At 51.2% G+C, this 52,920-nt stretch overlaps 2 protein-coding genes across 15 annotated transcripts; both read left to right on the top strand.

Annotated features, from left to right (window-relative positions):
* Positions 1-12,767: 12,767 nt before the first annotated feature.
* On the top strand, positions 12,768-44,700 carry PER2 (period circadian regulator 2). 13 transcript variants are annotated; one of them, XM_036422189.2, is made up of 23 exons: positions 12,770-12,927; positions 19,069-19,306; positions 19,785-19,847; positions 21,241-21,392; positions 23,410-23,531; positions 24,623-24,824; positions 25,297-25,348; positions 26,247-26,389; positions 27,745-27,823; positions 29,945-30,051; positions 30,880-31,033; positions 31,244-31,352; positions 32,095-32,220; positions 32,876-32,960; positions 34,286-34,445; positions 34,536-34,660; positions 35,356-35,520; positions 36,435-36,716; positions 38,695-39,533; positions 40,774-40,960; positions 41,787-41,979; positions 42,924-43,074; positions 44,435-44,700. In XM_036422189.2, exons 2-23 carry the CDS (start codon positions 19,086-19,088, stop codon positions 44,582-44,584), a joined length of 3,867 nt encoding a protein of 1,288 aa, XP_036278082.1. In that variant the 5' UTR covers positions 12,770-12,927; positions 19,069-19,085; the 3' UTR covers positions 44,585-44,700. The 13 variants fall into 13 exon arrangements, with proteins under 13 accessions (XP_036278088.1, XP_036278082.1, XP_036278083.1 ...); XM_036422190.2 differs by having other exon boundaries at positions 21,238-21,392; positions 36,462-36,716; XM_036422185.2 differs by having other exon boundaries at positions 21,238-21,392.
* A 6,114-nt stretch (positions 44,701-50,814) lies between these two features.
* HES6 (hes family bHLH transcription factor 6) lies at positions 50,815-52,611 on the top strand. Of its 2 annotated transcripts, none has more exons than XM_036422208.2 (4): positions 50,815-51,009; positions 51,084-51,170; positions 51,280-51,321; positions 51,578-51,706. In XM_036422208.2, the coding sequence occupies exons 1-4, from the start codon at positions 50,929-50,931 to the stop codon at positions 51,704-51,706; spliced, it is 339 nt and encodes a 112-aa protein (XP_036278101.1). In that variant the 5' UTR covers positions 50,815-50,928. The 2 variants fall into 2 exon arrangements, with proteins under 2 accessions (XP_036278101.1, XP_036278100.1); XM_036422207.2 differs by having other exon boundaries at positions 50,825-51,009; positions 51,280-51,361; positions 51,578-52,611.
* Positions 52,612-52,920: the final 309 nt, after the last annotated feature.

The raw sequence follows: 52,920 nt of genomic DNA, 5'->3' as shown, positions 1-52,920 counted from the left end.
AATGCTCCTAGATACTCCCATTGTCCACTGTGAACTTTGTGTCTACAGAGAGGTTTAAATTATGACGGAGTAAAAGGAAACCAGGGTCTTGGAAACTGTCCTGAAAGAAAGGAGATGAGAGTCATGGCCGTGCTTCCTTCCCACCTGCCAAGCACCCACCACTGCTCTCAGACACAGCCGGACTCAACTGCAGACATATTTCAGGCCTCCATACAAACCCAACAAAGGCCTCAACCACTGCGAGAAGGTGGTTACTGAAAATGGGTCAGTCTTTTGATACCACACTGTGCGCGCCTGCGCGTGTGTGTGCACACACACACACACACACACACACACACACACACTCGGCTGTGCAGCTGGAGGCCCAGAGCACCAGAGACAGATGTGACTCTTTTCTATCATGGCCAGGTCTTTGGAGGGATGATTCTGAGTTTTAGAAACTCTACTTGGTGACCTGAATATTGAGGAGGAGAAAAGAGAAATGGAGATAAAATATGGGGAAAGCCTGGCTGGTGTGGCTCAATGGTTAAGCATGGACCTATGAACCAGGAGGTCATGGCTAGATTCCCAGTCAAGGCACATGCCTGCGTTGCGAGCTCGATCCCCAGTTTGGGATGTGCAGGATGCAGCCGATCAATGATTTTCTCTCATCACTTGATGTTTCTATCTCTCTCTCTCCCTTCCTCTCTGAAATCAATAAAAAAAATTATTTTTTAAAAGATGGGGGAAAAAACACAAATATCCTTCAATAGAATGAGGTGAAGCTCATTCTTGAAAAAAGGGGGGAAATAATTCTTATTTTGAGTAATTTCCAAAAGGATTTGGAGAGCACTCCTCAACCTAGAGCCCAAGATGACAAGAACATAGTCCCTAAGAATAAAAATGCCTCCCTTCGTTGTCCCGGGCTTGGATGCTACCCAAAGATGACTACATGGGCAGTTGGGTGATGTGTTCTGAGACTGGGAAGAATTCTGGAGTCCTGAGGTGAGGACAGAGAGGCGGGCAAGAATGGGAGCTGGGGACCAGAGTGGGAGGGTTGGGTACACAGTGCCTTGTCTCAAGCTCAGGCCGAAACGGAGAGCTAGGGACAGGTGGAGACTTTTTGAATCAGGCGATTGCCAGGACACTCACTAATGAGCCCCACCCAGTGCTGATTGACGTGTTATTTCTGGGCTCCAAGTCCTCACCCCGATGACACGGGTGGTGAAGAGCGTGAGCACTGGGTTTGGATGAGCCCCACGTCCAAACCCAGTGCCCACAGGTGTCAGAGGAGGAAGGGGTTGCAAAGTGATCCAGAGGCTTGCTGAAGCCTCACTGGGCTGGGAGGTGAGGGTCCAGAGTGTGAGCAGGAGGTGGAGTAGACGCAGGGATGAGCCCACCTGCCGGCCCAGGGCTCACTGGGCACACCCACCTACTCTGCTCTGGCTGGTGAGGAAGGGCCTCACCCTAGTTCTCTGCGTCCGATGCCTAAAACCCTCTTGGGAGAACTGATGGCTGCAAGCAAACCTCCTAAAAGGTTTTCATTTCATTTTATTCGATTTTTTAAAATATATTTTATTGATTTTTTTTTTTTTCAGAGAGGAAGGCACAGGGACAGAAAGCTAGAAACATTGATCAGCTGCCTCCTGCACACCCCCCACTGGGGATGTGCCCACAACCAAGGTACATGCCCTTGACCAGAATCGAACCCGGGACCTTTCAGTCCGTAGGCCAATGCTCTACCCACTGAGCCAAACCGGTTTGGGCTAGAAGGTTTTCATTTTTGAAAAAAAATTTTTTTTATTGATTTCAGAGAGGAGGAGAGGAGAGAGAGAGAAGTTCATGCACAGAGTGGGGAGGACAAGTGAGGAACATAGTCACTCCATCTGCTGACAGGAGTGTGTCCTTCTGTGACCCCGGGAGGGGTTGTCCATCAGCACAGATGTGCTGGGGCTGTGCACAGAAGCTACACCCCCCAAGGAACAGACTCTGCTTGCCTCAAAAGAGGCCAGGTCTACCTCTTTTGACTTCACACGTATATCCACCCCCATCATTATGTTTGACTTCCTGTGGCATTTGTGTCCTGGCATGACTCTTACCCTCAAATACCCACTGTGCTCACCCACCTGATGTCTCAGCTCCTACTCCAGCCACTTGTGTACTGCCCTCCTGGTCACATCTGGCCATGTCTGTCGCATCCTTTTTTGTAGTTTTGTTGTTGTTGTTGTTGTTTTTATCTGATTTTTGTTCTGTCGACTATTTGTTTAAAATTTCTGTAAATGTTTAGACCATAAATATAAGCCCAGTAAATTTGCAATGGCATGAAACTCCTATTTATCTAATTATCAAGACAAACACTGGAGCATGAATAGGGATCAAATAAAAATACAGTAATTTTGCAATATGAAGAATTCAGTGCTTTTGATTTTTACTGCTCTGGTCCTGATTCCCCACCCCTGTTCATGTAACCTAGGTCACAAAGCAAGTGATTTTAAACTGATACCAAACATCATATTCAAAATTAATTTTTTATTTTATGTTGATTAGAATATAACATTTAAAACTATGTTTTTATACTTATGTTTATTGTAATATATGAGTTCAGATTATATAAAATTTATAATTTATAAATACAAAATATGTAACATAATAAATACTGTAGAACATATAAAGAATATTAATGTTACCCATATTCTACAACCCAGAGAAAAATCTCTTACAAGTTTTGACATTCTTTTTAGTTTTTCTTTGTAGTCACACAACACACTTCCCTAAAAACATAGACTGTTAATTTATGCCTCTCGTCTGTTAGTTAAGTCCATTTTCTTTTTATAAATTGCAAGTCTGGGTCTCTCTGGCCAATATTTGACATCAAAGGCAGGAGAGTTCAGGTCCATGCTCACCCTCCCTACCTCTGTGAACAACCTGTCAGGGACATTTGCTGACCTCCTCCTGGCCTTTGACCCTGAGGGCTGGAATTGGTTCAGGGCTGGAACGCGAAGGTCAGCTCAGACTTCAGTTTCGCAGGCTCTGATGGTGAGAGACGGGGCCAGGAAGCACTAATCATTCCCAGAAGAAGAAACAGGGATGGCCCTGCCAGTGTTGCTCAGTGGTTAAGTATGGGCCCATGCATCAAGAGGTCACAGATCCATTCCCAGTCTGGGCACATGCCCGGGTTGGGAGCTCGATCCTCAGAAGGGAAGCATGTAGGAGGCAGTGAAAGAAATTGTTTCTATCTCATCAATCAATCTCTCTCTCTCTCTCTCTCTCTCTCTCTCTCTCTCTCTCTCTCTCTCCCCCCCCCCCCCCCGGCTCTCTCTCTCTCTCTAAAAAAAAAAAAAAAAAAAAAAAACATATTAAGAAAAAAGAAAGAGAAAGAGCAGGGACCGGTTTGGCTCAGTGGATAGAGCTTCGGCCTGCGGACTGAAAGTTCCCGGGTCCAATTCCTGTCAAGGGCATGTACCTTGGTTGTGGGCACACCCCCAGTAGGGGGTGTGCAAGAGGCAGCTGATCGATGATTCTCTCATCGATGTTTCTAACTCTCTATCCCTCTCTCTTCCTCTCTGTGAAAAATCAATAAAATATATTTTTTTAAAAAGAAAAAAGAAAGAAGCAGCGACACCTGGAGCTACCTCTCCACTGAAATCCTAATCCTAATGACCTACGCCAATACTTGGGTGAGCGATGCTGTCTTAACCAGGGCCTCCCTCAGGGGATAGAAACTTGAGCAGCTTCCTTTGTGCTGACAGTAGACCTATGGCCACCAAGAGGAGTGCCCTGAACAATGAATTGTTCACGGTGGGAGTGTTTACACCACAGAAATGGTAAAGGCAACACCTTACACGGGCTGCATGTTTCCCCCTTCAGAGAGGTCGCTTGGTAACCTTTTACTCACACACCACTAGGAGTCATCTTGAGAAATGATGAGAACCAATCCCTGGTGTCCTTGCCAAGACATTGAGTCCTAAATCACAGCTGAGGGTCCCTTGTCCATGAATTCTCCCATAGCTCCCAATCTAGCCTTACAGTTGCTCCTGCAACACTTCGAAGATCCCCATCATGTGTGTGCCTCAGGCCCTGCTGGCACACATTGGGCCAGGCCTGCAGTTCCTTAGGTGTGCAGGCTGGCCCTTACCTGAGCAGGGCTTACACTCTCTGCTCCACTTGTGCTGAGGCCTGACCTAGTCACAGGCCTGGAATTAAAGAGAGGTGCTGAGGGGGGTCTTGAGGAGGACAAGCATCATCTGGCTGCTCCACGCGAGGCATTCAGCAAGGACAATCTGTTCTCTGGCAAGGGGGAGGCGATTGCTTCTGCCTCCTAGGAGCCTCCTGAGAAATTGGGGCTTTGAAATGTTCAGCTCCTCTACTTGGTTGCCCACATTCATGGCCTCCTGACCTTGACATAAAGGACCTGTCAAGGCTGTGACTTTGGTCTCTCCTCTGTAGCCCTGAAATCAGTGTAGGCCTGATTTCAGAGAATCTGCCCGGGGTCCGTAGGAGAATGAGTCTGCTGAGCTGCCACGAGGCCCCCGGCCTGCAGAGGATGCCTGAAGTTGACAGTCAACTGTGCTGAGCCTCTCCTTTTCCTTTCTCAAGGTCTCTACCACTTTTCCATTAATAATATCATGACCATTGTTCCCCACTGGTGGGACCCCACACCTACTTGCCCTCTGCCTGTGCCCCATTATAACTGAGCACCGGTGATGACTTCAATAATAACTACCGTATGCCACGTGGGTCACCAGGGGTCAGCAAGCTCTTTCTGTAAAGGGCCAGGTAGTAAAATAACTTAGGTTTTGTGGCCTTGTGTGATCTCTGTGGCATAGTCTTTGGATTTTTTTTTTTTAACTACTCTTTCTCTTTAAAATTGTATAAACCATTCTTAGCTCAAGGGCTATACAAAAATAAACCATGGCTGGACCCCGGTTACTACAACCCCACTTACCACTAGCAATGGGACCCCTATGACCTTGAGACAAGTGGGAAGTTCAATTCCAAAATGAATCCCTGATGGCCCGCTTTCTAGAGCCAATTTCAGCAGCTGAGTCCTAGTCTGGGTGCCCGAGAAACCAGCCTGAGGACAGGCATGAGGATTAATGCTTTCTCAGGAGAGGCAATCCCAGGCAAAAATCCCAGGGGGAAAGGGAGAGAAAAAACAATGAGGCTATCTGTGCTGGCCTCTGAGTCCCAATGAGCCCCATGAGATGAACCATGTAATGAACCAGACACCCAGCCCCCTGGAACCTCTCTGGACTGGCTGCATGGAAAACCAGACCTTGGGCTTTTGCCCACTTTGGCTCTTTCCTGCCTTTCACTGGTTAAGTATAAGGCCTGCTCCATGCCCACGGAGGGGTATGGGAAGAACCCAACAGCATTTATGACTGTGACAGCCTCTTGGGCTCTGAAGTCCAGCAAGCCCGGGACTGTCTGGGATCCCTCATTTTCAGCATGCATGGACTGGAGCACAGTCCTGGTGATCCCCAGGAGGGAACAGTGGGGACAGGGCCTCATTCTGCTGATGAAGGATTCAAACAGGGTGAAGAGGACTAGTCCTGCAGGGGGGACCCTGGAGCCACAAGAGTTCCCTTCAGGAATCCACCCAGTATTGCCAGGATCTGGTGAGCTAGCTCTCCAGCTTCACCTCTCGAGTCCTCCAGAGGGACAAGAATCTGGGCAGGGTGGACCACAGCGGTAAGAGGAACAGGCTCTGATCTCCAGAAAGCCCCTGGTCCCAGGCTTCAGCTTGTCCCCCGGTTTCACAATCTACTTTCACCATCTCCCCATCTGGCATCGCTTCCCCACAGTAGTTCCATCACCAGGGCTGCCACGGGGCCTTTGTCCTGCTTCTTGGTCTACCAGCCTTCCTGACCTAGGACTTGGCAAACAGTCATTTTCCTCTCAATGCCCTTTGCTCCCAAGCCACAGCCACACAGTTTGGGAGGGAGGCAGGGCTTCCCTGTCTTTGCTCCCCTCTCCTGGCTCAGGCAGAGGTTTGGGAGGACTGTTCCGTGCCCAGGAGTGCCTCCCATCTGGAGGAGCCATGCCAAGGACATCACCATCGTGCAGGGCCCCACTAACATGGAATTTCTCAGTGTTTGCTGAGTTCAGAGCATCTCATCAGGGGTCTCTCTGGATTCCCACAAGCTATCTCAGGTGCCCGTAGCTTGTGTCCTCATTTATGCTCAGGGTCTCAGGGAACTCCTCTGGCATAGGTATACTGTATTCCCTTGAGCACCCATCCCAATACTCAGGCAGGAATGCCAGCCAGCCCAGACTGTTGACTTTGCAATCGGAGTCCTGGGTTGGCCCCCTCCACCTGCCACTTGCTCTGCTCAGCAGCATGGATGTTGCCCCACACTGGAAGCCTTTCTGAGAGTCCAGGATGCTGGTGGTGGCAATGCCAGAAGGAGCCGCCCTCTCCTCCAAGCGCCCCTATACTCCCACCTACACGTGGTCCTCCCCCTGCAGCATGGGGCAGCAGTAGCCTCCTAGGACCAGGGCTAGCATCTCCTTTTCCCTCTTAGGATTCAATCTTTTGAGCAGGGGGGGTGACACACAGCAGCTTTCCCTCCTAAGTCTCCCCAAGTCTCCTTCACAATGGGACTAGTGTCCCAAGGCCACTGCAGCCCATAGTTACTTGGGCTCCTGCCTTTGCAACTCAACCAGGCTACCTGTCACCACCCCGAGAGGAGATGCCGTGCACCCACAGAAGTCCAGTCAAACCCCTTTGTTGCTTCAAAAAAAACTTTAGACTGGAGACAAGTGTTTTCCCCATATTGGCCTCCAAGAGAAGCTGGTGAGCAAGGACCAGCACTGCAGGGAACAGGCGGTGAGGCAGAGATTCAGACAGAATGCAGGGGCTCTGCCAGTCCAGCAGAGCCGCTGTGAGCCCCAGAGGCTGCACGCACGAATGGTGGGTGGTGGCCCACCAGGACTGCACCTCTGGCGGCCCCACCCATGGGCCTCTGTGAATTTGAAAGGGAGTTGAGAGGGTGCAGGGAGCACTGGCCAGCCACGCACACGTAGCAGATGGGCGGGGAGAAAGAGAATGTTCTGGGGACAAGAAGGACTTTGGACTTTAGTCACCTCATTCCCAGGCTCTGCAGGGGTGGGGCGGTGAGGGTAGCTGAGGTCATTCTGCAGACAAAGGTTGTCTTTTCTCGATGACATAGGCACAGTCCCACAGAGTTCCTTACTACACAGTGACATCGAGGGTGTCTTTACAAAGGGGAGAGGGATCTGGACACAGGCCACACAGATGTATGAGGGTTAAATAAGAAAGCTCCCGAAAAGTGATGAGCGTGATGCTTTCCAGGGTAAGGGCACCCTGAGGTCCATGTCCACCAATGAACCCCAGTTCCTAGAGGATCAGATACCCTGATGGGGACGGGCCTTATTGGCTCCCAGATCCTGACACGGCCCCGGACATCCAGGATTGGGGGTGTCAGCTGGGCTATCGCCTAAGCACCAGCACCAGCAATGCTGACAGAACAAAGCGGAGGTGACAGCCTTGGGGGTACACAGCAGGCAGAATGTGACAGGGCAACAGACTGCAGGGGCCTGCCCAGTCCAGGTCCATGACCTCAGAGACCAGCTGGATAATACACCAGCTGATGAAACAGCCTCTGATCTCCGAAGGAAGAGTCACCTCGGACATGGGGGTCACCTTGGACATGGGGGTCACCTTGGACATGGGGGTCACCTTGGACATGGGGGTCACCTCAGACATGGAGAGCCTTGCTGGCAAGCTGCCTTTCCTTGGCCCCCCAGGACAGGGAGGGGGATGGTGGCCCGGAAACTGGGAAGGGGCTCAAGCTGCCAGAGACCAGAGAAGCTGACCCAAACATTGACCCTCAAGTCCTGATGCAAAGATCTGACCAACTCAACCTACCCACTGCCACCCATCTCCCTCGCCAAGGGGCACGGCTCTCATCTCAGTTCAGTCCTTGGCTTTTCGTTTAATGGCCTCAGGACCAGGAAGTTTGAAGTTTATCCCTATCTTAAGTGACACAACAGCAAACAGGTTTTTGGCTCCAGTTAAAATAATGCCTTTTATCTGGAAAACTGATAATAAGAGAAGTTGGTTGTTAATCCTCAGCTGAGGATATTTTCAAAAAATGCATTTTTTATTGATTTCAGAGAAAAATGGAGAGGACGATAGAAATATCAATGATGAGAGAGAATCATTGATCAGCTGCCTCCTGCACACTCCCTACTGGGGATGGAACCCACAAACCAGGCATGTTCCCTGACTGGGAATCGAACCATGACCTCCTGGTTCATGTGTCAACACACATGCACTGAGCCATGCCAGCCAGACTCCATTGATTTTTAGAGAGAGTGGAAGCGGGGGAGACAAAGAGAGGGAAACAACCATTTGAGAGAGACTCATTGATTGATTGCCAGCCACATGAGCCCTGGCCAGGCCTGGCAGCGATTTTTAAATTCATTTTTTTAAGATTCAGTAATGAAGTACCAGTAAGCAAGTCTCTACAGAATGCAGCATAGTAGAGACAAAGTTGTGCGATTTAAGTTCTTTGCAGACCAGCAAATATAGATTAGATTTATTGGGGGAAATATCTTAAAAGAGTAATTGCCATGGATTAAAAGCCCTTTGTACCAATGATTTTATAAAAAGGCTCTTGGCAAACTCTCAAAGAAAAATATTGTCTCTAGCCAAGACCGGTTTGGCTCAGTGGATGCGTCGGCCTGTGGACTGAAAGGTCCCGGGTTCGATTCTGGTCAAGGGCATGTACATTGGTTGTGGGCACATCCCCGATGGGGGTTGTGCAGGAGGCAACTGGTTGATGATTCTCTCATCAATGTTTCTAACTCTCTGTCCCTCTCTCTTCCTCTCTGTAAAAAAGTCAATAAAATATATATTTTTTAAAAAAACTGTCTCTATATGACAAAGGGCAGCTATTTAAAACACACATACACACACACACACAAAAAAAAAACAACAACAAAAACACACACACACACACACACACAAAACTGAGCACCCGAAACTAATATCATTCTCCATAATGAAATTTTGAGCATGTTCCCCTCCCACCAGGAAGAGAACAAGGATGCCTACGCGCACCACCTCTACTGGACACAGTACTAGCGGTCCCAGTCTGTGCCATCACACTGTGCTGTCCAGATGTCTTACAAAGGGTCAATGGAGAGATGGCTAAGTGGCACTCCGCAGAGACCTGTTCAGAGTGTCTTCTCCAGGGGTAGGGAATTGGGGGGGCGGGGGGAGAATGATGGAGGCTGTTCACTGCTGATGCTTCAACCTTGACCTCCTGGGGAAGACCTATAACCACATATAACACCCACTTATCTCCTCAAAACAAAGAACAGCCTTCCCTGCATCTACATTTAGTTAAAAACAAAAAAACAAATAAAAAGACTTTCCAATAAATTTGCCTTCTCTATACTGCTCCATAGACCACTTCATGACAGATACATCAGCTCTCTGTGTACTGTCTGATCTAGGGCCTTCCTATGAGGGATAGATGGGCCTGATCTCACGGGTGTCTGCAACCACTGGAAACAGCTGCTCATCTCTGTGGGCCCTGCCAGGAGCTGCCACTGTCTCCAGCCTACAGCAGTTGGGTTGAGCAGCTACGTACCAGAACCAGGCATGAAGAAAACTGAGGTCCGAGTCAGGCATTCTCATCACCAAAGTCCCTGGACCCAGGAAGGGGGGCTCTGGGTCCAGAGGACCAGAAAGATTGCCAGTGTCCTTCCACCTCCTTAGATATACTGACCCTTCCCTGTTTACAGATATAATTCTCTTCCCAGCCCCCTGTCTTTGCCACCCCAGCCCATGTCCTTGCTTGCTGGCCCACAAATGATGTGATTGGGAGAAGAGGAAGCAATGACCAGCACAATGCCTGTCCTATAATAGCTGCCCAGAAAACAGCTGGCTGACTGCATAAGCGAATCAGAGAGCCAGTGAGTGGCCTGGCAAGGGCATGGAGATGCAGTGTAGAGGAGCCCTGCAGGCAGGGCCCAGGCCTGGGTGGGCAGGGCCAACTTAGGCCAGACCCACTGGAAGAAATAGGGTGGTGGGAACGGCCCTAGGACTGGAGCAGGGCAGCGTTTGGCTAGGAGAAAGGGGGAAGGCTGAGACTGGAGCCCAGCCCCTTCCAGAACAGCATTCCTCAGGCAGCTGGAGACCTGGCTCCCCACCCCAGCCCCAGGCTTCCTTCTTGTCAGCCTGCCTCCCCTGAGGCCAAGAGCAATTTGCCTGGCCTACAGTTCTGGGCTAGAGGTGACCGCTAATCCCAGTATGTTTCCAGATCAGTGCATGATGATCAAGAAAGTATTTGTCCTCCCTTCCTCCCCGCAACCTGGATGCCCCAACACACACTCACCACCTCGTTCAGTGGAAATGGCACCCCTGGACTTGGCCTGGTCCTGGAGTCTGCACCTCTCAGCCTTCTTCTGTTGGAGCTGGTATGGAGGCTTCTGCTCCTGGCTGTCCTGTTTTCCCGGGACTGCCTCTGAACTGCCTCATCACTCCTACATTGCAAACTCCTGACAAGCAAAGGATCCAATGAGTTGTATATTTGCACCTTCCTCACCCCACCCCCCGCCCGCCCACGCATCCCCCCCCTCCCCCGCCACCACCACCCCCAACACACACACCCAGGTATCAACAAATATCCGTGCAGTAAATGAAAGTTTCTATAACAAGATGAAGAAACTAGTTCTGGGAACACTGAACATAGATTGTTTTCTGAGGAGTTATAGAAGCTCACGACATTTAATTTCTAAAAAATTTATTTCAGTATTTTAAATATCAAAATAGAAAAGGCTAAGTTTAGGGTGGAAATGCAACATTAGGCTGCAGTCTGACTATGAAACAAGACCTAGGAAAGTTGAGCAGCAGGAGAATCTCTGTGTGGATGAGCTGTCTGTTTATACTTGTTTCCAGAACAATGGAGCTCACCATTGACGTCAATGATTGGGAAGAGACAAAAGGGCTTGTGGGTGTGTTACTGCAGCTGGGCCTGGATTTGCTTGCGTGCGTGTGTGCGTGTGCGTGTGCGTGTGCGTGTGCGTGTGTGTGTGTGTGTGAGAGAGAGAGAGAGAGAGAGGATGGGGGTGGAGCAGGAAGTCTGTTCAGGTTTCAATGTTAGAGAAATAGGAGGAGGGGACAGTCTCACAGTGAAGTGTGGGCTTCACAGCAGACCTCCCAGGGCCTACATAGGAGGAAGGCTTGTCCCAATGAACTTTGTATTTGCCCTAGTTTGCATCTATGTCTGATCAAGTTGCATACACACCTTATCACGGAGAGGGAAAGAAGTGGTAAGAATTCCTGAATGTGGGTTTGGCTGCAGGAACTGGCAGCTTGGTTTGCCTGCAGGCTATCAGATCATAATTCTCCCTTCCCTTCCATCCCTGGTCCTCAGGAGAGGCCAAGGAGAACAGGCACGTGGAGGGAGATGCTGCAGGTCCCAGCTTGTCCCAGCTTCTTGGACAATTAAGTTCCCCTTCAGCTCTTCAGAGCCCTGACAGCCTTGCCTCTCTGATCAGACGCTGTATTTCAGAGCCTGTTGCCTTGGAGCCTGCATTCTGTGTCAAGTCGTACAGGTAAGCTTCTGCTCTCTACTGGGTCACTATCCTGACACTTTAGACAGAAGCTGGGGGCTTAACATGCTCCAAACAGTGTTTCACTCTTTTTTTTTTTAAATACATTTTATTGATTTTTTTTTTTACTGAGAGGAAGAAAGAGGGATAGCGAGTTAATGAGAGAGAAACATCCATCAGCTGCCTCCTGTACACACACACACACACACACACACACACATCCCTCTGGGGATATGCCCGCAACCAAGGTACCTGCCCCGGACCGGAACCGAACCCGGGATCCTTCAGTCTGCAGGCCGGCGCTCTATCCACTGAGCCAAACCGGCCAGGGCCTCACTCACTCTTCCAAGTGCTGCCTCCATCATGGAGCCTCTGGGATAATTCCCGCCCTGGTTAGTTTATGATCACTATACCCAATTCAGTATTTGACTAAATTCCCTTTACAATGGACGGTGCCTAATGACGTGGGGATGCAGGGACAACATCATTTCATTCGTACCTTCCATAGTAAAAATGATCCTATTTCCGGAACCAAAAATTGAGACACAAGGTCTAAAAACTAAGAAAGGCCTCTTGGAAGTGGGCAAGAAGTTCTGGAAGATCTGGGACCTAAGTGGCCTGGGTGGGCGTGCTCCGGGAGCTCTAGCAGGACCGCCAGATCTCGGTCTTTACCGAAGCTCCAGCGCCTAGCGGCGAATGAATGAGAAAGTCAATGAATGCGAATGTGTGAATGAAAGATGTCCTCAGGGAGTTTCCCGCGGCCGCTGGGGACGCGCCTCTGGCCTGTCGCTGAAGGTGGTAGCCTCCCGGGGCCTGCACTTCAGCGAGGGATCGCCGGCCGGCCGGCTGGAACAAGGTGCGGAGGAGCCTGTTTCCTCCCCCCATCCCGCGGTGGTACGCGCCACTCCGCGCTCCGGGAGCTGGGGACGCGAGCTGTCTTGAATGGAAGACACCGAGGCCGGAAGTGGAAGGGACCACTCGGGAGGACGAGAAGGGGGGCAAGAGAGCGCCGCGTCTTCATTGAGGAACCTACGCGGTGAACATGGAGTTCCATGTGCGTCTTATGTAAAAAGAGCGACGGGCACCGCGGCCAATGGGTGTGCGGCGCACGCAGGCCAGCCCCCCTGGTATGCAAATGAAGAGTCATCGCGACCAATGGGGGGCGCCGGGGGAGGGCGCAGCGCTCGAGGTCACGTTTTCCACTATGTGACAGCGGTAAGCCGGCGGCGGCGAAGGCGGGCTGTGCGGCGGTTGCACGCTGCTCACTACGCGCTGCTCTCCGCGGCTGCGACAGTGGGCGCCAGTTCGGCGGACGGACGCGCAGACCGACCGGCGTACAAGCGAGGACGCGGCTCCGCGGTAAGTGCGCGGCGGGGAGGATCAATGCCAGGTTAGGGCGACCACAGTCGTCCGGACGCCGGCTCCCTGGTTACGTAACCGCCGCCGCCGAGCCGGCGCGGCCTCGGGCGGGCGGGTCTGGGGTACCGGCGGGCCGCCTCCGAGGGACGGCGGCGATTCCGCCAGCCCAGAGAAGCTCGATCCCAGAGCTTCCTGGGCCATTTGATTGCTTCTTGGCTTGAAACTGGCTTGGGGTGCGTGATGGGTACTGTTATCCCCATTTTGCAGATCAAGAAACAGGTTCAGAGAGGTTATGCAACTTGTCTAAGGTCACGCACGGAGCTGCTGTGATCACCACACCGGCCTGTCCTTCTCTAGATGATTTTTCTTTTATGAAACCTCCCACGCCCAAAGTGGAGAGGGCCAGAAAGGTGAAGGCAACCAACGGTCAGTGCAGCTGCCTCTGGGAACACGAAGGGCCCCTTCGGAAGCTGGCTTCCTGCTCTGAGACCAGAGAGCCAAGTCTCCAGCTAGGGAAAGGCCACTAGTGGGCCTGGGAACCCTGTGAGCAGAAAGGCCTCACCTCATGTTTACTCCCTATGCCCACCCTGAACTTCCCTGCCTTTATTCTCTCTCCCCAGTTTGGGTAGAAGAGAGGGTCCCACTGTGATACATCAGTCACTCCATCCTTCTTGCTGTCCCTTTGGCTGCCAAATCCCAGACATAGGCCGAGGGGGCAGGTGGCAGCCTGCTAAACTCTCCAGGAAGGCCAGGATAAGGGATGACAACCTGGTTGCCACGGTTTCCGTAACCCACGCAAAGAAACCAGTTTGGGAAGCTGATTCATACTCAAAGAACAATGAAGCCAGCAGGTACCCTGGAAATGATCTAGGGTAACCCCTTGGCTTGACAGATGAGGCCACGGGAGCCCAGATTCCTGGGGGGCACAGGCACTAGGGTAGCGAGTTCCCTGGGCCAGGCCTGAGCTCAGGGTATCTGCAGGGTCATGCGCTGGGTCAGGTTGAGCTTCTGAGGTTCCATGAAGGCCTAAAGTTGGATACTGACTCCCTGAGAGAGCTGGAATTTGGAAGGAGGGGCCTCAGATCCCCAAGTGTTAAGAACCCTAGCAGCATGGCAGAGGCCCCCATGAGTACCTCTCACCTCCCCCATCTGACACAGCAGGGCACTGGCTTCCCTGGCTGCAAATGGGAGATGCCCCTACCCTTACCCAGGGTTTCACTAGGAAGGGAACAGGACTCTACCTGAGGCTTTAATTGGCCATTGAGTGTTTAAATACAAGGCTAATTACATTTTTATAAGATGCGTGGGTAAAATGGGAAAAGGACTCCTTTTTAAGTGGCAGCTATGTGATAAGCCAACACAGGGGTGCTATCGTGGGTGTCTGCAGTTATCTGTCACCATCCTCCTCCTGTGACTCACGGCACAGCACTAAGGCAGCCCTGGCTTTCTGTGGGGACTGGATGCTGGGAGCCCTGCTGCCAGCTGCTGCTGGGTGACTCAGCTCCCTTCTGGGACTCAGTTTCCTTCTCTCTAAGAGGGGCTCAGGCCTGTTTCAATGTCTAGGCTTTTGGATCCTTCACACTCTAAGGATGACTTTCCCAGGCACCTACACAGATTTTGACAGTCTTGCTTTCAGGCCACATAAGGTTACTCTGTAAAAGCACATCCCCTGTGAGGCATGTTTGCCTGCTTAGAAGGAAATAGGAAAGTTTCCTTTCATTTGTACTATTTCTGATGCACACACTTAACTTTTAGAAAAATCCTGGCAAGCACACCTCTGTGTTTGAATGATGATGTAACTTCTCTGGGCCTCAGCAAACCACAGGCTCTGTCAGGTCATTGAGTGCCTGGCAGGGCCTCTCAGCATTTAGTCAAAAGAAAGAGTGACGCCGAAAACTACGTCTTACGCAAAACTCACTGGAAACACACAACCCCAAAGCTATGCAGATGCTCTGTGCCCCTCCCTTGCAGACGCTGGCCCACCTGCGGACCCGGTCGGGGACCTGCAGGTCCTGACAGGGGCCTCTGTCAGCTCTTTATGCTTCTTTGTGCACATCTGTAACAAGTTTGTTATTGTGTTTCCAAGTACTAGTGCAAATCAGAAGCAGTAAGTGACCAGGTGAGCAGCCACCGGCTGTGGGCAGGAGTCCAGGCCACTGGCAGTTCTGAAGGCAGAGGGGCTCCTAGTGCTCTTCTGCCTGGGGTGACAGAGGAGAGTAAGAACAGCTGGTGTTCACAGGCACTAGGATAGCTGGTTCCCTGAGTGCCACAGCTGGAAAGCTGGCACTTTTGCGTTGTTGTTTTAAATCTGTGCTGCTCCGTGTTTGGGGTGTCACCAGGCAGAGCTCAACGTGTGGAGGTGTCCAGTGAGGCCAGGACGTGTGTCTCCCCAGCCTTCTTCCCCTCCATATTTGGACACTGCAGTCACATTTTCCTCAGTTACCCAGCTGTTGCCATGGAGAGCACCGTGTTTGTTTAGCAGGACAAACATTTTCTTCAGATTACAGCAGGCTGGCCTCGGGGACTTGGCTCCTACCAGGAAGACGCAAACGTATTATAAATCTTGGGTTGTAAAATACCGCCAGCTTGTGGACACGGAACACAGGCTGTGAGATCCTGTTACATAAAGCGCAAAGGCAGGCAGGACTGATCAGGCTGGGAGAAGTCAGACTGGTGGTGGGTGATCAGGGTTGGGTGGTGGCTCGAGGATTACCAGGGGTATCTGGGGGGCTGGGGACACGGGTGCTCAGTTAGTGGACATATATCAAGCTGTGGCCTTACGATTTGGGACTTTTATGCATGTATTTATACTTTCATTTCAAAAAGTCAATTGCCTTAAGAGATTGAGCTGATTTCTGACTTCCACAAGGAAATGAACTTCCCCTTAGGCTCAAGGCTATTGAATGAGAGCAGCCTTTATCTGTCCTGGGGTGGCCATGGTGGGTGGAACTGGGGCCCAGGCTATGCTTTTGTTCCCTTTTTAATTTTTTACTATTTATTATGGAATCTCTTAATATATGACAGTAGAGAGGATAGTGTAATGAATCCCCATGAACCCATCAGTCAGCTTCAAAGAGTTATGCCCTGGCCCCCTCCTTCCATCCCCACCTCTTCCCCCTCCTGTATTATTGTGAAACCCATCGCAGACTATGGCCTCATTGCAGACTGCAGTTTCTAACGGTTCTCTGTTCGGCAGAGGCAGCCCTTGCCACTAGAGGTTTGATCAAATGACTCAAGTCAAGGCCTGAGCTTAGCCCCTTTCCTTGGGCCTGACTGTTCTCCAGGGACAGAGCCGGTGTGTAGATATCTGTGAAGGGGGCAGCAAAGGAACCTCGAGGCGCAGGTGTGCAGGCCCTACCTTCCCTGTCAGCCCCTTTCCTTCCTGGGCCCCTGGCACCCTGGCCCATGAGCACCAACCCCAGGGCTGGAAACCCAGCTTTCCCGGGGCTCCCCAGGGCTTGGGCAGTGCTGGCATGAGCAGGTGCTCCATAAATGTTTGTGGAAGGCAGGAGGCAAAGTCTGATTTGATGGGCACATTGGTTTTGCCAATTTGGCAATTTGAGGTTGGTCCGTTAGAGCTGTCAATGCTGAGCGATGCATTTTCTGGAATGATGAAGTTTGGGATGATTTCGTTTGGTTTGTTGTTTCACATTTTTGCATGCTTGCTTGACCCTCTGCAAAAAAGATTGTCTTCCACCTAAGGTAATCATGTGACTCCTACTCAGTGAGCCCTACTCAGTCTCCCAGGGCCAGGACCATGAAAGCCAGGAGCTCCTGTAAGGAGCTAAGCGAAGCCCTCAGGGCGAGGTGGAAGCAAAGTGTGTGATGCTCTTTCCTGGGGATGTCTGTATGCCTGGGGTGGGGCCAGGTGAACTCTTAGTCCTTTGCATACAAGCCAGAGATAGCTCTCCTGGCAATGAAATATCTCCTTTTACTTCATTTTTTTTTCTTAAATATATTTCTATTTATTTCAGAGAGGAAAGGGGAGAAAGAGAGACAGAAACATCAATGATGGGAGAGAATCATTGACTGGCTACCTCCTGCACACCCCCTACTGGGGATTGAGCACACAACCCAGGCATGTGCCCTTGACCAGAATTGAACGGGGGACCCTTCAGTCCACAGGTTAACGCTTTATCCACTGAGCCAAACCAGCTAAGGCTGAAATAGCTCCTTTTAAACAAATTATTTCTGTTACAAACGTGTCTGTGTTCCCATCGTAATGGACAGTGATGATGAAAGCTAGCCTCTGTTGGACACTGACTGCATCCCAGACACCTTGCACGGGCTGCATCCTTTCACCCTCCCAGCAGCCAGTAGGAGGCAGATGAGGAAACAGGGATAGGGAAGGAAAGTCAGAAAGTGGGGGATCCACTGAAGCCCCCACCACCCAGGAGCTGCTCATGCAGCCACTCAGCTTTCATAATTCACTCAGCAAGAAAGGACTGGCTGCTTGTCTGAGGAGGACTGCAGGATGACATAGGAGGTGTCCAGGAAGTTTGGTGGGCAGCCCCTTGGCAACTCTACTGACCCATAGCAAGAGCCCTCTGAGAGATCTTGCTTCCACCTTGCCCATGCCCTGCAACCCTGTTAAAGTATGAGTCACATCTTGCATAGAACTCTCCAGCAGTTCCCCATTTCACTCAGAATAAAGCCGGAGTCCAGGTTCTGCCACTTTGATGTGCAGATCTGGCTTTGATCTAATATCACCCTCCTCTTGCCTTGCCTTCTGCTCCAGACTCAGCTATCTTCTTCAAACTCCCTGCCTCAGGACCTTTACACTTGCTGTCCCTGCCTAAAATATTCTTCCTTCTGAGGAGCTATAAACATGTGCAGTCACTATGGAAAACTGTGTGGAGGTCCTTCACAAAATTAAAAATAAAACTACCATAAGACCTTATGATCTCACTTCTGAGCATCTAATTGAAGAAATTGAAAACACTAATTTGAAAAGATATATGCACTCCTATTTTCATTACATTATTATTTACAGTTTATAAGATGTGGAAGAAACGTCATTGGTAAATAAGTGACTGAAGAAGATGTGATGTAATACCTTAACCAATAAAGAATTTTAAAAAAGAAAAAAAAAATCTTCCTCCAGCATCCAGCTAACCTGCTCTGTCACTCTGTTTAGTCTGTCTTCGTTCAGGTTCTTTTAAAAGCAAAGTCCAGGTAGAGGGTAGATGCAATCCCAGGGCAGCCATGGTGAGGGAAAGGGAAATGAAGAGGAAAAGGCAGGACTCACACACGTGATGATGTCCTAATGATGAGGCCCTGCTTCACGGACACCCAGCATACCACTCAGCCCCTGGAGATCTCATCGGCAAGACTATAAAAAAAAAAGACACAAAGGAAAAGAGAGGAAAGGAAAGGACAGACAGCTTCAGAATGCTCCAATCAATGGAGAATGGAGAGAGCACTTAGCTGCTGACCTCTTCCACTGACCAGTCCCAGGTGGCCAAAGTTCACCCCAGGGAGTGTGATTGCCCTTGGGTCCAAATGCAAATTAAGTCACATCTGTCTGTCCTTACAAGTGCTTCTGTGGTTCCTAGTCGTTTCCCAGATAAATTATTTGTAATTTATATGTAAGCTCCTCTCTGGCCTCCCTCCCTTCTGCACCTTCTTCACCTACCTGTTTCCGCACTCCACTTGCATCCCCTTGATCAAACAATGGAAATGCCTGCAGTGCCTGGAACACATGTGCTCCCCCCCTGCTCTGCCCTCATCAGAGGGTAACACCCGCTCCTCACAGCCTCACCCCTCTATCACCTGGGGAGATCCCAGACAACCTGTAGGGCCCAAGGCCCTGCCAGCCACTCAGTGGGAACCTGTGTATTTCCCAAAGTTCCCACATGCTGACCGTGATCATCAATGCTCTTGTTGCCTTCTGACGAGGCCATCCGCAGCTTGCCATGTCAGGGGGCTGCCTAATTCAGCTGCCTTCCTAATTCATGGCAGGTGGGAGGCACCACAGAGAACTGGAGACCGGTGAATAAGAACAAATAAAAATACCCATGAGATACCTGTGGATGACCCTGACTACTACCCCCTCACCTGGAAAAATATGGAGAAAGACCCTGATGAGACAGCCACGGAAAGGCTGCATTCTCTCTGGCTGACATTTCTCTCATTTTCCAGCTTCTTCAGGAGCCAACATGAATGAATTTGCCCCCAACCCCAGTAGCCCCACCAAGGAACCCACGGAGCCCACATCCAGTGGGGCCTTGCTCCAGGAGGATGTCGACATGAGCAGTGGCTCAAGTGGAAATGAGACCAACGAGAACTGCTCCACAGGGCGGGACTCGCAGGGCAGTGACTGTGACCACAGTGGCAAGGAGCTGGGGATGCTGGTGGAGCCCCCTGATTCTCAAGAGAGGTAGGGGAGCCAGGGCCCGTGGAGGCAAGGCCCTTGTTTGTTTTTCCAGGGTCTCATTCTGTTGTAATCTGATTGCTTTACCATTTTTAAATCATGATCAACTTTTTTCAGATTTTTGAAAATATTGTTAACTTATAATAACTAAAATATACTAGGGTTTGTCCTTCCTAATGATACCACTTGGCAATTGAAGATCCGGTTGCCAACAGGTCGGTAGTGCATAATGAGATCTTAGGAGGTGGCGTGTCAGGTAACCTCACCTGCAGCTGAGTGCTTTGTAGAAAATGAACTTGCTCCTTTAGCACTGGCTCTTCATCTCCTAATACCTAGTTTTCCTGGTCTCTGAGGTTTCATGTTTCAGTTTTACTTTAACCTCATGTTTCTTACTGTGGTGTGATCTAGCCTGTTATCGCTGATTAGATGGGGAGCTGTGGATGGAACAGTCTCTGAGTTCTCTCTTTGTTTCTTGTCCTTATAGTCCAAGTGCCTACAGCCTGATACTGGCGAAGTCTGAACACAACCCATCTACAAGCGGCTGCAGGTAAGGCCAATTAGAACCCCTTTGACTTAGAATCTTTGAAGAAACCAAAAGATTTGTCCTTGGAGTTTGGGTTTGGGGGATATGTGACTTGTTTTAGGCTTCTTCTGGAATCTATTGGTCTGCATTGTGAACCCAGCTGTGCCCTTCCAGACAGGACTGTTCCTGCGGGCTGCCTGGAGCTCCCCACCCCCATGTTGCTCTGGGTCTATTGCTCCTCCAGCTCTATCCAAGCAGACTTTGTCTGCATCTGAGATCTGTTCACCCTGTTAGGTATTTGTAACAAGTGTATCCTTAGTTTCCTATCCAGACACTTTCATATCTCACTGGAGCAACAGCCAGCTCTTAGTCCTGGGCTTGAGGTCACTTTGCCGTTGTAGACACCTGATGTCATCATTTTCTCTACACACATCCATCTCCTTCAGCAGGTGCCCACCTGCCCTGCCTTCCCCTGTCTCTGCTCCTTAAATTTGAAGGTCCTTCTATAAATCTCCTCTCCTCTTGGCGGGGGTCTTCCTACAATTATCATTCATGTTTATACCAGGAAGCTACTGCTGTCCTCTGTATTCTCCACCAGTTCATCATCATCTAGCTGAGGCAGACAAGGAAGGCCCAGCTCAACCATCAGTCTGCTCAGCCAGACTCTGAGGGTCGACCAGCAGGCCTTGCTGGGCACAGCCTGGCTCTCACTCGTGGGGGGAAAGCCAGCTGGAGGATGTCTGACCCATTCACTTGCATTTAAGCCGTGGTTCTCAACCACGGGCGAATCGTCTGCCCCAAGAGACATGTTTGGTTGTCACAGCTGGCGGGGTGCTGCTGGTCTCCAGTAATTGTTAACCTAAAAGTAAACGCCACAGTGAGAGGCAACAAGCATTTATTTGAGGTAAAAAAGAACAGCTATTTAGGATGTACTGATTCAGGCAGAAATCCAAATAGTGTTCCAATTAGGAGGCAAAAGCAAGGGGTGTTTATGAGAAAGGGGAGGGGAGCAATTACATCCATAGAAGGAAGGCATTTCTGTAGTGCAAATAAGGTAACATAGTGACACTTATTTTAAACACTGCTTTTAATTTTCAGTTTGGCAGCTAAAATATCTGCTTTCCTGTTACTTTTGTGACCAGTTCCTGGGGACACAATGTTGCCCTGTTTTAACACTCCAAAGTTTTGAGGAGTAGGACTACAAGGCAGCTTGCTTGGAAATGGCAGTTCCAACTCCATTTTAAAGTGCCCCCATTTATGTTATTTTTCACATGGGTGAGGCTTACCATCCTGCAGGCACCTCAGAGAACTATGGGCCAAGATGTCCTAGTGCCCGGTTGAGAAATGGACCAGATGGACATCTCTTCAGAAAAGGGCCCCAGAAAGCTAACGTCTGATCTTTTTCACTCTGTAGTAGTGAGCAGTCTGCCAAAGCCAACACGCACAAGGAGCTGATCAGAACGCTCAAGGAGCTGAAGGTCCACCTCCCCACAGACAAGAAGGCCAAGGGGAAAGCCAGCACGTTGGCGACCTTGAAGTATGCCCTGAGGAGCGTGAAGCAGGTGAAAGGTATGCCTGCCTCATTTGTTTGTTCCAACCTGTAGAAGTAAGTTTCCAATCCCAAGTTACAGCTTGGACTGTGTTGGCTTTCAAAATGCAATCCTGACATAGAAGAAAGAAACTTAGGAGTCTTGTGGAGCTGCCACAATTGAAAACCTCAGTTCACTGGAAGCTGTCTATTGCATTTGACTGTTAGAGGAAAAAATAAAGTGGGTAGAAAGCCAGTTGATAACAGAAACCTATTTACAACATAAACCTTCAGTGCTGTGGGCTGGGTCAGGTCATGGTGAGGACAGTGCAGCATCTTCCAGGCTCTGGCTGGAGTGGGTGACCACTGAGGGCCCGGTGATGTGGGCAGCTCAGAGTGGAATTAAAGTGAAACATCCCACAGTGGTTAGCTGAGGACTTGCCCCTCCTTTAAAAGAAAGCACGAAGGGAACCCAGAGGTGGGTGGGTTTAACAAAGCTCATCCTTGAAAGACAATATCTTAGAGCTGCTTCATACAAAACCCCTGGCTCTTTACTTCTTTTTGTTTTAAATATGTTTTTGTTTATTTTTAGAGAGAGAGGAAGAGAGAAGGATAGAGAGATAGAAACATAGATAAGAGAGAAACATGATCAATTGGCTGCCTTCTATACTCCCTATATTGGGAATTGGGCCCACAACCCAGGCATGTGCCCTGACCGGGAATCGAACCAGTGACCTCTTGGTTCATAGGTTGAAACTCAACTATTAAGCCACACCTTAATTTCTAAAAACACGTGAGTTTCAGTAGTGGTGGTCTTTGGGCCAGGAAGGCAGGCAGGGCAGAGTGCCGCCTTCCATCACAGGTGCATGGTAACAGGACCTCCGAAATCCAGCCTTCATCCATGTGGGCATGTTTGGATTTTTATCATTAGACTAGAGGCATGAAATTTGTGCATGGGGTGGGGGTTGGGGGTCCCTCAGCCTGGCCTACACCCTCTGCAATCTGGGACCCCTCTCACAATCTGGGACTGATGGCTCCTAACCACTCGCCTGCCTGATCACCCCTAAATGCCTCTGCTTGCTGGCCTGATCACCCCCTAACTGCTCCCCTGTGGGCCTGGTCACCCCCTAACTACCCCCTTGCCAGCCTGGTTGCCCCCTAACTGTCCAGAAGGAACTCGGACATCTGGAAGATGTCCAGTCGACCGGGTCTAATTAGCATATTACTCTTTTATTAGTATAGAAGTATAGATGGCAGCATATGACCACTTTTAGCGCTGGTTGGTGGATTAGAGAAAGGCTTTTATCTGAGGACACATTGCAGGAACCTTCATAGATGCAGGAATCTATGAGCAAACACTGCAAACCCTAAATGTTAGCTCACTGGGCTCAGACACTTTCCATTTCAATCAACTTCAAGCCCAAGTATCTGCGTTCACTTGCTCCTGCCACCAGACTTTCACTGGGCAGACACCTCATGTCCTGGGTCTCAGGTCAGCTTGGTGCCTCTGCCTCCAGGCCAGGATCCTGTGCTCAGGGTCATCTCAGAATGGCTTAGCTATACAGTTAGTCATGAGGTCCTCATAGCCTGGCCTCTCAGTCTGCTGCTGGGAAACGGGATGAGAACTTGGAGAATTCTTAAATGTCCTCAGTGCCTCAGAGAAACAGAAGTCTTGGGGCAGGTATGCATGTGTGCAGTCTTGATCTTGCAACCGGGGCCACTCCATGGACCCTTGTCCTTACAGTGAAACCTCACGGGAGGCAGAGCAGGGGTGCCCAGCCATCCTGCATAGAAATGATGACATTGCATCATAATTAACAACCTCGCTGGGAAAGTGAGCTTTAGGTGGAACTCTGTGGCCTTGCTATTTAAGATAACGTGTATTTATTGTTTACAAAGTTCTGTAACCATAGGCCTTCTGATTTTCACAGAAATGCCCAGATTTCTGTTTTTTTCTTTGTCTTTCTGTGGTTTGTTCTCTCAGTGCCCAGGAGAGTCTCCTAGCCCACTTTTCATGAGAAAAGTGAGTTAGGAGTTGCCTCTTAATCTCTCCCGCAGCCAATGAGGAGTATTACCAGCTGCTCATGTCCAGCAAGAAGCACAGCTGCGGCCCCAACGTGCCCTCCTACACCATAGAGGAGATCCAGAGCGCCACCTCCGAGGTCATTATGAAGAGCACGGTGAGTGTCTCCTGTTGGGAGTCCTCCTTCGGTGAGCTGGTGACCGCCGGGCCGGGGGCTTAATGGCAGCAGAGTTTGGAATTTTAGGAAGTGAGTTCAGACCTTAGAAAAAGAATGTAGTCAGTGTTTCAGAAGTCCTGGTGCAGATGTCTCCCAGACCCTGTGCTCTCCTGGCCACTCCACCCCGCACCTCACGTGTGGGAGAGTGACCCCTCCTTGACCAAGCACAGTGTACTTCAGGGTGAGGACACACCAGGGGCAATTGGTTCACTCTTCATGGGGGGTGCCCTGGGATTAAACTCAGCTTCATGAGACTCCAAACCTCATGCATTTTTTTTTTTTTTAAATCTTCCCTTGAGGATATTTTCCATTGATTTTTAGAGAGAGTGAAAGGGAGGGGAAGAGACAGAAAACTCGATGTGAGAGAGACATAGCAATTGGTTGCCTCCTGCACCAGAGCCAGGGAACGAGCCTGCACTGCGGTACGTCCTTGACCAGGATCCAACCTGGGACCCTTTAGTCCACAGCCTGGCACTCTATCTACTGCGCCAGACTGCCTAGGGCCAAACCTGATGCATTTTAAAGAAGCTGGTAAAGGTGGGGCCCTTGGAGGTGTGGGGACAGGAAGCAAGTTGGCCGTGCCCTGAGCCCCCATTTCTCAGATAACAGAGAGCACCACATTTCTCAAAGCTGTCTGAGAACTTGGCTCCCATTCCTCACCTTCCTCCAGTACTTCCCCCACCACCACCAGTCCTTAGCTCAAGAGCTCCAGAGCCCTGCAGCCCCCAGACGTTCCCTGGCACCCCAGGAGAGGGACACCCCAGCTTGGTTTCCCTCTCAATTCAGAAGCCAAGTGCTCTGTAGCCAAGATTACTCAGTGGATGGCACCCGTGGGAATCTGCACCCTGGGTTCCTTTTGGCAGTGGAGCCCCGATTTGATTGTGTGTGGACCCCAGTATATATGAGGGGAAATAGAGCTATTCTGGTCAGGAGGAGGGTCCCAGAGGCCTTTCCTGACCTTCCTGCCCCTTTCCTGTCACCCAGGTATGTCCCCTCTGCCCATTCTGACCGAGGATGTTCTTCCTCTCCAGGACATGTTTGCTGTAGCTGTGTCCCTGGTCACAGGGAAGATCCGGTACATCTCCAACCAAGTGGCCTCCATCTTCCACTGTAAGAGAGACACCTTTCACGATGCGAAGTTTGTGGAGTTCTTGGCGCCCCATGATGTTAGCCTGTTCCACAGCTCCACCACGCCTTACAAGCTTCCTCCGTGGAGTGTCTGCAGTGGGACAGGTGAGGGAAGGGAGCGCCGCCCACCTCACCTTTGCCTGAGACCAGCACAGCCGTGGTGGCCTCTGTCCAAGGGGAGAGATCAGAAGTTGTTCAGAATAAATTTAGAGAGGAAAAATTGTATTTTCATGAATTTCAGAGAGGGAGAAAACATCTCAGAGGCTTGTAGGACATTTTAGGCATTTTAGAAATGAAGTTCTGAGAAACTGGAGTCTGAGGTGAGTCTGTGGTGGGGGGAGGGCCCCGGCGCATCTGGGGGCATCAGACCCCTGGCTGTAAGCTCTGGAATGTGCCACGCTCATGATATATTTCATTTTAGTCAGAACTGGGATAAAAGCTCTCTAAGGCTTTGCTTTGAGCTCTGGCAGGTTTGTGTCACATCGTGGCTCTGATTCTGGTGCTGTCTTTAGGAGGACACAGTGCTCTCTATACCTCGTTGTGTCATTGGATGGGTGACTGTGGGCTTTTCTTTTAGATTCTTTCACTCAAGAATGCATGGAGGAGAAATCTTTCTTCTGCCGTGTCAGGTAAGCTCAGTTACTGGTCTTCCTAAACTTGAAATGGCTCAACCATTTCACACTGAGCACCTGGTGAGAAGTGCAGGAGGCCCAGGTGTCTCCCACAAGTCCCTGCTCCACGACAGGCAGTTAGGGCCACGAGCCTGTCTGTGTCCCATCTTTGGAGTGAGGGCCTTAAAGCACTCATATTTCTAAAAAAGTGAGTGAAAAGAAAGCACGTGGTCAGAGCTGCATTTTAAATGTTCACAAGGGGTTAAGAAGCCTGGTCAACAGTGGGGTGATTTCAACCAGTCCTCACTGAGGATGTCGGCCCGAGGAGCCGGGACTTGCTCCATCACCTTGAAATGGGTCAGGGGCCTTCCCGGTGGAAGTGTGTATCCTGGGGTCCTTGAGGACCCCAAAAGTATATGCAGCCTTTGGTTCGAGTGTATATTTTTTTAAGTTCATTTTTCAGGGGAGAGCCCCGTAGCTTTCCCAATGGGCTTTTAGCCTAAAACGGGGTGACCAGATAAGCCTCCAGCTGCAGTGTCAGGGGTGACCACTGGTCAGAGAGTGGTGCCCTCACTGTTGGAGCAGCATCTCTTTCCCTAATTAAAACTCAAACTGCCCTAGAGATGGCTCAAAGATCTCTCAATGCTCAGGGCTGATGACTGTGACTTACCCTGTGACGTCATCGGAAATCTGAGGAGCCAGGTGGTGGGCCCAGCTTTTCAAGGGGGAGAAGGTACAGACAACAGGCCAAGGACAGCCCATCCAACTACCAGTATGCTGGGGTAGGATGGGAGGGCATCTTTACAACAAACAAAGGGATTGCTGAGATGACAGCCAGCTGTGGGGGAGGGGACCAGCAATAAGGGATGGTTCCTTCTGTCATAACTCCACCCTCTAATGGCACCCTCCTCTTCAGCTTTGGGAAGAACCATGAAGATGAGATCCACTACCACCCGTTCCGTATGACGCCTTACCTGGTCAAGGTGCCGGAGCAGCAGGGCGCTGAGAGCCAGCTGTGCTGTGTGCTGCTGGCAGAGAGGGTGCACTCCGGCTATGAAGGTGACAGCCAGGCCCAGGCCAGCCAAGGGCTCCTCTGGTCCCTCACTTACTCCTCTGGCTCAGATGTAATGTCTGTAAAGTAGACTCCGGCCCAGCCTCCCCCAGCATGTCCCTCGAGACTCAGCACACCCGCCTTTGCCTCCTGACCCTCCTGGGACACTGCCACACCACCTCCCATGCAGTTAAAGGGTCTGTGCCAACATCTCACTGTGACCGTGGGTGCCTTTCTCCTTCCCCACCCACTGCCTTCCATCCATGCAGTGAGAACAGCCCTGACAGTCTGGGCCCAAGTCCCTCCCATCCTTGTGTACACCCAGGCCTCGGCTGAAGTGCAGGGGCACCAGCTCTTCCTCAGAACCCCAAGCCATCCCCTCTTACCTTCCACTGAGTCTGCCGTCCTCCTGACACCAGGCTCCTGTGGACAGTTGGCCCCTTAACCCCATGTTGCTCCTAGTGCCCCCCTCCTCATCGCTACCTACAGAAATTCAGTCTCTATATCAGGCTTATCTCGCCAAGTGTCCTTTCCTGGTCCTGCCAGCTCCTCAGGCCACCCCCCAAATTACCAAATCTGGGTTCTTTAAGCATCCTGATCATGTCCTCCCAACAAGCTGTGGCATAGTCTCGTCCTGGCCACAGCACTGTGGCAACTCAGCAAATCCCCAGGTCAGCACCTCTGAAAGCAAAGAATCTATGACCTGCTCTCAGTGGTTAGTGATGTCTTTTTTTAAAAGGCATTTCATTAAATGGTATAAATGTTTTAGGTAAGTGGCTTGCTTTTAAATATTTGAAAAAAAAAAAATGGGTTCTTGCATATAGGATATTGTCTTCCAAATAGTTCATGAAGATTTATAGCGTTACTTACATTCCAGCAAGTTATTCGCCCATAAGGTCAGTTGCCATCAAGAATGAATCATTTGGAATTTGGAATGTTTTGTCCATGAATTTGGAAGTTGAGGAAAGTTCTCCATATGACTTCCTTTATGCAAATTATCTTTGCCCATCTTAGAAACTGAAGTCCCAATACATTGACGTTTGCACAAGTTTCAGTCCGAATTCTTAACTCATTTTTAAAAAATTTGTTCCACTCATCTTGTTGGATCTTAAAATCTTGACCATGGCCCTACAGCAGCAGGAGTTTCTGAGAAGCCTGTGCGTAGCGTGTGGTTTTGTAAACGGAAAGTCCTGGCTTTCCTGAGCAGGACTGGCCCACAGAGCCGGGGCCGGCTAGGGCTCTCAGGCTGCTGTCAGAGCCCCATCACTGAACAAAGTGCATGGTTTTCTAGTAGTTGTCATATAACTACAAAATGTGTGCATTTCTCAGAATCAGACATCTGAGCAAAATTCTATTCTTTCAGCCCCTAGAATTCCTCCGGAAAAGAGAATTTTTACGACCACACATACACCCAATTGTTTGTTCCAGGACATAGACGAAAGGTAAGCCCCGTGTGCTGTCCTCCTGCCATGCCTTGTGCTCACTCTTGTCTCAGAACCAGTGCTGCATCCCCAGGCCCGCAGGTTCCCTCACTAGACATTTAGTGTTCTGTCGTTGTCGTGGTAATTACTTCATCACTAAGGAAAGCTTAATGAATGTTCATGGTTTTGACAGTGAAGCTGTTAAGCTAAAGCTAAGCCTGCATGTTATGTGTGGTAATCAACAAAAGCATTTGAGTATGTTTAAGCAATAAGATAATTGTGGAATTACACTAAAAACCTCCTGAGATACAAAGACTGTAAATGAGGCTATCAGGGGAGCTGGTAGTTGTTCTAAGACTGTTTAAACTGGTTTCACGGTTAGACAAGTGGGGTGGTGTGCCTGGAACAGGTGCACATCAAAGGGCGGGTCCCAGCACAAGTACACCTGCCAGCCTGTGTGTCACCTGCATGATCTGTCCAGAGCCCCTTTGTGAGTATGCCAGCCAGGATGCTGCAGCCCCTGGGAGCACTGACATCTGTGGGTTCGCTGCATTAGGCCAGAGCCCTGGTGTGCCTTCCTCCAGCTCCTTCTGCACAGAAAATGCTCCAGGGGAGGAATTGCTCTGAAGACACATGAGAAGTAGACTGAGAAGAGCCAGCATGCTGAGCTTTCTGAATTGGGCCAAGGTTACCTCCACAGACACCATCGAGAGTTAGGTCCTCTCCACTGCCCACCCCTGGGCACAAACCTTGGGGCCTCCTGGGAAAATTCTGCTCTCAGGTGGCCTGGGATCAGCAGCCTCCAGCTCCGGGCTGCTCAGGTGCATGCTGCCCACCACCTGTGGCAGAATGGCTGCAAGGAGTGTTCCAGGCACAGGTTCCTGGGCCCCACCAGCCCTGCTCAACCAGGATCTCAGAGGGTGGGACTGGGAGCTGAATTTGTGAGACAACCTCAACATAATTTTTATTCCTCCAAAAATCTAAGAACTTCTATCTGCAACCCACCCCAGGAGTCTACTTAACTCCCATGCAGAAGGGTTGGCAAGCAGGCGCACACAGTCTGCACAGCCTTCCTCAGCAAAGCCGCCTCCTCCCCCTCCCCCTCATCTCTCTTCCTCCTCCCCCTCTTCCTTCTCTTCCACTTCCTCCCCCTCTTCCTCCTTTCCTCCTCTTCCTCTTCCCTCCTCCTCCCCTTTCTCCTTCTCTTCCCCCCTCACTCCTGGCCAGGCCTAGAACTGGTAGGACGCCAAGAACATTCTGTACATCCGGCCAAAGGAAAACACAAGGCCCAAGGGAGTTCCCCACCACAGGGAACGGGGAGGCCTCTCTCTAAGACTCAAAGGAGAATGTCCTTCCACATGAGCAGAAGAGTTTGGAAAACATCTGTGGGATGCAAAACACTGCCCGAGGAGAGGAAGGCTGAGGTTGCAGCTCAGAAGAGGGGAGAGCAGCCAAGCTGCAGAGGCCACTGGACAGCAGAGGGGGCGGGACTCTGAGAAGACTGACACAAACCGTTTCTCGGAAAACAAACTAACAGCTTCTACAAGATCAGTGGGCACTGAGGGCAGGTGACACCCAGGGAAGCCACAATAAATAAGGAGTAGGTATCGTGACCAAAGTAACAGGAGCAGGAAAACCTCTTCGGCTGGAGAAGATGCAGGCAAGGTTTCTAGGTGCAGGCTTGTTTAAAAACTCGTTAAAAATATCCATGCCAAAAAAATTTAAAATAAAAAACGTCCATGCCAGACCATATCTGGCCAAATTTATGAAACACAAAAAAAGTAAAAGATCTTAACAGAAGAAAAGGAACATTTTCATGGTTGATTCTCTCAGGAAATGGACACAAAGCTAAAGCCACTCAGCTTATGATGGTTAGGACCTTGTAGGGTCTTGTTTCATATTACAGACCCATGGGAATGCTATAATCTTTTACTAATTTATTGAAAGATTGCTTCTCTGTTAGCCTAATTCCCAAATTTTGATCCTGTAAGTGGGGCTGTCAGGGGAGCTGGTAGTTGTTTTCTTTCGTTGTGAATGGACAGATGGTTTTAGAGATGGTCTGCTCCTCTGTTGGGGGCTGCATTATGGAATGTGTCCCTAAGCACAACTGCAGGGTGACACTCCTGTGCACTTGTCTTGCAGAGCAGTTCCGCTCCTGGGCTACCTACCTCAAGACCTAATCGAGACCCCTGTGCTTCTGAAGCTTCACCCCAGTGACCGGCCCTTGATGCTTGCCATCCACAAAAAGAGTAGGTCCCTTCTCATGGTGAATCCTAAAGGCTTTGACAAAAGCTGGTTTGTGCCAGGGTGTCTCCTGAGGTCAGCACCTAGCCAAGGTGGGTCAGACTGGCTTGCAACGTATGGGTGGTGGATGCCCCACCTCCTGCCAGAGTCCTGGCACTGCCTGTGGGTTCCTTTGTGGCCCAGGCCTGAGTGGCATCTTGTTCTTACTGTTGGTATCCCCAGCAGGTGGGAGGAGGGGGCACAGGTTCAGCTGCAGTGGGTGAGGTAGTGGACAGACTGGGGTAGTGCTCAACACATATGTCCCCAAGCCCAGGCCCTACAGATACAAATGACACTTGGAGACATCCAGTGGGAGCTAGTAGAGATGTACATCCTGAAACATGATGATGTGGCCAAAAACAAACATTTGTCTTGATTGAAAGTGGAATGGGGGGCAAGGGTATATGTACAAAAAAAAAAAAAAAAAAAAGGTGGAATGGTTGTATGTATGCATAACCCATGGACACAGACAATAGGGTGGTGAAGGACTGAGGATGGGGTCAGCTAGAGGAGGAAACATATGAAATACTTTTTACAATAAAGACATAAAAAATATTTAGTATCAATAAAATAATAATTCAAAAAATAAAATAATAAAAAGAAGATACATACACATACACACACACACACACAGGCACACAGAAAGTTGACTGAGACTGAGAGCTGCAGCTTAGAACAGGTGTTGGCAGCTCTTAAATTTTCAAATAGCTGTGAACTTGAGGCATCTGGGCTTGTCTTTTCTCTTCCTGCAAGCCTGGTTGCTTCTCACCCCCGGACGCTCTTTTCCCTCCTAGTCCTGCAGTCTGGTGGGCAGCCCTTCGACTATTCTCCCCTTCGGTTCCGCACCCGGAATGGGGAGTACATCACACTGGACACCAGCTGGTCCAGCTTCATCAACCCCTGGAGCAGGAAGATCTCCTTCATCATCGGGCGGCACAGAGTCAGAGTGTAAGTGCCCCAGGCCCTGGGCCACTAGGCAGGCCTGTGGGGACCTGTCCCTGCCCCTGCCCCCAAGTGGGAGGACCTAGTTCAAGCAGAGCTATGAGGGGGAATGGGGGGAATGAGCAGGGAGGTGGCAGCTTGGTGGGTATAGAGAGGAAGCAGGGCCTTGCAGGGGTGTGCAGCACAGCCTGACTATCAGACATGAATATCATGCAGGGGCCCTTTGAATGAGGATGTGTTTGCTCAGCCATGCGCAGAGGAGCAGCAGGCCCTGCACCCCAGCATCCAGGAGCTCACCGAGCAGATCCACCGGCTGCTGCTGCAGGTGAGTGCCCACCCGCAGGACAATCCCTACCTTGTAGGCAGCCTGAGGACTGCTCTGAGTCCTGAGGTCCTATCCTTTTGGCATCTCACTCTGTCCTGCACCCTGGTGCCTGTTCTCTCTTCCACTGTGTGGGCAGTGTGGCAAAGTCTGTGCCAGGCCCAGACAGTTGGGCACACCTGCTGCTTGCCCAGGTTGGGGCAGCCCCAGCCTTGTACTTTGGGGTCTGTCTCTGACCTGCAGCCTTTTGTTAATGGCTGAAGGATGCACCCAGACCCCTGCTCCCGACTCAGCTCCCAGGTCCTGGGTACTGACCCCACATGTCGCCTCCCACAGGGGGTGGGGTCACTCCAATTCAGGATGCTGTGCTGGCACGAAGACGGACTTGTGAACACCTGCCACTATCCTTGGGGACATAGTACTCAAGGAAAACTAGTGCGAGCACGGTAACCCCATGGCTGAGCAGCTCTTGGCTTCCTGGCTAGCCAACTAGGGCAAAACTAATATATCAAGTTCAGTTTCGAAAACCTCGATAGAACCAAGATCAGCCCACCCATGTGAGCAGAGGGGCAGACTGAATGAAGTCCCTCTTAGTGGGATCTCTCCAAAGCCTGTGATCCAGGGACCCTGGTGCTGTGGGAGGAGGCTGAGAGCTGTGAATCGGGCTTCGGGAAGACAAAGCCACAGGCCAGCGGTGCCCCTCCCCCAACCCTGTACCTAGGCTTCCTGTCTGCTCTCTCCCCAGCCTGTCCCCCACAGCGGTTCCAGCGGCTATGGGAGCCTGGGCAGCAACGGGTCCCACGAACACCTCATGAGCCAGACCTCCTCCAGTGACAGCAATGGCCAGGAGGACGCCCGCAGGAGAAGAACAGTAGGTCCCTCTGCCCCACCCCTGGGAACCTGTCTGTGGTGCATGCGGGGGTCACAGAGCACATTCAAACAGCCCTGGCTGCTCTCTCAGTTCTTTTCATGGGGACTGACTCTATCGTCTCTAAGAGTTGAAGCAGCAAGTCCTGGCCGGGTGGCTCAGTTAGAGCCTCGTCTCATACACCAAAAGGTCATGGGTTAAATCCTTAGGGCACATACCCAGGTTGTGGGTTCAATCCCCAGTTAGAGTGCATATGGGAGGCAACCAATCGATGTGAAATCTCTTTCTCCCTTCTCTCTAAAATCAATAAAAACATATCCTTGGATGAGGATTAAAAAGAAAATGAAGGGGGAAATAGTTGAATCAGCTAAAAATGTAGTTTAAGCTTTGGATGAAAAGCTATTTAAAGAAGGCAAATCAAGCAAAAGGGAAGGTTTAACTTTAGGGTAGAAGGAAGAAAATGGAAAGTACATCCCCCTTTCCTTTTATTATTGTTCCAAATCACCGATCTGTTTTATCTAACTTGGCCTCACAGATTCCCACTCAGCATCTCCTCCTCCTCGCTGAGATTACTCTGGCTTCCCCCTCCTCAAGGTGGGGCTGAAGCACTATGCAGTCTCCGATGGAGAATAATATGCTTATTTTGTCTTTATTCAAGGAAAATTCTAAAAACGGTAACAAGGTCAAAACCAAAAGTCATTATTCTGATGAATCTGAAGAACAGAAGAGAAAATCTGCTACAGGTAAATTACTCACCTTTCCTTATTAAAACTGTAGTTTGGCCAGGTTTTTCTGGCTTTCACCTGAACTGTGGGTGGCGGGAAATTTATCCTTTAACTGTGCACATCCCCCGCCCTGTCCCTTAGGCAGCAGGGCCTTCACTCCTTCAACACACAGCCCTGCTCAGCCAGTGTGGCTCAGTTGGTTGAGCATTGTCCCATGCACCAAGAGGTTACTGGCTAGCTTCCCAGACAGGGCACTTGCCAAGATTACAGGCTTGATCCCCCATAGGGGGTGTGCAAGATGCAGCTGATCAATGATACTCTCTCATCAATGTTTCTCACTCTCTCTCCCTTCCTCTCTGTGAAATCAATAAAAACATATTTAAAAAACACAGCCCCAAGCTTCAGTGTGGGCATCTGGCACCATGTAGGCCCTCGCTCCACTGAGTGGCCGTGGGCCATGTGTTTGCACTCAAGTGAGCATGTGCATACACTTGCACCAAGGACGCTGCCCAGCTGTCCTGCAGATACTCAGATCCCACCCTGTCTGAGTGGAAAGTGCTGGCTTTGCTCCTGGGCCGCCTTCTCAAGTGGGGCCCCACCAGCATGGGGGCTGTCAGCCCACCCCCAATGCAGGCTGACCCTGCCTTACCATGTTACAACTTTATACCCTCACGCTTGGGCTCCCGCTCAGGTGTGCACATGCATGCTCCCCAGGCATCTGGCATGGGGGGCTCTCACTCATCCTTTGTGCTTGGGCCACATCTTTCCAGGGAGCCTCCTAGGGAATCTTGGTGCCAGAGCTCACCTCTGGCCAGGACTGTTGGCCTTTGGGATAGACACACACTTCTGCCTTGTGCTGGGTGCTGGGGACACGTTAATGAGCAGGACACAGCTCTGCCCTGGAGGCTCCCAGGGGAACAGCGTACGGTGCATGCGATGACAAGAACAGAAGTGTCCGCGGCAGGCTGTCCCAGAGGCTGTGAGTCACCTTTGAAAAGAAGGGACTTCCAGGAGGCAGGGAATACTAATTGGTCATAAAGCACTTGGGATTTATTGGCCCCAAAGTTTCAGGAGTTCAAGTAAGAACTGGCCTCTCTCACTGCTGAGTCCCTGAACCAAATGCTACTGAGTTATATCCCAGTAACAGGTTCCTCCAGCACCGTCCTCAGACCGCACAGTGGCCGCTGCCCCAGCAAGGCTGCCCAAGTGTCAGGCTGACTCTGGGTTTCTGTGTCTGTGAGCCATGTTCTGAATCCCCAGCTTTGTCCCTAGCTAGAAATATACAGAGTGTACTCTTTGGGGAAAACAAGTATTAACTGAAAGCAATTTTGCTGTTCTTTCAGAAACACACAATAGTTCTCCTGCTCAGATGACAGCCGTACCGGCCGCAGAGGACAGGTCCGGCACCAGCCCGCCCACTGCAGCCTTTCCAGAGGAGCTGGCCTGCAGGAACCAGCCCGCCGGCTCATACCAGCAGATCAGCTGCCTGGACAGTGTCATCCGGTGCGGGCACCTCCCATCTCCCTACTCCATGGTGTCCTGCTGTCCAGGCTCTGGCCCCATATGTGAAGCCGTTTGTGATCCTCCTCACAGGTACTTGGAGAGCTGCAGTGAGGCCACCACGCTGAAGAGAAAGTGTGAATTCCCAGTGAATACTTCCACGCAGAAGGCCAGCGACAAGCGAAAGGCCACAGGCAGCCCCAGGCCACCTCCTGCAGGTATCATGTTTAGGCTGTTAAACCCTCCTGGTGAGATCAGGCATCATTAGAAGGGCTGGGAGTTCTGAGTGGCTATGGGGACACAGGATATGGTGTAGGCTCTTTTGTAAATGACGATAGCACATAAACGTTAGCCACCTTCCTACAAGATAGATGTAAAGGTGACTCTGGACTCTGAGAACAGGACCCCTCAGGGCCGCTGGAAGACCAGGGGCCTCTCAGGTTATCATTCTCAGGCAAGCCCTTTTCCATGATGTCTGAATATTAACTTAGGTTAAATGCCAGACCACTTGAACGTGGTGCTCATCCCAGAGGTCATTACCAGGCTGGTAAGTCAGGTAACCCCTTGTGATGTAAGCATGTGCAATTGGACAGTCATGCTGTGATGGACAGTCTGTGCTCTGCCCACAGACCTTCGAGGGGTTGGGCTCCCAGCAGAGGCCCCTGACCTGAGCCCCCTGAGCTGCCCAGCCGCCTGCCCCTCCCAGACGACCCAGGATGTAAGAGTGATTGTCCACATTTCAGAATTTCTCTCCTCCACCTTTCCCCCATGAATAAACACTTGAGGATAGCCCGTCACCTGCCAGGATGTGTGCAATCACTTGGGTATAGGATCTGACTAGACAATGGCATTTCTTACACAAATGGTTCGTTTTCATTGCATTTTTGTGTCTCCTTCATTTTCTCTTATAAAGAGGCAGTGGTACCCTCTAGAGCAAGCACACATGCAGACGTCAGCGCGCACTTGACCTCGTTGACGCTGCCCGGCAAGGCGGGGAGCGTCGTGTCTCTTACCAGCCAGTGCAGCTACAGCAGCACCATCGTGCACGTGGGTGACAAGAAGCCACAACCTGAGCTAGGTATGCTTGTTGGCTCTGGGATGATGTTGAAAGTAATCTAATTTTAACAATGAAAATGAGAAGTTTTGGCTGCCATCTTAACTTTTTCTTTAAGTTTATGCAAGTGCAGAGTAGCCCTACCACAGCCTGATAAAGGGGGTCCAGGAAATCCAGAGACCTGATGGGCAGGGCAGGGTGTGGCCCCACCTGTTCTGATTTCTGCTGTGCTCTGGCGCCACCTACTGGCAGTTGTCTGCTCAGGCATAAATATAGACAGGGCTTTTGTGGTGCTGAGCCAGGGATCCAAAGTATTATAACCTCCCCTCTTGGGCTGAGAGAACCCTCAGGCGTTGGATCCTTCTCCCTGCTTCCCATGCCCAGCTTCGCCCTTCCCTTCAGGGTCCCCACTTCCCAGTTTGAGGGCAGGGAAGAGCCAGTACAGGTCTGAACAGCAAGCAGTACAGCCAAGGGTGGCATCTCTAAGTTGTTCTCCAAAAGAGGGAGACAATGAGGAAAAAAATACATGTCCGAGTCAGTGTCCAGACCCCCTTCCAGGACGGTCGTTGCATGCATCTGCCCCTGTCCTGTCTGTACCTCAGTTCCACATGATCCAAGCTGCCATGTCCATAGTCCTGAACCTGGGCGGGGCACACAGCAGCCTTCGTGTGTTGTGCTCTGAAAGCTGATGACAGCGAGAGTATTTTCCCTGTCAGAGGCTGAAGCCCCGAGGTACCCGAACTTCAGCCTAAGCAAACTACCCTGGAGCCCTGGGTAGAAGGGTCTCTGCCATTGCTGTTTGCCTTTTTTCGTGAACCTTCTTAGAAGGCTACACAGATATTCATGGACTTCACCCCATGTGGGGGCTTTGTGCAGTATCTCACATGGCAGTGGTCTCAGGGTTTGTCAGATGTTTTAAAACACAGGGCCCCTTGCAGATGAGTGGTCTGCATCTCCTCTTACAGAGACGGTGGAAGACCCTGCAAGTGGACCTGAGTCCCTGGACTGCCTCTTGGGCCCCGCCATGCCCTGCAGCCTCAGCCAGGAGAAGGAGCCCTTTCGGAGGCTGGGCCTCACCAAGGAAGTGCTGGCTGCCCACACCCAGAAGGAGGAGCAGAGCTTCCTGTTGAAGTTCAAGGAAACGAGGAAACTTAGTGCTCTCCAGTCTCACTGCAATTATTACTTACAAGAGAGATCCAAGGGGCATTTGAGTGAAAGAGGTAGGTGGTGTTACCTGATTTGTATGTGGATTTTAAAAACCTTTATTTCTAATAGTACTAAGTCCAGTGTAGCTTTCAAAGTGTGAAGTACCCCCAGTGTAGGAAGCCTGAGTTTGTAAGATTGCTGTTGGGACTTTACTAGTGATGCCATCTGTTTCCATGGCCCCCTCTCAAGGATGTCATCTCGTTTTTCCCAGGGAACTGTGCTTTAAATAGTGGTGGAGTGCAGGATGGGGCAGTTGCAATGCCACCTCATTAGACACTTCTTGGCTGGGTGACTGTGAGGTGCAGGGGACTCCACCCCATCTGCCCACCCCAATGGGGCTCTCAGAAAACCAGGCAGGCAAAGAGAATGGGCATAGTGCTGATGGGGTATTTGGTGCTGGCTCTTGAGGAAGGAGGGAGTCCAAGCTGATACCAGAAGATGTACCTCCTGGCCAGGCTGACTCAGGGTAGGCTGCAGCCTCCAGAGCCTGTGTGTAAATGAAGCTGTACTTTAGGCAGATTGCCACCAGGTGGTTGAAGGGCAAGAGATGAGGGAGGATAGACTAGTTCTTTGCCCCTTTTCTGGTCCAGCCTGGCTCCAGACCCCTAGCCACCTTCCCAAGCCCCATGGACAAGGCTGGGCTGGTCAGAGATGCCACCTTTGTCCTGGGCTCCCAGGGCTTGACCCAGGGTCAGGGTTAGCAAGCGCAGGAGACACCCAGCACATGACCCCAACTCTCCTGGGCCTCAGGACAGGCACAGTGAAGTGAATATGAAGTGAGAGAAGTCAACACCCTCTATAAAGATTATCTTTCCTACTCTTTTTCATCTTCTTCTTCCCCAAACCCAAGGTCACTGCCGGGCCCTAGGGAACCTCTGGAAATTACAAAAAGGTGTTCTCCCAGTCCTGGGCAGACTCACCCAGTGGATCTGGCTTGAGACAAAGTTGCAGCTCCTTGCCTCCTTTGCTCAGCAGTTTGCGAGGTGCACAGACTGCAGAGCTATGCACAGCAGCCTGCCCAGACCCTGACATGATATTGCAGGAGGCCAGTGCTCTAGCCACCAGTCCCACCAGAGGCAGATTTCCTTCTGGAAGAACACCCACTAGAGTCTGAATCACAAAACCTCTGCCCTCTTAGCGGTTTGCCTCTAGCTGGCCCACTTGCCTCCAGCATGTAGCAAAGGTGAGGACTCCCTTGGCACAGCTGACAGGTGTCCCACACACCTGCTGCAAGAGCCCTGAGTCAGCCTGTGTGCCAAGACAGGAAAACCTGAGGTTCCTCGGACCATCCCACTGCCCATCCCACCCAGCCATAGTACTCCTGGTGCTGGCCCATGGCCAGGGGAGGGAGGCATGGGGACATGCCCAGAGTCCCTTTTGTCACCAGTTGAGATCCTCCAGCCTCTTAAAGAAGCTCAGCCACTTGTCACTGGAGAGGAAGAATCTGGCTCTGAGGGCAAGTGCTCCTTCCCACCCTTTGACTTGCACTTAGGTGGAATCACAGGCAATACAGGAAGCATCTCTTTAAGGACCAGTAGTGGCAAAGCTCATAAAATCCAAAAACTAGCTTCGATGACATCAGATTTCACAAACCAGTACCAGCATAGAAATGCCAACTTTTTAATTTGTATTTTTTTGGACAAATAAAACTTTTTTAATGCCACTTATCACCATCATTATTTCATAAAAGAAAGGACATTTTAATGCCAGGAGAAAACAAGAAATGTGATCTTGCAATTAAAAATGGTCCTTAAAATTGATTGAATCCAGTTTTATAAAAACTTAACATTTTGTCCTAATTTTTCTCATTGCACCAAGGATCAGGAAAATCATATGGTATTTTTGACAGTTTTTAGGCTAACATTTGGGAACATTGGACTGTTAAACTAGGAGGTGCCTTTAAGTTTCTGAGATCCTATATGTCTCTGAGAATTGACATAATAGAAATCACATACATTTTCAACTCTGTTGTTTTCCCCCCCATTATTGTAGCTGCTCCTGGACTAAGAAACACTTGTGGAATAGATTCACCATGGAAAAAAACTGGGAAGAACAGAAAACTGAAGTCCAAACGGGTCAAGCGTCGGGACTCCTCTGAGAGCACTGGGTCTGGGGGGCCCGTGCCCCACCGGCCCCCGCTGGTGGGCCTGAATGCCACAGCCTGGTCACCATCAGACACATCTCAGTCCAGCTGCCCTTCGATACCCTTCCCTACTTCAATGCCAGCTTACTCCCTGCCAGTGCTCCCAGCCACAGGAATTGTACCAGTGCCAGGGGCCGTGGCAGCAGCACCTATGGAGCCCCACACCAGCTTCACGGTGCCCACTGTGCCCATGGACATCCAGCCCCCACCTTTCACCGCCCCCTTGGCCCCAGTCATGGCCTTGGTGTTACCCACCTATCCCTTCCCCACAGTGACCCCGAACTTGCCCCCGACCCTCTTCCCTGCTCAGATGATCCCTGCCTCGCAGCCTGAGTTTCTTGGTCAGACCTCACTCCCCAAACAGTCGTGTGCTTGTCCTCGGGCAGAGTGTTGGCCACCAGTGTCACGTGTGGCCACCCCGGCTACGCCAGTGTCATCCACCGGGCCATTGGGCCGGGCCTCCCCCCCACTTTTCCAGTCCCGCGGCAGCTCACCTCTGCAGCTCAACCTGCTTCAGCTGGAGGAGGCCCCTGAGGGCAGCACTACGGCTGCAGGGACAGCAGGGTCAGCAGGTCCTGGACCAGACTGCAAACCAGGCATATCCTGGGACTGGCCACCAAAGGCACCACCGAATACAAGGATTCCCTGCTGCTCTTACTCTACAGCGGGTGGCCCCGCAGCGCCTACGGTAGGTCATCATCTCAGACACCAGTGTTTTACACCAAGGGTCCCACCAAGTATATCAATGTTGACATAAATACCTGTGCCGGAAATTAATGTTTTCCAGCTAAACAACCTGATCAGAGTAGGCTTGGGGTCTTTTTATTGTCTTGGATCTGAACGAAGGAAGATTGATTGTCTGATGATAAGTGCAAGGTCCAAACAGCCCACATGACTTTGTGACTAGTTGTCATGGGCCTTGAGGTTTTTTGTTTGTTTCTTTCTTGTTTTGTTAATCCTCACGGAGGGTATTTTTTCCATTGGTTTTTAAAGAGAATGGAAGGGATGGGAAGGAAGGCAGGGGGAAGTGACAGAAAAACATTGATGTGAAAGAGACACATTGATTGATTGCCTCCCACGCATTCCCTGACGGGGGCAAGGGATTGACCCTATAGCCCAGGTACATGCTCTTGATTGAGAATCAAACCCTTAACCCTTAAGTACCCTCTAACCACTGAGCACACCAGCCAGGGCGGGCTTGAGATTTTATGTAACAACTATGAGCACACAGCACAGCTGGTTAAATGCCAGAACTCAGCTCCTGAGAGGGAGGTGGGGGCAGAGGTTTTCACAATGAGCCAGCGGCCCCATTCTCCTGTGCCTTTAGGACCACTGGCATATTCTTAATCCATTAATGAAAACATAGTTTCCCACAGGTTTTGTGTCCTGACAGCTCAGTGTGCAGTGGCCTGAGCTATGAAAGGAAGTGGGGCCCAGGAAACACAGATCAGCCTTCCAAGGTGTCTACCACCCTCCCCACTGTTCCTGGGGTCTGGCCTACAGTTTCAGTTCCAATGGCCAGAGGGGTGGGGTACTCCCAGGATTGCCCCCACTCTGGGGCACAGGTACAGGAAGCCAGAACCCATCACCAAAGAGCAGCCTTGGGGTATGTGGTGGCCTCTTCCTCTGTGTATGCTGCAGTGGAAGAGCAGGCATAAAACTTTCCCCCCAGGGATCTGAGAACTGCGTGATTCTCCCAAAATCTACTTGAATGAGATGTATTCATAGGCCACCACCTAGATCCTAATTGTAGTCCCAATACCCACAGGTCTGTTCACTTGGCACATGAAAAGCAGGGGCTGAGGAGGAGTGCCATCCACTATCGCCCTGAGTGGCTTTGTACAGACAGTTGCTTTGCAGCTGCCCCCCAGCTCTGGAGAGCTGTGTCCTGACTGTGTCTTAACTGGTGTCTTCTCTCGTTCCTAAAGCAAGGTGAGCCCTCGGATGCCCAGAACAGTGATGCTCTCTCCACGTCCAGCGACCTGCTTGACCTCTTACTGCGCGAGGACCTCTGCTCAGCTGCAGGGTCAGCCCTGTCTGGAAGCGGGGCCTCTGCCACCTCAGACTCCCTGGGCTCCAGCTCTCTGGGCTGTGATACATCCAGAATTGGGACAGGTATGTTGGTACCTGAGGTACTTGGGCAGCTTTCACTTTTCCCACACTAGAGGGACCCAGCGGCACCGGAGCCACAGGCCATATGTGCTCAGGGCCTAGCACCAGGTGCACAACAGGTCCAGCAGGTGCCTAGCTGGCACTGAAGGCTCACAGCAGTTCAGACAGGCAGACAGGTGCTCTGCCCCCAAATGGTGGGGCCCTACCCAGTCAGAACTCGCATTCTCACCTGTTGGCTTCCATGTCAGCACCACAGCAGGCCTCACACCCACTGGCCCTTATTGGACCATCCCCCAGGCTCCCTGGGCAGGCTGGGAGGGCCGGCCAGGGTTTGCCTTCCCTAGTTGGTTCCCCTTGGGCAAGCCTAGCATATGGGTGGCGTGCTTCACCCACCAGATTGCACAAGTGGGCGCACCTATTAAATAGGACATGAATCCTCCCCACAAACTCAAAGATCCCTGCTGCCCACTTCTCCATTCTCTGGCTTTGCTCCTTTCAGGAGGCTCGCTGGAACATACTTACAAACCAAAACCAGCTCCTCTGTGGCCTGTTTTGGTGGAGAGGTGCAGAGTGCTAGGAAAGGGAGCAGGATTTCTAAGATAGGCTCGACCAGGGCTGCTCATGACTCCCCAGGAGAGCCACTCCATGGTGCTAGCTGGTATCCCATTTTAATTATCCAGGTAATTCGAGGATGGGGAAGAAAAGGGGAAACCCACCAACACCTGCACAAGCTACCAAATAAGACTCTCGGCTCCCTAATCCGGCACGTGTCCACAAGCATGGTCTGCAAGGTATCAGTGGTCTAACCGCCGCTGTTTGTGTTTTTAAGGCAGTAGTAACACCAGCCACACCAGCAAGTATTTCGGAAGCATTGACTCTTCAGAGAATAACCACAAAGCAAAAGCGAAGGCAGACATGGAAGAAAGTGAGCACTTCATCAAGTACGTCCTCCAGGACCCCGTCTGGCTGCTGATGGCCAACACTGACGACAGTGTCATGATGACGTACCAGATGCCTTCCCGGTAATCACTCGGCCTGTCCCTAAGGACTGGGGAAGGGTTGGGTGAAAGAGTCCTCAAACAAGGCTGCCAGTCGGGGTGGGGGTGGGATGGCAGGGGGGAACTTCCCTCTGAAAGCCACCTCTCAGGTTGAGTTGAGTGGAGCTGAAAGAGAAGCAGGTTCTCTCTATGGTTGCCTGGGCCCATAGAGCCCTTCAGAGTAATCCGTTGCAGGCTGGGAGAAAGATGAGCTCCCGGCCACCCTCCACGGTGTCGCCCTACACATTTATGAAGCATCTGTGCCAACTTTATCTCTTTTGCTCTGTTGCCCAGTAACCTTGTGGGGTAAATGTGGTATGTATGTCTTAGAAATGCAGAAACCAAGGGTCAAGGTAGATAACCGTCCCATGGCCACCAGCTGCTGTGTAGTGAATCGGGTCTGTCCCCAGCTGCTCCAAGGAACATTCATGGTCCCTGCCTCTGTGAAGCCTCTTCCATACAGCAGGAGGGAGGAAAGAAGGGGGAGGGGGAGGGAGGAGGGAAGGGAGGGAGAATTAACTCTGAGGTCAGGACAGCCAGGTCTCTAGGGTAGGCAGACCAGGGCTCCATGTCCAGGGCCGCTTCCCTCTGGCCCAGCATTGGCAAGAGGCAAGGGAAGGTATTCTCTACCCACCGCCTCCTGGTGAGAACTGCCCTGTACAGAACCAAGCATCTGCAAACACCCAGCTCCTGTGTATGATTTAAAGTAAAAGTAAAATTGTGACTTGGAGTGTCATTTTAATAGAAAAAAAACAGATTATTACTAGGGATGGTAAGTAACCCTAAACAGGGTAACCTATTTTAAATGAAAAGGAAATTTGCATTAATCAAATTCATCTAAAATTCCATTATTGATACTGAAAGAAAAAGTGTGTTCTTTAAGGAAAAAGACATTCTAAAGCTTACCTCTTTCCAAACATGCGGTGAAGAAACGTGGACGAGGTTTTGAAGGAGGACAGAGAGAAGCTGAAGCTGCTGCAGAAGCTGCAGCCCCGGTTCACCCAGCAGCAGAAGCAGGAGCTGCAGGAGGTGCACCCGTGGGTGCGGGCAGGCGGCCTGCCCTCGGCCATCAATGTATCGGTAAGTTCACCGAGCTGCTTTTCTGACAGCACGTTAAAAAGCTCTCAGGAGCACTCGGTATTCTGCTTACTGTTCTGTGAATGTAAAACTTCCAGAATGTAAACTTTATTGAGAAAGTGAAAAGATACTGGGACACTGTAAGTCTACTTCAAAGGACTTTCTTCCAATGGCTTTTCAATGTTGTTCCCCAAAAGGTCTTCTGAAATATCTAATCTCAATCATGTGCTGAAATTTGAATTATTTTCTTTCTTTTAGTTCTGTTTTCTATTTTAAAAAAGAATACCTTACCCTGACCAGATAGCTTAGTTGGTTAGAGCAGCAGTTGCCAACCGGTGGTCTGCAGACCACTGGTGGTCCGTGAGTCCCGAAAGGTTGGTTCGTAGTTCCAATATGCTGCCAAGGTTGTGGTTTCAATCTCGTCAGGGCACATACAAGAATCAACCAATGAATACATAAATAAGTGGAACAACAAATCAATATTTCTCTCTCTCGATAAATAAATAAAAATTTTAGTCATATATATATTTTTTTCTTTTTTATTGATTTTTTACAGAGAGGGATAGAGAGTTAGAAACATCGTTGTTGAGAAACATCGGTCAGCTGCCTCCTGCACACCCCCTACTGAGGATGTGCCTGCAACCAAGGTACATGCCCTTGAAGGGAATTGAACCTGGGACCTTCAGTTTGACACTCTGTCCACTGAGCCAATAAATAAAATGTTTTAATCTTCCTATGAGATTATTTAGAAAACCTTTTTGGGACCAATGTTGAAAAAAGAACACCTTATCATAACCCCTCAATGTCCAGGTAGACTGTTCAGTAACAATAGGAATATTACATTTCTGCTCTTAATGGCTGCCTCCCTCCAGCTGCCCCTTCTGTCTCTGTTTCTTTCTGAAAGTTCCGAAGACATGTCTGTACCCCAGCTTCTCTCCCCACTCCCTTCTAAGGCCCACACCCTGGAAGCTGCTCTTGCCAGTTCTCAGTGTCCTTCAGCCACTGAACTGATGCAATTTTTGTCCCAGTCTTACACAACCCCAACTTTAGTGGCATCTGGAGTGAATCGCTCCCCTTAGGACCCTTCCTCCTTTGGCACATTATTGATAGCCCATTTTACAGACGAGAAAACTGAGGCTAGTAACTTAATTCCAGATCCCATAGGCAGACCACCTCTCAGATCAGGTCCAGTAGGGCTGGCCTCTTCCTAAAACAGGCATGACTCCCACATCTGAGAAGCACCCTCAGAAACAGCTGGTCCTCCCCTCTCCTCCAGCAGCCTTACCGCTAACAACTGGTCACTGTACCTCAACTCAGGTTGAACTGCATTTTTCTTACTGATTTCATGTTTTTTTCTCTTAAGGAATGTGTTTACTGTGAAAGCCAGGGAAAAGGCAGCTTTTGTGTACCATATGAAGAAGACAGCCCTCCTCTGGCACTCAGCGAAGCCACAGACAAAAAAGAAAGGGAAAATGGACCTCCCCTGAGCCACAAAAACGAAGGGCAGACGTAACTGCCCTCACTCCACCCCCACCCACTCCAACAGCCAATCTACCTTACACGGTGATGGAAGAGGACAGAGCTTCACAATTTGTTTCTAAGGAAATGGACAGATCAATTTTCGTTGTTGTTTTTTTTTATTTGTTTATTTTTGGTTTTTGTTTGTTTGTTTTAGGAAAGAAATTCATAGTTTTTTGGAAGGTTGAAGAGTTTAGGAAGAAATACGTTTTTATATTTGAAATATAAATGCGGACTTGGGAAGACAAGGAAGAGATTTAGCTGTGATATAACTTAAGAAAGACTGACTCCCTTGTGTAAGTGTCAGGAGGTCACCTGAGTGCTCACAGAAGTCCCTGGACTGGCAAGGCTTCTGGGAGGTGTCCAAGGCATCACACCAGGCTGTGCCCATGTGTGACTCCAAATGAGCTGAGGGCACGCCTCCCTCCTGTAGCTCTGCAGGGTGTGTTTGTGTGGATCAAATTCTGTCCTCTCTTGAAAGCTGCTTTTTATCTAAGTTATTATCTAGTCAAACTAGATGTTTTTAAAACATAACCAAGTGGAAATGACTGCCTCTCCTAATTTTCTTTCTGAAAATGTTTCGCATTAAGTGGTGTGAAGCGAACCGGCAGCTTTGGCTTCAGGCACCGTAGTACCAGGCATTTCTACCTGATGTCACTCTAGTTTGGGGTGAACAAAGTTGAAATGCCTGCTCTGGACTAAGGCCTAGTGATTTGTGTAACCAACTCCATCAGATTAACACTCACCCAGACCCTTCTGTGCATTGATGTAGAACATCATTCTTGGCTGCTTTTCAGACCATGACCAGTATGTACATGAAAGCATGTTGTCTGTCATCTCTTAATGGTGACTTCCCTCTGCAAACCAGGCTCTGATCCCTGCGTTTGGGACCCATTCGTGTTCTTCAATTGACGAGTCCCAGACATCAGCTCTGGCTCGGGCAGAGCAGCCGCTGATACTGTGAGCTCACCCTTCCCACCACACCCTGGGCTGGCACAGCCCTTAGTCTCTTTATGAGCCTCACCTCACTTGGTGCAGCTTCGGTCTCTTTGGTGACTTCCCCCGGTTTCTCTGGCATTTTCAGGTCTTTGGGACCCTTGGGGAAGAGTGAGGCCAGTCTGCCCAACTTTTTGCAAAACCTCATGTTGCGTCATATATCCCAAAGATCATTCGGAAAAAATTGTATTGGTCCCTGGAGTGAATGAGAAGTTCCCACTGATGAAGCAGTTGACTTAAAATTTCGTTGAGTCTGTAGAAACTTAAAGGAAGCAGGTTTCTGCTTGTTCTTTGATGGAGAAGTGGCTAACAGAATAATGAAGTCCCCTTTAATCCAGTTGGTTTCATAATAAAACTATTCTATTCTTGAATATCAATCCAATTTTTAATTAACTGAAACAGAAAACAGTGTCTAACTTTTATTTTATTTACAAAGTAATATCACCTTCAGGAACCCAAGTTGAGGATGTATCTGTGCCTCTGTGTGATAATTAGATGTACAGACTGCTCCCTGCCTCTGAAGTGAGGTCATGAAGGGATTACAGGGGTTCCCTGAACACAAACTGCCAAAACGTCCTCTACTGTTACGAGTGTTTACCGTCGGCATTATCTCATTGTTAATGCACACCCATTGGTTGTTGACTGCATAGCTCCACTGTGCTGAGAACCCAACAGGAGCATTTTGTGAAGTTGTTTACAGGGTGCCATGCCTCCAGTTGTGTTTCCTTTAGTGTATGTGCTGACACAGGTGTTAGGAAAACCTTTCCTCAAATTTAAACTGAGCCTTCTTTTTAATATATTTCTAAAATATATGTAAATAAGCTCCCAGAGCCTGTGAGATGATTTGTTAGCCTTGCCGGACAAGTGATTGGTTCATGCCCAAACCAAGCTTTCTCCGCCCAGTGCAATATGTTGTTGACTGCTTGTGTCTTTTTATGACCTTTTTGCCTTTTAGAAAATTGGTAAATAAAGCAAGTATATTTTTGTTTTTATTTGTATGTATTTTTAATGTAACACAGGAAAAACTGAATAGAGATAAAAGATTATGAAAAGATGTTTTTTAAAGGGATTCTAGAAATTCTACCTTACAGACTCTTCTCACAAAGGACCCCCTCTTCCCTGCACGCAGCTTTGAGTTGGTCCCTCTTGTCTGAGGGTGGCCCTTCCCAGTGGACTTTCTAGGATATAAAGCTCATCCTGTTATCACTTGGGGGTGGGGTGGGGTGGGGCAGGGTGTTCTACTCAGCCCTGGAGCTCCTCTCTGCTCTGCATAACCACAGCCACCGACTTTGTTCCCTTGTGCCCTCACAAGGTTGTCTTCCCTGGGCTGGCTGCTTGGATGCTGACCACAGGGCTGAGGATAGGACGGCAGGGCCAGGAAAGCCTACTGTCTCCATCAGAGATGATACAGGCAGCACAATACCATCTCCCCCAGCCCACCTGCCCATTCCTTCCTTTGTGATAATAAAGCCACACAGGGCCCGGTCAAAACATTAGAGGACCATGGCAGGTCAGAGTGAAGAGATGAGCGAATCGTGGACCCAGTCCTCAGCCTTCCAGAATCTATAGAGAACATAAGGAAGGCTTAATTATTATTACAGAACATAATATAAAGTTCATCCTGTAATCAGGAGGCTTGACCCTGCCTCCTGACCTGACTGCCTACATCCACGTGGTGATGGAGGGAAGGGGACAAAAGGCTAAGTCCTCCCAGTGAGCACAGAGGCCTCTGAAAAGCCTTAAATAGCCAGATATGGCTGTTTCACTGAAGTTCTGAGTGCCTTTGGGGACCCTTAATTGCATTTTTATTTCCCATATAACCCCAAGGACAACACCCCCCTTTTTTTTACAAACTAAAAGCTACTGAGAGCCCCCTGGGCTGATTGCCCACCAGGGGCCTAGACATCCTCAGGCTGACCACTGCTTTGTTCCCTGGGGATTTATGGCCTGCCACCTCTGTCACTATCTGGTCCCCCTGTGGCCACCGAAGCCCTGCCCAGCCTCTGCTGGCCTCTGTTCCTGGATCTAAGGGGATCAAAGGGTATACTCAGGAAGTCTGTGCTCAGGCAACCTTTGAAGGTGGGATCAGTCCAAGGGACAAATGGCAGGAAATAGGTCTGCTCAGGGAGGTCATGTTAAGGAGGAAGTGAGGACTTGGTGGCCCCATGATGGAGTAGCCAGGCTTCTGTAAGGAAAGGCCAAACTAGCCAACTAGTGGCCCATGGAGCGAAATTGAGGCTGACTTCAAAGATGGGGCCTTGGGCAACATCCAGTCCCATCAAAACTAACACACCTGTTCTATCCTTATGCTTCTCTCCTCCCCCTCTCCCCTGCCAAAAGCTCTTGGTCATATCCCAGTTGGGCATATCCCAGCACTTAATTTTTCCTTCCTTCAACTCTAAACAGCATTCTTCAACACCCCGACCCCCAACCCATGCAAAGCAAGGCCCAGCCCTCTTTTCATCTCCTCCCTTCCCCTGACAACTGTCTCCTGTCCTTTCTTTTTACAACCAACTTTATATTATGTCCTATAATCATAATTAAGCTTTCCTTGCCTTCTCTACAGATTGATTCTAAATGCTGAAGCCCTATGAATAGTGTTATGACTATGAAAGAATTGGCTACTGAGCCAAATAGTGTGCTAAGATTATTCTGGGACCGTTTTTTCATTTTTAATTTTTTCTGGAGTTCCTTGTTGCCTTTCATTTTTTGCTTGCACCATTTGCCTTTATTTGTCCTCCTTGGCCCCCCACACTCAGTACCCAATCAGGTATTCTATTGATCTTTTCCCCTGAGGCCTCCCTCAAGGTCCCGATCATCCTGTTCCATTATGAGCTGGCTCTCATGGAGAGGACTCTAAAACACATGTTTGGCCTTGTTCAAATAATATAATGGCCAATGACAGGGGTATGAATCATAATTTGAGAAATATCACTGAGTTTATTTTTCCATATCTCAGCTTCTCAAAGTAGTGAAAACTTAACTGTAGTTGTGTGTGTGTGTGTGTGTGTGTGTGTGTGTGTGTGTGTGGTGTGCAGGACTGGGTTTCCTTTCCTGGAGTGATGTCTAAATGGCAAAGAAGAATAATGTTTAGGCCAGCTTGGGGTCCACCCCCTAACTCTGCCAGTGCCCCCAGTAGGTATGGAGGATGGAAGGCCAGTTGGGTCTCTGAGCAACCAGGAGAGGGCAGAAGGAAGAGAGCTGAGTTTTCTGGCTTATGGAGGAGACAACAGGGTGAGCAAAGTAAAGGAGTAGGTTCGTACCTCCGTGCCTGTGGGATGTGTGGGCCGTGGAGCCTCGCTCTTGGACAATGCCCTGGGGATGCCTGTCAGGGTGAGTAGTGTGGGCTGGGGAAGTCTCAGGGGCCTGCTCACAAAGCAACAACCACGTGGCAGCTCAGACACAGGTGAGAATCCGCAGAAGGGACTCCAGGTAGTAACAGAAGTCAGTGAGATGACTCTGGAAACCTTCAAACCTCTCATTAAACTAGCCCTGCCTGTGAGGTCCCTCTGGTGGGGAGCCAAGTGAAACTGCCACCTGGAGGGCTGGCAGGTCTGCCTTAAGTGGCTGGGGATGGAGTGGTGATAGTTCTACCTAGTTCTACCAATCCAAAGTTCCTGGACATTCCCTTGCTCCTAGGAGACCAGGTAGATAGGGGGCCCTAGATCAGGCTGTATCCTTGACCAGGGATGGAGGTACAATCCTAATCCTAATCCCTGGTGAGTCGGAGAGCACTGGTTAAGGGTGCAGTGCTGCCGTGGAACTGCTGTACTTCCACCAAGGTGAATGAATAAGGAAGCTGAGGTCCGAACAGTGAGGAAATAGCCATAGAAGGGGCAGTCTGGAGAGTGTTCCTGGCGGAAGGCGGTGCCACAAGGCATTTTGGCATCTGGCTCTTCCTGGTGGTGAGAGCGTAGGCCGGTGGAGCAGGGGCCTGACAGGCGTCCCCAGGGCATTGTCCAAGAGCGAGGCTCCACGGCCCACACATCCCAAAGGCACGGAGGCCGGGCTGGCAGATGGGCGGCCCCCGCGGTGGGGGCGGCGGTCGTCTGGCGGACACAGGCGCGCCCGCGGGACAAAGCCGGCGGCGACAAAAGAACGGCCAGCACCTGTCTCTCTTGGCGCGGCCGCCGCTTTTCTCCGCAGAAGCGGCTGCAGCTGCCAACTGTCACGGGCATCAAGTTACGGGGTCCAGACGGCGGCTCCTGCGAGCCTGGGTGGCGGGGCGGGAGGGGGGTGGGCGGCGGGCCGGGGGGCAGGGGGCAGGAGGGTAAAGGGAGCCGAAGGGGGCGGGCACGGCGGGAGGGATGAGGAGACTGGGGAGAGGGGGGCCAGGCAAAGGACCAGGGGTGGGGACCAGGGAGGGGGGGTGGGGAATAATAAGGGGGTAAGGGGGGAGCTGGGATGGGGACCGGAAAAGGGGTGCTGCGCCCGGGGAAGGGTGGACGCGGAGCCAAGAGGGGAAAGGGAAGTCAAAGGGGAACCGAAGGGCATTAGGATTAGGAGATAGAGGCTCAAGGGGTGACGGGACGATGTCCAGCTGTGGGGACTGCGGGGCAGAGGAGGGAAGGACGAGCGGGGGTGGAGAGAATGACCAGAGAAGGGGAGCCTGTATCTAATGTTCACTAGGATCCCCGCTCAGGCGGAGGGCGGCGCAGGGGAGGGCGGTGTGCAGACACACAGGTCCGCAAGGAACGCCAGGGGGCCACGGCCCGCTCCCGCCCCTGCTTCCCTATGGGCTCCCACTTTCGGGGTTCTGCAGCCACGCAAGTCCAGACCCCGGGTGCCCTCCAGTCTGGAGACCACGGGCTTGACTGACTTTGCCCGCCACGTCCGGGACTCAACACTCAGCACTCAGTGTTCAGCGCTCCTCCGGGGAGGCACTTTATAAACCCAAATGCGATGCTTAGGTGGAAGGATGGATGAGCTCCTGCTCGCACGCACAGATGCTCGGGGGCCGTTATTCAGGGTATGGAGGGAAACCAGCGCACCCCGAGCCTCCGCTCCATGGGTCACCGCCCCCTGCGGTGCCTCCCCTGAGAGGGTCGCGCAGACGCGGAGCTGGGGGTCCCGCCCGCCCTCCCGCCACGCCCCGCCAGCTGCCTACCGACCAGGACCGCGGGGCCGGACAAAGCGCACCGCTGTGATTGGCTGCGGTGCGCCTCCGGCCCGCGGCCCCAGCCCCACGCGGCCAATGGGCGCATAGACATGCAAATAAAACTCTATAAAAGGGGCGGGGCCGCGTGCGGGCGGAAGAAGCGAGAGCCGGGAGGGCAGGGGCTGTCGCCGGCGGTGCAGCAAAGGGCGCTGGGCGCGCCCGCGGCGCTTCGGGCAGTGCTGACTATGGCTTCGCCCCTGGCGCCCAGACGGGACCGTGCGGGCCGGGAGAATAAGGACCGCTGGGAGGCGCGGGGGGACCGCAAGGTGAGGGCTGGGCCCGGGGCGGGCGGGGGCGGGGGCGGGGGCAGCGCCGCAGCTCAGTCTCCCGCTTCCCGCAGGCCCGGAAGCCACTGGTGGAGAAGAAGCGGCGCGCGCGGATCAACGAGAGCCTGCGGGAGCTGCGGCAGCTGCTGGCCGGCCCGGAGGTGAGGCTGGCGGGCCGGTGTCCAGGGGCTGCTGAGCGGGCGGGCGGACGGGGGCCGGGCACTGCCTCGCCTCACCTCCCTTCCCCACCGGGCGCCCCCGCCGGCGCAGGTGCAGGCCAAGCTGGAGAACGCCGAGGTGCTGGAGCTGACGGTGCGGCGCGTGCAGGGAGTGCTGCGGGGCAGGGCTCGCGGTGAGTGGCGGCCGGGCGCGGGCTGGGGCTCGCCGAGTTGAAGACTTCTCCGGCTGACGCCCCAGTGCTGTCGGGCGGCGAGAGCTCATCCCGGAGCCAGGCGTGCCCCAGCATCTTCGGGGTGAGCCCCGGCACCGCTTGACGGGTGGGTCTGGCCACGGCAGTCCAGGCTCACCGGACCCGGCGCGGCTCTCTCCCTCCCATTCCCGGGTGCAGGGCTGGAGCAGCTGCAGGCAGAAGCCAGCGAGCGTTTCGCTGCCGGCTACATCCAGTGCATGCATGAGGTGCACACGTTCGTATCCACGTGCCAGGCCATCGACGCCACCGTCGCCGCCCAGCTCCTGAACCACCTGCTTGAGTCCATGCCACTGCGCGAGGGCAGCAGCTTCCGGGATTTGCTCGGGGACGCTCTGGCCGGCTCCCCGGGAGACACTAGGCGAAGCAGCTGGCTCACAGGAGGGGCCCTGGTGTCCCCGATACCCAGCCCCCCAGCCCCCAGCCCTCCAGCCCCCGGGGACGACCTGTGCTCTGACCTAGAGGAGGCCCCCGAGGCTGAACTGAGCCGAGCATCTGCTGAGGGCCTGGACTTGGTGCCCGTGGCCTTGGGCGGCCTGACCTCTGCGGGCATAGTCCAGAGCATCTGGAGGCCTTGGTGACCATCACCAGCCTGCCAGTCCTGAGCCTGCAAAGGTGAGCGCAGCCTTCCCACCTCTAGTTCCTCCTCCCTGGAGTCCAGATGCGGTGGGGCAGGGTCCTGATGCTGCCCACATCTGTTCTTTTTAGTGGATGGCTTGTGGGGAAGTTCTGGATGACCAGCCCAGTCAGGCTCCTAGCCCTTTCCTTAAGAGAGTAACTTTTATGGACCCCACAGTCCTATTCCCGGCTCCACCCCCACCTCAAGGAGGGAGCTAACTGCAGAGCTACCACCAGGGCTCCCTCTCCCTGGCTTTTGCCTGTCCAGCCTTCTTAGGAACTGCGTGGACCTTGGGGCAGGGGTGACCGGAGTGGTGCTGAGCTTCTCCTCAGTGCAGGGCACTAGTGTTGGGGCAGAAGGAGTCCTCAGGCCCTGACCTGAGCAGAAACTTGAACTTGCCACTTGAGTCAGGGCACAGGGGAGGCAGGTGCAGAAATGCCCTTAGCTGTCAGAGAAGCAAGTTTTTCTGTATGTCTTGCACTTAGCAGACTTGAGTTTGTAAATTAGGTTGTTATAGAACATTTCAATTTACTAAATAAATGATTTTGGAGAGTTAGTTACTCCTCTGAAGTATCACTGAATGATGTGGTGTCATTAATGTGTCAAATATAAATACCAAACTAAGTAAGCTTTTCCTGTATCTAATGCTCACGTTTCGTCAGCAAAGTAAGCAGTGTCATGGCAGTGGAGATGGGATACTCTGTCTCACAGTGGACAGTGCTTCCCCCTCCCTACTGCATGGCAGCTCCAGATGGGTTTCCCCTGCAGGTCCTTAGACCTGACCTGCTCTCCCTGGGGTTTGTGCAGCCTGGAGATGGATGTCATTGGCATGGGGTTTGTCTCCAAAGTAACCAAGCAACAGGGA

This window comes from Pipistrellus kuhlii, unplaced genomic scaffold (assembly GCF_014108245.1).
Source record: "Pipistrellus kuhlii isolate mPipKuh1 unplaced genomic scaffold, mPipKuh1.p scaffold_m20_p_7, whole genome shotgun sequence".
Taxonomy (NCBI): domain Eukaryota; kingdom Metazoa; phylum Chordata; class Mammalia; order Chiroptera; family Vespertilionidae; genus Pipistrellus; species Pipistrellus kuhlii.
The sequence above is the reverse complement of the archived record's forward strand: the minus strand, read 5'-3'. Positions and strand labels throughout refer to the sequence as shown.

Coding starts and splice junctions, on each gene's coding strand:
- HES6 (XM_036422207.2), top strand. CDS start 50,929: ATGGCTTCGCCCCTGGCGCCCAGACGGGACCGTGCGGGCCGGGAGAAT. Junction 51,010..51,083: donor AGGCGCGGGGGGACCGCAAG/GTGAGGGCTGGG, acceptor CGCTTCCCGCAG/GCCCGGAAGCCACTGGTGGA. Junction 51,171..51,279: donor AGCTGCTGGCCGGCCCGGAG/GTGAGGCTGGCG, acceptor CCGCCGGCGCAG/GTGCAGGCCAAGCTGGAGAA.
- PER2 (XM_036422185.2), top strand. CDS start 19,086: ATGAATGAATTTGCCCCCAACCCCAGTAGCCCCACCAAGGAACCCACG. Junction 19,848..21,237: donor CCATCTACAAGCGGCTGCAG/GTAAGGCCAATT, acceptor TTCACTCTGTAG/TAGTGAGCAGTCTGCCAAAG. Junction 21,393..23,409: donor GAGCGTGAAGCAGGTGAAAG/GTATGCCTGCCT, acceptor TCTCTCCCGCAG/CCAATGAGGAGTATTACCAG.